Genomic DNA, 72,089 nt, shown 5'->3' with positions numbered 1-72,089 from the left:
ATATCGAAAAGATGCTCAAGTACACAAGGACTTTTGCTCAACCATGTTCATAGTAGCTTTTTTCATAACAGCCAGAAACTGGAAACAACTGAGATTTCCCTCAATTGAGGAAAACTCAATTTCTGCATACAAAAATTGTGGTACATTTACACAATGGTGTACTACTCAGCAATTAAAAACAAGGAAACCATGAAATTTGTAGGCAAATGGTGGGATCTAGAAAAGATCATCCTGAGTGAGGTATCCCAGAAGCAGAAAGACACATACTGTGTGTACTCACTTATAAGTGGATAGTTGACATATAAGATATTCATACTAAAAATCTGTACAACTAAGGAAGCTAATCAAGAAGAGGACCCCAGGTAAGATGCTCAATCTTCATTTAGAAAGGCAAATGAGATGGGCATCAGAAGGGGGAGAATACATGGAACAGGAGAGAAGCCTATCACAGAGGGCCTATGAAAGACTCCACCCAGCAGGGTATTCAAACAAATGCTGGGATTAATAGCCAAACTTTGGACAGACTTTAGGGAATCATATGAAAGAAGGGGGGATAGAAAGACATGGAAGGAACAGGAGCTCCACAAGGGGAGCAAAGGAACCAAAAATTCTGGGCACAGGGGCCTTTTCTGAGACTGATACTCCAAACAAGAACCATGCATGGAGATAACTTAGAACCCCAACACAGAAGTAGCTCATGGCAGCTCAGTGTCCAAGAGGGTTCCTTGATAATAGAAACAGGGACCATCACTGATATGAACTCATGGACTGGCTCTTTGCACACCACTGAAGGGGTGCAGTATTACCAGTCCTCAGAGGAAGACAAAGAAGCCAGTACTGATGAGGATCAGACAGAAGGGGAGGAGGACCTACCCTATCATTGGACTAAGGGAGGGGCATAGGAAAAGAAGGAGGGAGGGTAGGATTGGGAGGGCATGGGGAAGGAGGCTACAGCTGGGATACAAAGTGAATAAACTAAAATTAGTGAAAATTTTTTTAAAAAATTATTAAAAAATTTTAAAAGGAGACTGTTGTCAGAACAAAACAATCCCCTACAGGTTGGGAAAGGATCTTCACCAAACCTATATCTGACAGAGAACTAATATCCAGTATATATAAAGAACTCAAGAAGTTAAAAAGCAACAAATCAAGTAATCCAATTAAAAATGGGGTACAGAGCTAACAGAGAATTCTTCATAGAAGAATATTGAATGACAGAGAAACACTTAAAAAATGCTCAACATCATTGGTCATCAGGGAAATGCTAATCAAAATGACCCTGAGATTTCACCTTACACCCATCAAAATGGCTAAGATCAAAAACTCAAGTGACAAGGTATGCTGGAGAGGATGTGGAGAAAGGGAAACCCTCCTCTACTGCTGGTGGGAATGTAACCTTGTACAACCACTTTGGAAATCAATCTGTCACTTTCTCAGACAATTAAAAATAGTGCTTTTTCAGGATCCAGCTAGACCACTCTTTGACATATATTCAAAATATGCTCAAGTACACAATAAGGACATTTGCTCAACCATGTTTGTAGCAGCTTTATTCATAATTGCCAGAATCTGGAAACAACTCAGATGTTCCTCAACTGAAGGACTGATACAGAAATTGTGGTACATTTTCACAATGGAATACTACTCAGCACTTAAAAACAAGGAAATCATGAAATTTGCAGGTAAATGGCGGGGTCTAGAAAAGATCATTCTGAGTGACGTGTCCCAGAAAGAGAAAGAAACACGGTATATACTCACCTATAAGTGGATACTAGATACATAATATAGGATAAACCTACAACAAACTGAATACCTGAAGTACGCCAGCTAGAAGGAGGACCCCGGGTAAGAATATCAGTCCTCACTCAGAAAGGCAAATGGTACTGACTTTGGAAGAAGGAGAAAGCACGAAACAGGACAGGAGCTTTCAAAGGAGGGCCTCTGAAAGACTCTAACCAGCATTGTATAAAGGGATGGTGGGATCGGGAGGGGAACAGGGAGGGGCTTATGGGTGAATATAAAGTGAACAAAGTGTAATTAAAAAAAGAAAAAGAAAATATTGAAAAAAAAAGCAGACAATGAAACCCATAAACCAACTTTCGACAGAGTGAAGGGAATCTTAGGAAAGAAGGGGGAGATAGTAAGACCTGTAGAGGACAGGAGATCCAAGAGGATAGTAGCAGAACCAAAATATCTGGGCACAGGGGTCTTTTCTGAGACTGATACTCCAACCAGGACCATTCATGGATATAACCTAGAACCCTTCTCAGATGTAGCCCCTAATAGCTCAGTATCCAAGTGGGTACCCTAGTAAGGCTAACAGGAACTGTCTCTAATATGAACTCAGTGGTTAGCTCTTTGACTGCCTCCCCTGGATGGGGGAGAAGCCTTCTAGGACACAGAGGAGGACATTGCTGCCATTTCAAATGAGACCAGATGAGGTAGGGTGGTCATTTGAAAGGAGAGGAGGGACTCCCCTATCTATGGACTTTGTGAGGGACATAGGAGGAGATCAAAGAGGGAGGGTCAGATTGGGAAGGGAGGAAGGAGGGAGCTACTTCTGGGATACAAATTGGATAAAGTGTAATTAATATAAAAAAATACAAATTAAAAATACTTTAAATATGAAAGGTTGCTGGATTTTATCAAATGACTTTTCAGCATCTAAGGTAATGACCATGTTTTCTAGTTTTTCTTTCTGTTTGTTTAGATGGTAGATTATATTGATGGATTTCCATGTATTGAAACACTCCTGCATACCTGGGATGAAGCCTACCTGGTCATAGTGGATGATATATTTGATGTTTTCCTTGATTCAGTTTGTGAGGATTTTACTGAGTACATTTCTGTCAATATTAATACGGGAAATTGGTCTGAAATTTTCTTTCTTTGTCAGGTATTTGTTAGGTTTATGAATCAAGGAAGCTACACAGAATGAGTTTGCTAAAATTCATTCTGTTTCTAACTTGTTGAATAGTTTGAAGTGAATTTGAGTTAGCTCTTCTTTTAAGGTCTGGTAGAATTCTGCTCTGAAACCATCTGGCCCTTGCATTTTTTTCTTTTTTCTTTTTGGAAGGGAGGCTTTTGAAGACTGCTTCTATTTCCTTGTGGGTTATAGAACTATTTAATCTATTTATCTGATCATGATTTAATTTTGGTAAATATTATATATCAAGAAAAATGACCATTTCCTTTAGATTTTCAAATTCTGTGATATACAGACTTTTGAAGTAAGAACTAATAATTGTTTGGATTTCCTCAGTGTCTGTGGTAATTTCCCCCTTTTTGTTTCTGATTTATCTGATTTGAATAGTTTCTCTTTGCCTTTTAGTTATTTGGACTAAGGGTTTGTCTATCTTTTCTATTTCTTTTTTTCAAAGAACCAGCTCTTGATCTGATTGATTCTTTGCAATATTTTCTTTGCTTCTAAATCATTGATTTCAGCTCTGAGTTTGATTATTTCCAATTGTCTTCTCCTCTTGGGTGTGTCTGCTTCTTTTTTTTCTAGAGTGTTTAGGTGTGCCATTAAGTCGCTTGTATGAGATCTCTCAAACTTCTTTCTGGAAGCACTTTGTGCTATGAACTTTCCTCTTAACATTGTTTCATTGTTAACATGCTTTCATTGTTTCCCGTAAGTTTAATTAACTTGTGTCTTCTTTTTCATTGAATTTTAGGAAGTCTTTAAATTATTTTTTCATTTCTTCCCAGACTAAGCTGTCATTGAGTAGAAAGTTGTTTAGTTTCCATGTGTATGGAGGCTTTTTGTTATTTTTGTTATTGTTGTTGAAGTCTATTTTTAGTCCGTGGTGTTCTGATAGGATACAAGTGATTATTTCGCTCTTCTTGTACTTGTTGAGGCTTGCTTTGTGACCGACTATATGGTCAATTTTGGGGATGGTTCCATGAGGTGCTGTAAAGAAGGAATACTCTTCTGAGTTTGTGTGAAAAGTTCTGTAGATCTCTATTAGTTCCATTTCATTTAAGAACTCTTTAAGTGCCATTATTTCCCTAATTAAATTCTGTCTAGATGATCTGTCCCTGGTGAGATTGGAATGTTGAATTCTCCCACTATTGAGGTATTGGGATTGTTGTATGATTTAAGCTTTAATAATGTGTTATTTACAAATGTAAGTGCTCTTTCATTTGGGGCATAGATGTTCATGATTGTGATGTCCTCCTGGTAGATTTTTCCTTTGATGAGAATGAAGTGCCCCTCCTCATGTTTTTTGATTAATTTTGTTTGAAAGTCTATTTTATTAGATATTAGGATAGCTATCCCAGCCTACTTTTGGGGTCCATGTGCTTGAGAAAACTTTTCCAGCCCTTACTCTGAGATAGTTTTTAACTTTGTTGCAGAGGTGTATTTCTTGGATGCAGCAGAATGTTGGGTCTTGTTTCTGCCACCATTCTGTTAGTCTGTCTTTTTCTTAAGATTTGAGTCCATTGCTGTTGATAGATAATAGTGACCAAAGTATGTTAGTTCCTATTATTGTGGAGTTGGTGGTGTTACTGTATTTCAATACTTGTTTTCTTCTAATTTTTTGTTGTGAAGTTTTCTATATTGTGTGTTTTCTTGGGTGTAGTTGTTTTTATTGAATTAGAGTTTTCCCTCTAGCATCTTCTGTAGGGCTTTGTTGCACTGCAGATATTGTTTTAGTTTTAGTTTGTCATGGAATATTTTGTTTTCTTCCATGTTGATTGAAAACTTTGCTGTGTATAGTAGTCTGTGTTGGCATCTGTGGTCCCTCAGAGTCTGCATGACAGCTGCCCAGGCACTTCTGACTTTCATAGATTTTGTTGAAAAAATTTCTGTGATTCTTATTGTCTACGCTTTTATATCACTTGGCCTTTTTTCCCTTGCTGCGTTTTATGTTTTTTTTCCTGTGTTCTGTTGATTTATTGTTTTGACTATGATGTGATGTGTGTAGTTTCATTTCTGGTTTAGTCAATTTGGTGTTCTCTAGGCCTATTGTATATTTATGGACATCTCTTTCTTTAAGTTGGGAAAATTTTCTTCTGTGATTTTCTTGAAAATTTTCTGGACCTTGGAGCCAGGAATCTTCTTTTAAGAATAATATTTCTATTATTCTTAGATATCAACTTTTTTTAATTTTTATTAATTATAGTTTATTCGCTTTGTATCCTCCCCGTAATTCACTCCCTCCTCCCTTCCCAATCCCTCCCTTACTCTCCCTTCTCCACACATGCCCCTCCCCAAGTCCACTGATAGCTGAGGTCTTCTTTTTCTTCCTTCTGATCCTAGTCTATTAGGTCTCATCAGGAGTGGCTGCATTGTCTTCCTCTGTGGTCTGCTAAGGTTGCACTCCTATCAGGGGGAGGTGATCAAAGAGCAGGCCAATCAGTTCATGTCAGAAACAGCCTCTGTTCCCATTACTATGGGACCCACTTGGACACTGAACTGCCATGGGCTACATCTGTGCATGGGTTTAGGTTATCTCCATGCATGGTCCTTGGATGGAGTAGGAGCCTCAGGAAATTTTGTTCAAAATGTTGGTTCTGTTGCTCTCTTGTGGAGCTCCTGTCCTCTCCAGATCTTACTGTTTCCCACTTCTTTCATAAGATTCCCTGCACTCTGCCCAAAAGTTGGCCATAAGACTCAGCATCTGCTTTGATAGTCTACAGGGCAGAACCTTTCAGAGGCCCTCTGTGGCAGCCTCCTAACTTGTTTCCGGTTTTCTTCTTCTTCTGATGTCCATCCTCTTTGCCATTTTGGATAGGGATTGAGCATTATGGTCAGAGTCTTCCCTCCTGATTAGTTTCTTTAGGTGTACAGATTTTAGTAGGTTTATCCTATATTATATGTCTATATGAGTGAGTATAAACCATGTTTGTCTTTCTGCTCCTGGGATAGCTTACTCAGGATGAACTTTTCCAGTTCCCACCATTTACCTGCAAATTTCATGATTTCCTTTTTTTTCTGATTAATATTCCATTGTGTAGAATTACTAAAGCAACTTTTAAGGAAAGTGTTCATTGGGGCTTTCAGAGAATTAAAATCCATGATAGCAGAATATATGCAGCAGACCAAGTAGTTGCTTAAGCAGAAGCTCATGGCTCACTTCTCTATCTCTATGTATGCATTTAGATATATATGTATGTATCTATGTATGTATGTATACCTTGTGTGCGCCATAACTGGAATTATAGATGGCTGAGGATTATCAAACAATTGCTTGGAATCAAATGTGAGCCATTTACAAGAGAAACAAATGTTCATAAACTCTGACCTGATACTCTACCCCTAAATCTTTCTGTTTTAATATTTATCCCACCTTTTTTTCCTTCTCCTTCCTTTATATCCTCTCCATGTTAACCATTCCTCCCCAAACCAAATTTACCTTTTCTTCTTTACATCCTCTCCTTTCTTTCCTTTCTCTCTCCTCATTTTTCCCTCTTTTTTTTTCTTTTACCCTTCCTCATTTTCTTTCTGCTGTTGTTGATCAGGATATTTATTGTTTCCTCAGAATTATAATCAAAAGTTTTTTTAGTATTATTTCTGTGGAACTTATTTGACATAAAAGTTTTTATTTTTAACAGAAGTGTGTCATGAGTGCATCTCAATATTTGTGGTTTGAGAGCTCTAAGTTGGTTCTTGAAATTTTATGTTGACTTTTTCTCCCCATGTTTGCTTACTCAGTGTAATGCTAGTTTTGGCTATAAATTTAACCTGGATATTCTCACAATGCAGTACCCAGGCTATTTCCTTTCTTACTTGATAATTATTTGCATAGGTTCCTACAAGCCAGCCCAGCTGCCCATATTTTATAAACCTGGGTTTTGAAGTGAGAACTGAAAAGCATCAGACAGGCAGTGGCGTGAAGATGGAGGCACAGACCCGGGTCTTCATATTCCTGCTCCTCTGGATGTCTGGTGAGACATTACAGCATATTAAAGTATCACCAACATAATTCATTTGTAGAGATACAGATATTTACCATTGGAATCCAGTAGTGTGTTGGCAATGCCATTAGAAAAGGTGTTTTCGATCCCAACATTTGTATCAGGAATTCATTTTATGTATATGTGTATACTCTTTGTCTTTTTCTGATTGCAGGTGCTGAAGGGGACATTGTGATGACCCATTCTCCTGAAATCATGTCCACATCTGTTGGAGACAGGATCAGTTTAAGCTGCAAGTCCAGTCAGAGTGTGGGTAGCTATGTAGCTTGGTACCAGCAAAAACCAGGGCAATCCCTTAAGCGGCTGAATTACTATGCATCCAGTCGGGACACTGGGGTCCCTGATCGCTTCACAGGCAGTGCATCTGGGACAGATTTCACGCTCAGCATCAGCAGTGTGCAGGATGAAGACCTGGAAGTTTATTACTGTCAGCAGGGTTACAGTACTCCTCCCACAGTGCTTCAGCCTCTAACAAAAACCTCATTGAGAGATTCACCAACTGACTGCAGCACACATAGCCCTTGGTCTGTACACTTCCTTCTTCTGCCTGAGATATTCTATGCATGACTAATTGGTAAAACATACTGCAGAAAATTGATCAAGAGATGGCATTCATTTTCTTATAGTTTTGGCAACAAAGGTACAGATAGATAAAGAGTGAGAAGCTAAGTCAAGATATTTAGAATTGGGGTGTTGCACTGAGAGGATACAGTACCAGCAAAAAGCATCAGTGAACTTTAGTTACAGAGTCATGCTATTTTAGAAACCTCTGTGTTAGGTCTTTAGACTATAGTGAGTCTGTAAAAAAAGGGGAGGGGGATAGAATTTAAAATCCTTTACAAATATTATAGCATCATGAGTTTAGATTTAAGAATCCTCATGCCATTGGTTACTGACCTGGAAAGTGCTCATCTTACATTCAATTCCTTCAGAGTTGGCCAAAGATTTATTATACAAGTTGAAAGCATTAAATCCCTTTATCAGCCATCTGCATTCATTCAGTATAATGCTTAGAGCATTTGTGCTAAATAGTATTTGAAAATATTAGGACACAATTCCTGGTTTACAGGATCTTGGAGTCTCATTGCTATTCAAATACATTTACAAACATCATACGTAAAAAAAAAAAAAAACGGAACATTTTAAGGGCCAGACAGACCCAATGTTCTCTCAGAGGCCCTCAAGAAAAGACAATAAGAATATTAGTTCTCTGTTGTTGTTAAAGGTAGCCTTGGCAAGGACCACTCTGAGCATGGGGCCTGAGCCTTGAAGAAGTTAAGGTTTCAGTCCTTGACAACTGGGATTTCTCCTTTGAAGGGTCATGGATGATGTCAGTGCTACAGCAGTTGTGACTGAGGCATCCCGTGTTTCTTTGCCTACAGTGTCTGATTTAGCTCTCTTTTCACATGGATCCAGCAACTCCCTTCTTTTTTTTATTTTTTTAAAATTCTTTATTAATTACACTTTATTAACTATGTATCGCCGCTGTGGTTCCCTCCCTCCTCCCCTCCCAATACCTTCCTTCCTCTACCCTCTGCATGCATGCCCCTCCCCAAGACGACTGATAGGGGAGGTCTTCTTTTCCTTCTTTCTGACCCTAGTCAATTAAGTCTCATTGGAAGTGGCTGCATTGTCTTCTTCTGTGGCCTGGAAATGCTGCTTCCCCCTCAGGAAGGGGTAATTAAGGAGCAGGCCAATCAGTTCATCTCAGAGAAAGTCCCTGTTCCTATTACAATGGAACCCATTTGGATATAGAACTGCTATGGCCTACATCTGTGCAAGGGTCTTAGGTTATCTCCATGCATAGTCCTTGGTTGGAGAATCAGTCTCAGGGAAGAATGCTGTGCTCAGATTTTTTGGTTCTGTTGCTCTCCTTGTGGAGTTCCTCTCCTCTCCAGATCTTACTGTTTCCCATTTATTTTATAAGTTTCCCTGCAATCTGCCCAAAGGTTGCCCATGAGTCTCAGCATCTGCATTGATAGTCTGCAGGGCAGAGTCTTTCAGAGGTCCTCTGTTTTAGGCTCCTGACTTGTTTCCTCTTTTATCCTTCTTCTGATGTCCATCCTATTTGCCTTTCTGGTTAGGAATTGAGCATTTTAGCAAGAATCCTCCCTCTTGATTAGTTTCTTTAGGTGTACAGATTTTAGGAGGTTTATCCTATATTATATGTCTGTATGAGTGAGTATATACTGTCTGCATCTTTCTGCTTCTGAGATAGCTCACTCAGGATAATCTTTTCCAGATCCCAACATTTACCAGCAAATTTCATGATTTCCTTGATGCTACACTTCTTAACAAATTTTCTTGACATATAAATCAATTTATACAAGCCTTCCTGGTCCCAAGTTTTTCTTTTCTCTTTTTAATTCCTCTTTCCTTTCTTCTTCCACTTGACTTCTCATCATTCCTGACCCTTACGTGTGCAGGTTCATGTCACTGTGGAATGTCTTTATACCTCTGTGTATTGTTCGTGGTAGATTTGTTGTGTATAGTAGTGCTGGCTGAAACCTGTGGTCCCCCAGAGTTTGCAGAATATCCTTTCAGGAGCTTTGTTTTAGGGGCTTCACTGAGAAATTAGGTGTTATTTTAATGGTCCTGCTCTATATGTGACTTTATCTTTTCCCATTAAATCCTTTAATAACCCTTCCCTCCATTTATATTGAGTGTTTTGTTTGATATGTTTTGTGGTATGCTTCCATTTTAGTCCACTTTGTATTCTGTATGGGTCTTGTACATTGCTTTACAGGTATCTCATTGTTTAGATTAGAGAAATATTCTTCTATGATTTTGTTGAATGTATTTTCTGGGCTTTTTACCAGATTGTTTCCTTTATTCTATCCACGCTAATCACAGGACTGGTCTTTTGATAGTGTGTGTGGATTCCTTCATGTTTTGTGTCTGGATATTGTTTTAGACCTAGCTGTTTCTTTGAGAAAACTACTCCAACTCCCTTGTTTTCAAGATGTGACATTCTTTCCTGTGTGTCTTGTAATCTGGTGGTAAGTCTTAACTAATTTTTAAATATAAACACTGTTTTTATTATTTATTCATGTTTTAATTCTTTATTAATTACACTTTATTCACTTTGTATCCACCCTGTGGTTCCCTCCCTCCTCCCATCCCGATCCCTCCCTTCCTCCTCACTCTGCACACATGCTCCTCCCCAAGTCCACTAATAGGATAGGTCTTCCTTTTCTTCCTTCTGCTCCTAGTCAATTAGGCTTCATCATGAGTGGCTGCATTGTCTTCTTCTGTGGCATGGTAATGCTGCTCCCCCCTCAGGGGGAGGTAATTAAAGAGCAGGCCAATCAGTTCATGTCAGAGACAGTCCCTGTTCCTATTTCTATGGAACCCACAGCTACATCTGTGCAGGGATCTTAGGTTATCTCCATGCATGATCTTTGGCTGGAGTATCAGTCTCAGGAAAGACCCCTGTGCTTAGATTTTTTTGTTCTGTTGCTCCCCTTGTGGAGTTCCTGTCCTTTCCAGATCTTATGTTTCCCACTTCTTTCAAAAGATTCCCTGCAATCTGCCCAAAGGTTGGTCATAAGTCTCAGCACCTGCTTTGATAGTTTGCAGGGCAGAGCCTTTCAGAGGTCCTCTATGTCAGGCTCCTGACTTGTTCCCTCTTTTATCCTTCTTCTGATGTCTATCCTCTTTGCCATTTTGGATAGGGATTGAGCATTACTGTCAGAGTCCTCCCTATTGATTAGTTTCTTTTGGTGTACAGATTTTAGTAGGTTTATCCTATATTATATGTCAAAATGAGTGAATATAAACCATGTGTGTCTTTCTGCTTCTGGGATAGCTCACTCAGGATGATCTTTTCCAGTTCCTACCGTTTACCTGGAAAGTTCATGATTTCTTTGTTTTTCATTGCTGAATAATATTCCATTGTGTAGGTGTACCAAAATTTCTGTATCCATTCTTCAGTTGAGGGGCATCTGGGCTGTTTCCAGCCTCTGGCTATTACAAATAAAGCTGCTACCAACATGGTTGAACAAATGTCCTTATTGTGTACTTGTGCCTCTTTTGGGTATATGCCTAGGAGTAGTATAGCAGGATCTTGAGGAAACACTATTCCTAGTTGTGTGAGAAAGCACCAGATTGATTTCCACAGTGGTTGTACAAGTTTACATTCCCACCAGTAGTGGAGGAGGGTTCCCCTTTCTCCACAACCTCTCCAGCATGTGTTGTCACTTGAGTTTTTTATCTTAGCCATTCTGATGGGTGTAAGGTGAAATCTTAGGGTCATTTTGATTTGCATTTCCCTTATGACTAAGGACATTGAACATTTCTTTAAGTGTGTCTCTGTCATTCAATATTCCTCTATTGAGAATTCTGTTTAGCTCTGTACTCCATTTTTTTAATTGAATTACTTGATTTGTTGATGTTTAACTTCTTGAGTTCTTTATATATACTGGATATTATATATAATATATATAGTATATATTATATACTATATATTATATATATGTGTGATATATATATATATATATATATATATATATATATAGTCCTCTGTCAGATATAGGGTTAGTGAAGTTCCTCGGCAGTTGTTTTGTTCTGACGACAGTGTCCTTTGCTTTACAGAAGCTTTTCAGTTTCATGAGGTCCCATTTATTGATTGTTGCTCTTAGAACCTGTGCGGTTGGTTTTCTGTTCATGAAGTTGTTCAAGGCTCTTCCCCCTTTTTTTTCTAAGAGGTTTAGTGTGTCTGGTTTTATATTGAGGTCTTTGATCCACTTGGAATTTAGTTTTGTGCAGGGTGATAAATATGGATCTATTTTCATTTTTCTACATGTAGACATCCAGTTAGACCATCACCATTTGTTGAAGATGCTGTCTTTTTTCCACTAAATAATTTTGGCCTCTTTGTCAAAAATCAGGTGTCCATAGTGCATGGATTTATTTCAGTTTCTTCTATTTGATTCCATTGACCTGCCAGTCTGTTTCTATGACAGTACCATGTACTTTTAATGTTGTTGCTCTATAGTACAGCTTGAGATCAGGGATGGAGATACCTCCAGAAGATCTTTTACTGTAGACGATTGTTTTAGCAATTCTGGTTTTCTTGTTGTTTTATATGAAGGTGAGGATTTTTCTTTCAAGTTCTGTAAAGAATTGTGTTGGAATTTGATGGGAATTTCATTGTATCTGTAGATTCCTTTTGGTAAGATAGCCATTTTTACTATATTAATCCTGCTAAGTCATGAGCATGGGAGATCTTTCCATCTTCTGATATCTTCTAATTCTTTCTTCAGAGACTGGAAATTTTTTTCATACGAGTCTTTGACTTGCTTGGTTAGGTTCACACCAAGGTACCTTATGTCCTTTGTGGCTGTTGTGAAGGGTGTTGTCTCCCTATTTCTTTCTTGGCCTTTTTGTCTTTTGTATACAGGAAAGCTACTGAATTTTTTGAGTTTATTTTATATCCCGCCACTTTGCTGAAGATGTTAATCAGCTGTTTTTTCATTTTTAATCCCATTGTATCCTCCTTCCTTGCTCTTACCTCCTATTCCCTTCCACTGTTTCTCAGAAAGGGGGACCTGTTCTCCCCTACTTTCTGACTCCAGTCTATCAAATCTAATTAGGACTGCCTACATCTTCTTTCTCTGTGACTGGCAATGCTCTCAACCAGGGATAAGTGATCAAAGAGCAAGGAACACATAGCCCTTGCTCCATTTACTAGGGGCCCACTTGGAGATTGACTGTCCTATGGGCTACTTCTGAGCAGGGTATCCACGTCCTCTTCATGTATGGTACTTAGTTGATGCATCAGTGTTTGCAGTCCCCATTGGGCCCAGATTTGTTGGTTTTGTTGATCTTCTTATGGAAGAAGCTTCTGTCCATTGTGTGTATTTCAATACATCTGTACATTCCTGTGATTTCCTGTGCTCTGACCAAAGTTTGACTGTGATTCTCAGCATATGCTTCAATCCCGTTCTTGGTGGAATCTTTCAGAGGACTTTTTTGATAGTCTCCCACTCTGTTCCTTCTCGTCAATCACTTCCAGTGTCCATTCGATTTTTCCTTCTGGATGAGAATTAAACATCCTCCCTCGAATCCTCCTTGTTATTTAGCTTCTTTAGGTCTGTGAACTGTAGTATAGTTATCCTCTATTATTTGGAAAATAGTCACTTACAAGTAAGTATACAATGTTCATGTCTTTTTGACTCTGGATCACTTCACACAGGATCTGTTTGTTTGTTTTTTTACCTAGTTCCATCCATTTGCCTGAAAATTTCCTGATTTTTGTTTTTAATAGCTGACTAGTATTCCATTGTATAAATGTACCCCAATTTCTGTATTCATTCTTCGGTTGAAGAACATCTAGGTTCTTTTCAAAATCTGGATATTGTGAATAAAGCTGTATGAACATAGTTGTGCAAAAGTCTTTGTTGTATGGTGGAACATGTCTTGAGTATATGCCCAGGGGTAGTATAGCTGGGTCATGAGGTAAAGCTCTTCCCAGTTTTCTGAGAAAGCACCAGATTGTTTTCCAAAGTGTTTCTACAAGTTTACACTCCCACCAGCAGTGGAGCCATGTTCGCCTTTCTTCACATCCTCTCCATCATGTGCTGTTACTTGAGATATTTTTCCTTAGCCATTCTGATAGGTATAAGATGGAATTCCAAGGTCATTTTGATTTGCATTTCTCTGATTAAGAATGTTGAACATTTCTTTAAGTGTTTCTCTTCCATTTGATATTCCTGTGTTGAGAATTCTCTGTTTAGTTCTGTACCCCAGTTTTTAATTGGGTTAATAAGGTTTTTTTTCTTTAGTTTTGTTTCTTAAATTCTTTATATATTTTGATTTTTTAAGTTCTCTGTTATATGTACAGTTCATGAAGATCTTTTTTTTCTCAGTCTGTATGTTCTTGTTTGGTTCTGTTGACAGAGTACTTGCTTTTCAGAAGTTTTTCAGTTTTATGAGGTCCCATTTATTAATTGTTGATCTTACAGCCTGAGTGGCTGGAATGTGCCAATGAGATCAAGGCTCTTTCCCACTTTTTCTTGTAACAGATTTAGTCTGGTTTTATGTCGAGGTGTTTAATCCACTTGAACTTTATTTTTGTGCAGCATGATAAGTATGGATCTATTTGTGTTTTCTGCATGTACATATCCAATTAGACCAGCACCATTTGTTGAAGATGATATTTTTTCCATTGTATGAATTTGGCTCCTTTATTAAAGATCATGTTTCTGAAAATATGTGGGTTTATTTCTTAGCTTTCAATTTTTTTTTTTTTTTATCTTACAGGATTGTGTTAACTCTACTGGGTTATTTGTTTTTCCATATGAAGTTTAGAATTTTTTTTTCAAGGCTGTTAAGGAATTGTCTTGGTATATTCATGATTGTAGCACTGAATCTTTTGGTAATCTGACCATTTTTACTTGGTAGACCTACTGATCAATGAGTGTGAAAAATCTTTTTTTCCCTCCAATATCATAAACATGGACAGGTGTTGGATTTTTGTTAAATGTTTTTTCAGCATTCAAGAAGATAATCATGCATTTGTTTTTTTCTTTCAGTTTGTTTATATAATAGATTACATTGATGGATTTCCATATATTGAACCACTATTGCATACCAAGGAGATGAAGCCTCCTTAGATATGGTGGATGATATTTTTGATGTGTTCTTGGATTCAGTTTGCGAATATTTTTGAGTATTTTTATGTCAATGGTCAGAAGCTAAATTGACTTGAAATTCTCTCTTTGACTGGTCTTTGTGTGCTTTATGTATCAAGGTGACTGAGACCTCATAGAATGAGTTTGGTAATGTTCCTTCTGTTTGTGTTTTATGGAATAGTTTGAAGAGTATTGGTATTAGCTCTTCTTTGAAGGTCTGGTAGGATTCTGCACTGAAACCACCTGGCTCCAGGCTTCTTTCTGATGGGAGATTTTTGATAACTGCTTCTATTTCCTTAGGGGATATAGGACTGTTTACTTTGTTTACCTGATCTTGATTCACCTTTAGTAAATGGAATCTTTCAAGAGAAATGTGCATATCATTTAGATTTTCAAATTCTTTTGTGTATAGGCTTTTGAAGTAGGATATAATGATTCTTTGGACTTCCTCAGTGGCTGTTGTTACGTGTCTCTTTTCATTTTTTAATTTATTTTTATTTAAAAATTTTATTATCATGATTTATTATAATTTATTCAATTTTTATCCTGATTGTGGCCCCCCTCCCACATCTCCTCCAAATCCCACTCTTCCTTCCTCTTCTCCCTATATGCCCCACTCCTAATTCGCTGATAAGGAGTTTCTCCTCCCTTTCTATTTGACAGTAGCCTATAGCTCTCTTAGGGACGGGTTGCATTTTTTCTCTCTGTTGTCCAGCAAGGCTGTACCCTCCTGAGGAAGGCAATCAGAGAGCCTGCCACTGAGTTCATGCCACAGAAAGCCCCTGCTGCTTTTACTAGGGACTCCATTAGATTCTGAGTCTATGGGCTATATCTGAGCCAGGGTTTTAGGTCCTCTCCGTTAATTGTCCTTGGTTGGAGAATCATTCTCTTTATAGCCCCCAGGGCTCAGGTGTTTTTTGTTGTTGTTTTGTTTTGTCTCTGTTGGTCTCATTTTGGTGCTCCTGTCCTCTCCATATCTTTGTATCTCCCCTTTCTTTTGTAAGATTCCCAACACTCTACCCAAAGTATAGTTTTGAGTCTCAGCCTCTGCTTTGATACCTGTATCAGTAGAGTCTTTCAGAAGCCCTCTGTCGTAGGCTCCAGTCCTGATCCCTGTCTTCTCCTGCTTCTGATGTCTGTCGCATTTGTCCTTCTGAATGAGGTTTACATCTTCCCTAGGGTCCTCCTTGATGTTTAGCTTCTTTAGTAGTATATATTTTAGTATGTTTATCCTATATTACATAGCTAACATACACTCATAAGTGAGTACATACAATGTGTGTCTTTCTGGTTCTGGGTTACATCACTCAAAATTCTCTTTTCTAGTTTCCACCATTTGCCTGAAAATTTCATGATAGTAGCTGAGTATTATTTCATTGTGTAAATGTTTCTCAATTTCTGTTGAGGGAAAACTAGTTTGTTTCTAGATTCTGGATATTACAAATAGAGCTGCTAAGAACATGGTTGAGCAAATTTCCTTATTAAATGTGGGGGCATCTATTACGTATATGCCCATCTATTACATATAGCTGGATCTTGAGGAAGGACTATTTCTAATATTTTGATTTTGTTAATTTGTATAATGTCTCTCTGCTTTCTAGTTAGTTTGGCTAAGGTTGATTTTCTGAAAGAACCAGTTCTTGGTTTCTTTGATTAGTTGCATTGTTCTCTTTGTTTCTAATATTGATTTTCTGCTCTGAGTTTGATTAGTTCTGTCTGTCTACTCCTCTTGGGTGTGTCTGTTCCTCCTTTTTTTTCCCTAGTGTTTTCAGGTGTGCTTTCAGGTTGCTTGTATGAAATGTTTCTGATTTCTTTATTTAGTACTATGAATTTTCCTCTTAGCACTGCTTTACTTGTGTCTCATAAGTTTGGGTAAAGTTGTACTTTCATTTTCATTGAATTCTAGGAAGTCTTCAATTTCTTTCTTTACTTTTTTACTGACCCAGATGTCATTGAATAGAAAGCTGTTCAGTTTCCATGCATATGTTGGCTTTTTGCTATCCCTAATATTGTTGAGTTCTAGTTTTAGGTCATGGCAGTCTGATATAATTAAAGGGATTATTTCAATCTTCTTGTATCCATTGGCGCTAGCTGTTTGACTAAATTTATGCTCACTTTTGAGAATGTTCCATGAGGTGCTGAGATGAAGATATACTCTTTTGTGTTATGGTGAAAAGTTATGTGGACATCTATTACATCCATTTTATTTAAGACCTCTGTGCCATTATATCTCTATTTAGCTTCTGTCTCATGATATGTCCTTTGGTGAAAGCAGGGTGTTGAAGTCTCCCACTATTAAGGAATTTGGAACAATGTTGATTTAAGCATTTATTATTACTACTACTACTATTATTAACAAATGCAGGAGTCCTAGTGGATTTTTCTTTTGATGAGAATGAAATATTCTTCCCAATCTCTTATGATTAATATTGGCTGAAGTCTATTTTATTCCATATTAGTATGGTGACTCCAGCTTACTTCTTGTGTCTGTTTGCTTGGAAAACCTTTTTGCATCCCATTTCTCTGAGGTAGTGTCTATGTTTGTTGCAGAAGTGTGTTTCTTGAAACACAGAATGTTGGATCCTGCATTAGCAACTATTCTATTAGCCTGTGTATTTTTATTGAAGATTTAAGTTCATTGATGTCACTAGATATTGGCGATCAATGATTGTTAGTTCCTTTTATTGTGGTAATTTTGTTTGTGTGCCTGTTTCCTTTTGCTTTTTTCTTGCAAAGGTATACTTATCCTTTGCTTTCTTGGGTGTAGTTGATCTCATTGGGTTGGAATTTTCCATCTAGAATGTTCTAGAGCTGGGTTGCTGCATATATATTGTTTAAATTTGTTTATGTTATAGTATATTTTGTTTTCTTGATCTAGGTTAATTCAAAGTTTTGCTGGTTATAAATTAGTCTGGATTGGCATCTGTAGTCTCTTAGTGCCTGCATGATATCTGCCCAGGCTCTTCTGGCTTTCACAGTCTCCATTGAGAAGTCTGATATGACTCTCATAGATGTGTTTTTATATGTTAATTGCTCTTTTCCCCTTGTCACTTTTAATATTTTTATTTTTTACATAGATTTAGGGTTTTGATTATTATGTGGCAGAAGAAATTAATTTCTGAGCTAGTCTATTTGTTGTTCTGTAAGCATCTTGTATGCTTCAGAACATCTCTTACCGTTGGGGAAATTTTCTTCTAAGATTTTCTCAAAATATTTTCAGGGCAGTGATGTCTGGAACCCTCTTTTTAGTCTAATCCTATTACTCTTAGGTTTGTTCTTTTCATGGTGTTCTTGATTTATTAGATGATGTGTGTCAGGAACTTTTCCATTTTTATGTTTTGTTTGAGAGATGAATCAGTTTATGCAATTGTATCTTCAGAGCCTGAGATTCTCTCCTCCTCATCTTGTATTCTGTTGATCATGCTGATCTTTCAGGTTCCTGATCTCTTCTGAAGTTCTCCAAACTTAACGAAAGTGATGTCCATAAATATACAAGAGGCCTGCTGAATACCAAATAGACTAGACTAGAAAAGAAACTCTTCATGTCACATAATAGTCGAAACACTAAACCTACACAACAAAGAAAAAATATTAAAATCAGCAACAGAAAAAAGCCACATAAAATATAAAGGTAGACCTATCATAATCACACCAGACTTCTCAACAGAAACTATGAAAGCCAGAAGGGACTGGAAAGATATCAGGGAGACCTTGATGGACCACAGATGCCAACCCAGACTACTCTACTCAGCAAAACTTTCAATCAACATAAACACAGAAGGCAAAATATTCCATGACAAAACTAAATTTAAACAATATCTACACAATGGCCCAGCCCTACAGAAGATACTATAAGGAAAATGCCAATCCAGCAAAAGCAACTCCACCCAAGAAAACATAGGATAAAGATAACATTCACAACAAAAAGTAAAAGAAAACAAGCAATGAATCACATTAACACCACCAACTCTGCAATAAAAGGAACTAATATTCATTGGTCACTATTATATATCAACATCAGTGGACTGAAATCTCACAAAAATAAAAAAAGAAAGAAACTAACAGAATGATGACAGAAACAGGATCCAACATTTTGCTGCATCCAAGAAACACACCTCTGCAGCAAAGATAAACACTTACTCAGAGTAAAGGGCTGAAAAAATCTTTTTCAAGCAAATGGACCCAGAAAACAAGCTGAGGTAGCTATCATAATATCTAATAAAATAGACTTTCAACCAAAAGTAGTCAAAAAATATGAGGAGGTGCACTTCATTCTCATCAAAGGAAAAATCCACCAGAAGGACATCACAATTCTGAACATCTATGCCCCAAATACAAGAGTGCGTACATTTGTAAATGAAACATTATTAAAGCTTAAATTACACATGGATCCCAACACCTTAATAGTGGGAGACTTCAACACTCCACTCTCACCAAGGGACAGATCATCTAAACAGAAGCTAAACAAGAAAATAAAGGCACTTATAGAACATGGAGCTAAGATATGTCTACAGAAAATTTCACCCAAATTCCAAAGAGTATACCATCCTTTCAGGACCTCATGGAACCTTCTCCAAAAGAGACATATATTTGGTTACAAAGCAAGCCTCATCAGATACAAGAATATTAAAATAAAAAAAAAAAAGGAAATAGCAAAAAGCCTAAAAGAACATGGAAACTGAACAACTCCCTATTCAATGACAGTTGGGCTAGGGAATAAAAAAACGTAAAGACTTCCTAGAAATCATTGAAAAAGACAGCACAACATATCCAAACTTCTGGAACACCAGGAAAGTGGTATTACAAGGAAAGCTCATAGCACTAAGCCCTTCAAGAAGAAATTTTGAAACATTTCATACTAGCAACTTAATAGCCCACCTGAGAGTCCTAGAAAAAAAAAATAAGCAGACACACTGAGGAGTAGAGAGTTTAAAAATATCAAACTCAGGGCTGAAATCAATAAATTAGAACCAAATAAAACTATTGAAAGAATCAATGAAACCAAGATCTGGTTCTTTGAGGAAATCAATAAGATAGACAAAACCTTAGCCAAACTAACTAAAAGGCAGCATAAACTATCCAAATCAACAAAATCAGAAATGAAAAGGGGGGCATAACAACAGACAGTGAGGAAATCCAAACAATCATTATGTCTTATTATAAAACCCTATATGCCAAAAAATTTGAAAATCTAAATGAAATGGACAATATTCTTGATAGATTGCATTTACCAAAATTAAATCACAATCAGGTAAATATATTCAATCTTCATATATCTCCCAAGGAAATAGAAGCAGTCATCAAAACTTTCCATTTGAAAATAAGCCCCCTGAGGGGAGACCAGCCTTACCAGGCCACAGAAGATGACAATGCAGCCATTCCTGATGTGATCTGATAGACTAACATCAGAAGGAAGGAGAGGAGGACCTCCCCTATCAGTGGACTTGGGCAGGGGCATGCATGAAGAAGAGGGAGGGAGGATGGGACCAGGAGGGGAGGAGGGAGGGACTTATTGGGGCATACAAAGTGAATAAACTGTAATTAATAAAAATAAATAAATTAAAAAAAAACAATGGAAAAAAAAGAAAAGAAAAGAAGCCCAGGGCCAGATGTTTCAGTGCAGAATTCTACCAGATCTCCAAAGAAGAGTTAACACCAACACTCTTCAAACTATTCTACAAAACAGAAACAGAAGGAACATTACCAAACTCATTCAATGAAGTCACAGTTACCTTGATACCTAAACTACACAAAGACTCAACCAAAAAAGAGAACTTCAGATCTAGCTCTCTTATGGACATTGGTGCAAAAATACTCAATAAAACACTGGCAAACCAAACCAAAGAACACATAAAAGAGATCATCCACCATGACCAAGTAGGCTTTATTCCAGGCCTGCAGAAGTGGTTTAATATATAGAGATCCATCAATGTAATCCATCATATGAACAAATTGAAGGAGAAAAACCACATGATCATCTCCTTAGATGCAGCAAAAGTATTTAACAATATCTAACACCCATACAAGGTCAAAGTCTTGGAGAGATCAGGGGTACAAGGCACATATATAAACATAGTAAAGACAAGAGACAGCAAACCTACAGCCAACATCAAACCAAATGGAGAGAAACTTGAATCAGTCTCACTGAAATCAGGGACAAGGCAAGGCTTCCCATTCTCTCCATATCTCTTCAACATAGTACTTGAAGTCCTAGCTAGAGCAATAATACAACAAAAGGGGATAAATATCGGAAAGAAAGAAGTCAAAGTATCAGTATTTGCAGATGATATGATAGCCTACATTAGCAACCCCAAAAATTCATCCAGAGAACTCTGTCAGCTGATAAACACCCAAAGCAAAGTAGCTGGATAAAAAATTAAATTAAAAAAAATCAGAAGCCTCTCTGGATACCAAAGACAAAAGGGCTGAGAAATTAGGGACACAATGCCCTTCACAATAGCCACAAATACAATAAAGTACCGTGGTATGACTCTTAGCAAGCAAGTGAAAGACATGTTCAGGTAAAAAAAAAAAAAAGAAACCCTTCAAGTCTCTTAAGAAATTGAAGGGACAAGCAAGATGGTGGCAACAGGAGAACACTGCCTCTGAGGAGCAGGACAACATTTTCTGTACAGCGACCAAGAGACTGAACTCTGGGCCCTAAAACCACAGCAATCATGTTTCCTAGGTAAGAGGAAACCCCACAGTGTGGGAATCAGTTGGGTCCACTCTCAGGTCACCCAGAAGAAAACCAGGAAGAGATCCTGGGTCACACAAGCACTAAGTTGCCAGACCAGTGCAACACACCTGTGTGTGCTGAACACCTTCCCAGGCTGAACAGTGGACACAAAAACATCAGAGACTGGGAGTCCCAGTAGTGAGAAAAACCCACAAGTAAAGAAGGAAATGGGACTGACCTCTGTTGACCCAGTCTTTCCCTGAAAAGGTCCCATAGAATGGTGGGTGCATGCCACCAGCACTGAACAGGGCTCCAGCTGCAAGCACAGTGACATGCTGCGCACCCATCTCTACTTCACAGACAGAAGTGTGTGCCCCAGGGCACCAGAGACTGGGAGTCCCTATAGAGAGAAAACCACACAGGGAAGGAAGCAAATGGGGATGGACTTAGGCCACCCAGTATTTCCCTAGAGAAGGTCTCACAGACCAACTAGCCTGCCAACCAACCTGCTGGGCACCAACTAACCTGCTGCTCGCAGAAGAGTGGTACTCGCCTGCAACTGATTACTGCTTGAGTATTGGGGCACAGAGCTCCAACCTCAGAACTACAGAAGCCTGGCAGACCTGAGAACAACCCCCAATACTGCTCCAAGGGGCAACCAGTTTTCCCTAACAAAACTGACCAAACCACAGGGCACCTAGTTTACAGCAGCAGCTCACTAAATTTACAGCAAGAAACCCAGAAGCAGGGCAGCTGTATCCAGGACTTCTCAGAGTGAGAGGAGAGCCCTCTTGACCATCAAGGCACAGTTACCACTCAGGTCTGTACACCTGAGGTGAGATATGGCAATTCCTGAAAAAACATTGGCCATTCAGTAACCATACCAAAAAGCTGAAGACGATACCTTCAGGAAAAACCATCTTCCTGCAAAGGGGATTCTCTCCACCACAGGATTCCAGGAACCACCAGAAACTAACACCCAACACCTAAGATTACCCAGTAAGTAGAGGCCAGTGTAAAAGCTCAACCAACAAAAGACAGAGCAATATGGCATCTCCAGAACCCAGTTATTCCTGACAGAGACCATCCAAGAAATTCAAGACAACATAAAAAGACAAAATCTAACCTAAGAATATGGGAATAGAAGAAAAAAAAAGATTCCTCCTCCAAGGCCCAAAAATATTTTCAACAAAATCATTGAAGAAAATTTCCTCAACTTAAAGGAGAGACCAATAAGAATACAAGAGGCTACAGAACATCCAATAAATTAGACCAGAAAAAAAAAATCCTCCCGCAACATAATAATCAAAACAGTAAGTATACAGAACAAAGAAAAAATACTAAAAGCTGCAAGGGAAAAAGGTCAAGTAACATAAAATGGTAAACCCATCAGAATCACACCTGACTTCTCAGCAGAGACTATGAAAGCCAGAAGTGCTTGGACAGATATCATGCAGGCCCTAAAGAACACAGATGTCAGCCTAGGCTACTATACTCAGCAAAACTCTCAGTCCTCATAAACTGAGAAAACAAGATATTCAACGACAAAAACAAATTTCAACACTTACCTACACACAAATCCAGCATTACAGAAGACAGAAGAAAAAGCACAACCCAAGAAAACTAACTACTTCCAAGAAAACACAGGAAATAATTAAACTCAGTACAGTAAAACAAAAGGTAACCAAGCACACAAATTTACGAACATAGCCAACATCAAAATCAAAGGATCTAGAAGCCACTGGTCATTAATCTCGCTCAACATCAATGGACTCAATTCTCCAACCAAAAGAAACAGACTAACAGAATGGATGCATAAACAAGACCCAGTAATCTGTTGCATACAAGATATAAACCTAAATCACAAAGATAGACATTACCTGAGGGTAAAGGGGCTGGAAGCCAGTATTCCAAGCAAATGGACCCAAGAAGCAAGCAGGAGTAGCCATTCTAATAGCTGATAAAATAGACTTTCAACCAAAATTAATCAAAAGCGATGGGAAAGGACACTTCATAGGCATCAAGGAAAAATTCCACCAGGAACACAGTACAATCCTGAACATCTATGCCACAAATACAACAGCACCCACATTTGTAAAATAAACATGATAAAACATAAACCACACATTAATAGTGGGAGACTTCAAAACCCCATTATCAACTAAAGACATGTCAACAAACCAGAAATTAAACAAAGAAACAATGTCTCTAAAAATTAAACAAAACATGGATCCCAGAACATTAATAGTGGGAAACTTCAATACCCTACTATCAACAAAGGAGAGGTTAACAAAACAGAAATTAAACAAAAAAACAATGACTCTGACAGAGGTCATGAATCAAATGGACATCTGCAGAACCTTTCACCCAAACACAAAATAATTTACCTTCTTCTCAGCACCTCATGGAACCTTCTCCAAAATAGACCATATGAATGGTCACAAAACATCTCTCAACAGATAGAAGAAGAATGAAATAATCCTTTGTATCCTATCTGATCACCATGATATAAAGCTGGACCTCAACAACAACAAAAATAGGAAAAAGCCTACACACACATGGAAACTGAACAACTTGATAATAAATGACAATTGGGTCAGGGAAGAAATAAAGAAAGAAATTAAAGTTTTCCTGGAATTCAATGAAAATGAAGGCACAACATACCCAAACTTGTGGGACACAATGAAAGCAGTACTAAGAGGAAAGTTCATAACACTAACTGCCTTCAAGAAGAAATTCAAGACATCTCATTCAAACAACATAATGGCTCACCTAAGAACCCTAGGGAAAAAAAAAAAGAAGCAGACACACCAAAGAGGAGGAGACAGCTGGAAATAAACTAAATCAGGGCTGAAATCAAATAAAATAAAACAATTCAAAAATCAATGAAACCAAGAGATGGTTCTTTGAGACAATAAAAAAGATAGAGAAACGGTTTGCCAAGCTAACTAAAAGGCAGAGAGAAATCATCCAAATCAACAAAATCAAAATGGGGATATAACTACAGACACTAAGAAAATCCAAACAATCATTAGGATTTACTTCCAAAGTCTGTATGCCACAAAATTTGAAAATCTAAATGACATGGACAATTTTGTTGATTGATTCCACTTACCAAAGCTGAATCAAGACCAGGGAAATAAATTAAATAGTCCTATATCCTCTAAGGAAATAGAAGTGATCATCAAAAGTCTGCATAAAACTAAAGTCTCAGTGGATCAAAGACCTCAACACAAAACCAGGTACACTAAACCTGTTAAAAGAAAAAGTGGGAAGAGCCTTGAATTCATTGGCACAGGAGAAAACTTCCTGAACAAAATACCAACAGCATAGACTCTAACATAAACATTCAATAAAAAATCAAGGAAATCATGCATTTTCCATACAAATGGAGAGTAATAGAAAAGATCATGTTGAATTAGGTAACTCAGAAGCAGAAAGACACATGTGGTATATACTCACTCAGAAGTCAGTATTAGCCATATAATAAGAGAAAAACATACTAAAAATCTACACTCCAAAAGAATCTAAACAACAAGGAACCCCCTAGAGAAGATGCTCAGTCCTCACTCAGAAGGACAAATGTGATAGACATTGGAAGCAGGAGAAGACAGGGAACAGGACACAAGTGTACCACAGTTGGCCTCTGAATGACTACTGATGGAGGTTTCAAAGCAGAGGCTTAGACTCATAAGTTTCCCATAGCCAAACTTTGGGAAGAGTTCCAGTAATTTATGAAGGAAGGGGGGGGTAGGAAGACTTGGGAGGGGCAGGAGTTCTAAAAGGAGACCAAAAGGGCCAAAAATTGATACCCTAACCAAGAAAAATGCATGGAGAGGACCTAAAACCTGGCTCAGATGTCACCCATAGACTCATTTTTCAAGTGGGTTCCCTAATAAGGAGAACAGGGTTTTTTTCTGTCATGACCTCAGTGACAGGCTCTCTGATTACCTCCACTTGTCGGGGGTGCAGCCTTGCCATGCTACAGAGGAAGACAATGCCAAAAAGTCCTTATGAGACCTGATAGGCTAGGGTCAAATAAAAGGGGAGGAGGCCCTCCCCTATCAGTGGACTAGAGAAAGGATATAAGGGGAAAAGAGAATGGAAGAGTGGGGTTGGGAGGGGATGAGCGAGGGAGCTACAGCTGGGATACAAATTGAATAAATTGTAATAAATGATAATAATAAAAAAGACTTCAAAAGAAATCAGATACATTTAGACAGATGGAAGATAAACTGGGAAAAGCCTTCAACATAATCCCATAGGAGTTGATTGTCTGAACAGAAAGGCTATACCAGTGACAATAAGATCAACAACTGAAAAGTGGGAACTAAAGAAACAGAAATATTTTTGTAAAGCATAGAAACACCATCAATTAATAAAACAATAGCCTATAGAATAGGAAGAGATCCATATCCAATAGAAAACTTACTGATATCCAAAATATGTAAAAAATTAAGGAAGTATGTACCAACAAATCAAGCAGTCTAGTTAAAAATGAGGTACAGACCGAAACAAAGAATACTCAATAGAGGAAACTCAAGTAGTTGAGAAACAGTAAAAGAAATCTTCAAAATCTTTAATCATTGGTAAAATACAAATCAATTGTATTGTGAGATCCCATCTTGCACCTGTCAGAATGGCTTAGATCAATAATGCAAGTGACAGTTCATACTGTTGAAGAATGTAAGTCATGGGGAACAATCCTCTATTGCTGGTGGGAGTGAAAACTTGTATAGGCACTGTGGAAATCACTATGGTGGTTCTTAAGAAAAATTGGAATCTACCCACCCTCAAGAGCCAACTATGTCACTTTTGGGCATATATTCAAAGGATACTGCATCCTATCGGAAGGACATTAGCCGAACCATGTTCTCTGTGGTATTCTTCATAATAGCCAGACTCTGGAAACATTATAGATGTCCCTAAACTGATGAAGAGACACAGTAATTGTGGTACCTTTACACAATTGAGTATGACTTAGTTATGAAAATATGGTGGCATGGAACTTGTAGAAATAGACAACCAATGTTTCATTTGATTCAAGGCCCAGTTCCCAAGATAAAACCCATACCCAACACTTCTAGATTCACCAAGAACTAGCTTATACAGCTCAGGCAATGAGGGTAAAACCAAGCACTATCATTCATAAAAATTATCAATACAATGACTTTGCATGATATTCTGCCTTACTTACAGATCTGTGCTTTATCCACTAATCATCAAAGAGGCTTTCTCTAGCAGCAGATGTGAACAGATGCAGAGAACCACAATCAGACATTATTCAAAGAGAGTGTTAATGGGAGGTCTCCATCAAACCCATTTACTCAAATATCATGGCATCCGAAGAACTTGTGAGAGCCAGAGTTGGTGGAGGACACTAGGAAAAGAAGACCCTGTGAATCAACTAAGCAATGACCATATGAGCTCATAGAGACCAAAAGTGAAAGCATGGGACTTACAAGGGCCTGAGCTATGTCCTATGTGTGTATATACAGCCTTTATCTTAGAAATTTAATGTTACTCCTGTTCTGAGAATGAGTGAGTCTGACACTTGTGTCTGTGCTAGGGACACTTTTCCTTCTGATTCATTCTGATATCCAACTTTGAAATGATAGTTTTTGCCTCATCTTATATATTATTTTGTGATGCCTGGTTGTTATCTCTTAGAAACCTGTTTTTCTTTATCTAATAAGAGACAGAAAGAGAGTGGATGCAGAGGGGAGGAGTGGAGGGAAGGGAAAATATAATCAGGATATATTGTGTAGAAAGAGAATCTGTTTTCAATAAAAACTAAAAATAGATATATAAACAACCTTCCCAAAAGTTAGTTAACTGTAATTAAAGAGAATATTTGGTCTCGAGATTCAGCAAGATGGCAGCGCCGGGACAACTCTCCTTCTGACCAGCAGCACAGCAGGATCGGCACAGTGACTGTTGGGATCAGTAAGCAGGCACCTCTATGGCCAGCTCCAAGGGACCTGACAAACCGGTTATCAGACATTTGTGAAGACACCAAAAAGACCACCAGCTGCCCACCTGGAACCACCTGCGCATGCCCTGGGTCACCTTATAAGAAAACTCCTGGAGCCCCTCCTCTCTCTCTCTCTCTCTCTCTCCTGCCTCATCTCTCTGGGACCCCTTTTCCCTTCCCCTAATAAACCACCCACATGGAACCAATCTCATGGTGTAATTTGTGAACCCGTTGCATAATCTTCACAGGCGCATGTTTCCTAACATTTGGTGCATTTTGGCTGGGATAGGTTACCTCCAGTGGGCACACCGAGCGGGGAGTGCAGGCACCCCTCCAGGGCTTCTGGAGACCTATTTTTCTCCAAATCCACCTGAGATCTCCACTTTCCGTCTACCAGATCGCTACCAAGGCATCCAACACCGAAAGGATTGGTGAGTTTCCCTTTTGGTCAGCATAAACGTTTCTTTGGGCAAGGGGAGAGTGACTGTTGAGAGTCTGGTACCTTCCCACTGCTTTTTGAAGTGGGGAAACTCCCAACCATGGCCTTTATTGGCTACGGTTGATCCCTATTGCTAGACCCCATCTCTATTAGGGCCTCAGTTTCCCCTGGGAGAGCTTTCTCAGTTGCACACGGTCTCTTCTCTCTCCCTCTCGCTCACTGACTCTCTCTCTCTCTTGACTTTCTCTCAACCTGCTCGCTCATGGGAAGACCTAGGTAGGCAAACTGTCGTGCTTCAGCCGTGCCTCCTGGCATCTGCGCCCCAGTCCCTGGCCAAAAGCTGACAGGCTATTGGATCAGGAAGTACCTCTCTTGTTAGAGTCTGCACCTTCTTTTGGGAAACCTTAGAAGGTCATGACTCTCTCACCTCCCAATGGGGAATGCCCAGACTACGCCGTCTGTCCCCTCAGTTTCTCCACAGGGATGTCTTCTGGAGAATTTTAAGACTGCGTTTGCAACCGCAGTTAAAAACTTCCAAACTCATATGCCTCTGTAATAAAACTTGGCCTACATACTCTTTAGGTAAGGGTCCAAATTGGCCTATTAACGGCACATTAAATCCCACTATTTTACAGGATCTTCTTAATTATTGTCAGCAATCTGGTAAATGGAAGGAGGTGCCTTACATTCAAGCTTTCTTTCTTCTCTGCTCTAAACCTCCTCTCTGCTCCTCCTGTTCTCCCACTCAACTCCTACTAACCATAAAATCTCAACCTGAGGAGTTCTCTGCCTTTGATGCAGCAGATGAAGCTCCACCCCACTGCCCTCAACCTCCAGTCTCTACAGAATTCTCACAACCTCCAGAGTCTGTCCCAGCCTCTCCCGCTTCTGCTCCTCCAAAATCCTCACAACCTTCGGGCCCTTCCCCCTCCCTTCCTACTCCCTCTCCCTCTCCTTCAGTTTCTCCAAAACCCTCACTCCTTTCTCCAGCAGCAGACCATCCTACTCGCCTCACACAGGCACCCACTTTCACCCCACCCACAACCCGTTCCCACTCTGTAACAAAGTCTGATAACTCTACTCAACATAAGCCAGCCTCTATCCTTCCCTTGAGAGAAGTAGCAGGTATAGATGGCTTAATTAGGGTGCATGTTCCCTTCTCATTAACTGAACTTTCTCAAGTAGAAAAGAGATTAGGATCCTATACTTCTAATCCTTCTACCTTCATTAAAGAATTTCAATATCTCACTCAATCTTATAGTCTCACCTTCCATGATATTTATATGATCCTTACCAATAACCTATTACCTGAGGAATGCAGACAAGTTTGGGAACAGGCTAGAGGGCATGCAGATGAGGTTCATCAAACAAACACTTCACACCCTGTTAGAGCTAAGGCGGTACTGACCATGATCCACAGTGGAATTATAATACCCCAGAAGGCATTCTAGCTAGGGATCAGTTTACAACCTGCCTTCTGGCTGGTCTCCTTAGAGCTGCCCTTAAGCCAGTTAATTAGGAAAAGCTCCAGGAGGTCATTCAGGACAAAAAACGAACACCCATCCCAATTCCTACCTTACGAAGGCTCTCTTACAACACACTAATCTAGACCCCAAAAGTATAGAGGGCAGACAACTCCTGATGACCTATTTTTTCTCCCAAAGTTACCCCAACATCAGGGATAAGCTTAAATCCTTGCAGAGGGGACCTCTGACTCTGTAGGCAGAAGTCTTAGCACTGGCCTTTAAAGTGTTCCACTGGAGAGATGAAAAAGCCTGCAGACAAAAATACCAAATGCTGGCCCTGGCCATCTGACCAGCCTCGGCCACTACCCAGGCTCCCTTGCCTTCTAAGACATGAGGACCACCAGGTCCCTCTTTCAAATGTGGTCAAAAAGGTCACTGGGTCAGGGCTTCTCTAACTCCCAAAAGCCACCGGGGCCATGTCCAAAATGCCACCAAGAGGGACATTGGGGTGTTGACTGCCAGCCTATCCAGTTCCCCTAATGGGAAGGGACTTTCTAGCCAAAGTAGGGACCTCTATTTCCTTTACTCCACCCATCTGCTTGACCCCAAACTCGCCAGCGTCCTCTCTCCTCCTCCTCCTAGCCACCTTACCTACCAGTTCTAACATGTCACTTCCCTTACCAGCCTCTCAAGTAGACCCCCAAGTCTGGGATATCCAAAACCCCTCTGTGGCTAGGCACAATTCCCCTACCAGTATATTGTATATTGACCCCACCCAGTATATTGTTCAGGCTCAATACCCTCTTCCTCTTAAGAGTCTTAGGAGACTTAAGCCTATTATCTCTGACCTTCTAAGAAAAAAAACAAAAAACAAAAAAACTCCTCCGCCCCACCTCCTCTCTTTTTAACAGCCCCATCCTCGAAGTAAAAAAGCCAAATGGAACCTTTCACCTGGTTTAAGATCTCCACCTATTAAATTCTGCAGTTGTTCCTCTCCACCCTGTTGTAGCTAACAAGTATCCCTCTTCTCTACCATCCCCTCAGGCACTTCCCATTTCTCAGTTCTGGATCTCAAAAATGCATTTTTCTCTATTCCTTTAGACACCCAATCACAAAATATCTTTGCCTTCACCTGGACTGACCCTGACATCCTGGTCTCTATTCAGCTTACCTGGACTGTTTTACCCCAGGGATTCCAGTACAGCCCACATCTTTTTGGCCAGGCTGTAGCTTCTGACCTACTCTCCTTATCTCTCCCTAAATCTAAACTTATACAGTACGTAGATGACCTTCTCCTCTGTAGCCCATCCCTACAAGTCAGCCAAATTAACACTTTTGCTCTTCTAAATTTCTTATCCAGCAGGGGCTATAGGGTCTCACCCTCCAAGGTCCAGCTATCCACTTCTGAGGTCACTTACCTAGGACTAACAATAACCCCAAGCCACAAGGGTATCACCCTAGACAGAAAAGACCTAATACGTTCACTGGCAGTTTCCTCTAACAAAGAAGAAATCTTATCGTTTCTGGGAATGGCCAGTTTCTTACGGTCCTGGGTCCCCTCATTTTCCCTTCTTGTCTGCCCCTTATATGAGGCAGGCTTAGGCTCTTTGCATGAACCCCTTCTAAAACCTGTTACTAAGCCCTTTTAGAGGCTCCAACAGGCTCTTCTTGAGGCCCCGGCCTTACATCTTCCAGACCTAACCTGTCCCTTCTCCCTTTATGTAACAGAAAAAGAGGGATATGCCCTCAGGGCCCTGGGCCACCAATTGGGACCCTCTTTTGTACCTGTAGCCTATCTATCAAAAAAAAAAATTTAGACCTGACAATCCAGGGATGGGCACCCTGTATTCGTGCCCTAGTGGCTGCAGAGCTCCTTATTCGAGAGTCAAAAAACTAACTTTTGGGTCACCTATTACTGTCTTCTCTTCTCACATTCTGTCTCACCTTTTAACATACAAAGGCTTACAAACTTTACTTCCTTCCAGGGTCCTTTCCTTCCAGGTGGTGCTAATAGAAGACTCTACCCTCACTTTCCAACCATGCCCACCTCTTAATATTTCAAGCCTTCTTCCTCGACCTAACTCTGACTATTCCCCACCTCACTCTTGCACTGAAACTTTGGAGGAACTATTGCCCCACCCCTCACACATACAGGAGGGCACATTGCCTTAGGCTACCTATACCTGGTACACAGGTGGCAGCTCCTTTGTACACGAGGGAGCTTGAAAAGCAGGTTATGCTATAGTGTCGGATACTGTGGTGGTTGAGGCACAAGCCCTCCCTGCCCACACCACTAATTAACAGGCCGAACTAATATCTCTTACCCGAGCTTTCCAATTAGCCCAGGGACAATCCCTTAATATCTATACAGACTCTAAATATGCTTTTCATATTCTTCTCTCCCATACTGCCATCTGGAGAGAGTGTGGGTTGCTTACAGCAAAGGGAGGATCAGTAACCAATGCAGGCCAAATTATGGCCATGCTAGAAGCCTCCCACCTTCCCACAGCCATTGGAGTAGTCCACTGATGGTCCCACCGGACTGACAATTCCATAGTTTCCAAAGGAAATGGCCGGGCTGATGAGGCAGCTAAGGCTGCAGCCCTAAGAGGGCTAGATTCCTCCCTCCCACCACAAAACATCCTTACACTACAACCCACTTCTCCCCCGCCCTCTCCTGACACTCAGATCCTGTCCTATCTACACCAGCTCTTTCATCCTAACAGTCAAGCTTTGTCTAACTTTGTTAGAGCTCAATTGCAGCCTACCTCTGAGGATTTGGGCTTCCTAAAGACCATTACTGCTTCTTGTAAGATCTGTCAGACCTTAGATCCTAACTCAGGATATCATAGCCCTCCCTTCCCTACCCACCAGGCTAGGGGCTCTCTCTCTGGGACTGACTGGCAACTTGATTTTACCCACATGCCAGAAGTCAAATGTGTCCGGTACCTCCTGTTTTGGTGGACACATTCTTGGGATGGGTGGAGGCTTTCCCCACTACTAACAAAAGAGCTCAGACGTTTCTGATTCTTTTCTGTGAGATTATCCTACGTTTTGGAATTCCTATTTCTCTTCAGTCAGATAATGGCTCTGAGTTCACTTCTCAAATTTCCCAAACCTTATCTAAAGCCCTTAACATTCCTAGGTATTTTCATATCCCTTTCCATCCCCAGTCCTCAGGAAAAATAAAACGAACTAATCGATCCCTAAAAAACACTCTTGTTAAACTATCACAAGAGTTTCACCTTGATTGGGTAAAACTCCTCCTCCTGGCTCTTTTCAGGCTGTGAGCTCTCCCCAAAAAAATCTCTGTCTATTTCACCTTTTGAGCTCATGTATGGGAGACCGGTCCTAACTCCTGGTCTTTCAGCTAAATCTTCTCCTCTCCCTGACCACCTGCTTACTCCCTTACTCTGTTATCTCTGTTCCCTTCTATGGGCCTTTACTGACCACTATTTACCACGGCCATACACTAACCCCTGTCCGTCTCCTATTAAAATTGGGGACCAGGTCCTTCTCTACCCTCCAAACCAAAGTTTCCCAACTCTTTCTCCTAAATGGCAGGGCCCTTCAAGGTGATTCTTGTGACTCTCACAGCTGCTAAACTTGAGGGCTTCCCTCATTGGATTAATTTATCCCATCTTAAGCCTTTCACCCCCTCTCAAGATAATACCCCTTCCTACATATCAACTCCAACAGGAACTTGCTCCCTCAAGCTCCAAAAGATGCCAAGATCAACCACCCTGTCTCCAGTTCCAGAAGAATGAGGCCTCACCACAGGAGCAGTGTTTGACTCTACTGGATTGAATATGTATTTTTCCTCCTCTCCCTCTTACCTATGTCTGTTAAAGGTAATACCTACGTATGGAGATTTGAGGTTCAAGAAACCATCATTGAAAATAAAAAATCTCTCCAAATAGGGTCGACAAATTGTTCTATGGGAGGCTGTCGGGAGCCGATTGAGATAGCCATCATCCCCACTTCTATCCCTCCCCTCTTATTTGATAGAATTTTGTTTGCTTTGATCAAACAAAATCAATCTCTTTGATCAAACAAAGGATTATTGCAAAAAATGGCCGGACAGGTATGGAGGCTGCCCATACTGGTCTTGCCAAATCCACTCACCAGCACAGAAGAAGCTCCTTCACCTGTATCAAAAGACCCTCTACTTAAATATCCAAGACCTGTCGGATGCCAGATGGGAAGCAGGCGTCTTCGGAAAACTGTACCACTACTACACGCCTGATCTACTGATAAGTACTATCCATATCCAAAGAAAATATGTTCCAATTACCCAAAATCTGGGAATGGGAGAAGTAGAAGAGATAATTAAACACTCCTCTAAGATTATTACCTCTCTAACATCCCCTCTTATGAATAACACAAACCTGTCATTTAATCTCCTACTTCAGATTCTCTCCTTGGCCTACAAGCTCCTTAACGTGAGCCAACCAGGCCATTTTAAAGCTTGCTGACTGTGTATACCACAGAGGACCAAGTCAGAGGTACCACTAACAGCCTCTGCAGTGACTCTGTCAAGCAACCTCACTTCACCATTTACTAACTGCCCTGACTCTGATGTTGCCACAACCCCCTACCTTTCTTATATCACCCTCTTTGGCATGGCAAGCTGTTTCAAGGCATCTGGGACACACTCTGTAGGAATGCTAAGTTCCTTAAACTGTAATAAAACTGTAATCCTTGAAACCTCATCTCGATTCCAATGCCCTACTGCTAATAATATCTCGATTCTTTGTGGCACTCAGGTCTACCTTCATCTGCCTGCTTGTTGGTTAAGAGTTTGTGTTCTGGTACTCCTCTTCCCTCAGCTGGAGGTGATAAACAACAGAGAGCCCCTACCAATCCCGGTTGTGGAATCAAAAGCTGCCCAGCAGAAGAGGGCAATTCAAATCCTACCCCTGCTGGCTGCTGCAGGAATCACGGCAGCTCTAGGGACCAGAACAGCAGGACTAGCCACCTCACTAACTTTGTATTATCAGCTTTCTTCCCAGTTTATCCAGGACCTCCAAAAAGTGGCTCAGACAATACTAACACTCCAAGGACAGATTGACTTGCTGGCAGCAGTAGTACTTCAAAACCAATGTAGATTGGATCTCCTCACAGCTGAAGAAGGTGGCCTCTGCCTCTTTCTCCAGGAGGAATGCTATTTTTATGTCCACTAGTTGAGTATAGTAAAGGACAAAATCCAGCAACTCCAGACAGATTTACAAAAATGAAAGGAAGAGCTGGAGGCATCTAGCTTTTGGGTCTTTCAGAAACGCATATGGAAATGGATTCTTCCTTTTATCTCACCTCTCCTGCTAGTTTTTCTGCTTTTGCTTTTTGCACCCTGCTTAATTAACTTCCTCTCTACATTCTTCCTATAACAAATGCAAAAAATCTCTAACCAAACCATTAATCAGTTACTCTTACAGGATTATAAACCTCTGCCCACAGAGCCAGATGACTATGACTCCGATGGTGGGGACCAGCTGTACCCCGAAAGCACAACGCCCCTAATCAGCAGGAAGTAGCTTGAAGAGCAAAAGTCGACCCCGTGCCCTTCCCCAGCATCACCTCTTCCTGATTCCTCACCTTTTAAAAAAACAGAAAGGGAGGAATGTTGAGATCAGTAAGCAGGCACCTCTATGGCCAGCTCCAAGGGACCTGACAAACCGGTTATCAGACATTTGTGAAGACACTAAAAAGACCACCTGCTGCCCACCTGGAATCACCTGCGCATGCCCTGGGTCACCTTATAAGAGAACTCCTGGAGCCCCTCCTCTTTCTCTCTCTCTCTCTCTCTCTCTCTCTCTCTCTTTCTCTCTTTTCTGCCTCCTCTCTGTGACCTTTTTTCCCTTCCCCCAGGTGGAACCGATCTCATGGTGTGATTTGTGAACCCGTTGCATTATCTTCACAGGGGCATGACTAACAGTGACTAGCAGTCAGAACTCTAGGCCCTAAAACACAAGTGACTGTGTTTCCCAGGTGAGAAGATACCCCACGGTGGGGGATTCAATCAGCTTTAACTCACCCAGCTAAACTGTGGAAGAGATCCCGGTTGCACCAAGTGCTTGGTCTCCAGCCCAGAGCCTCCTGCCAGCATGCTCTGATCACTGTTGCAGACTGAACTGTGGGCACCATAACATCAGAGACAGAGATTACCAGTCGAGAGATCATCCCACGGTGCATGAAATTATTGGGACCTACCTTAGGTCACCCAGAAATTCCCTGGAAAAGACTCAGGGTTCCACGGGCACCCAGGAGCCTGCCCAGAGCCAGATCTAGAGACCCAGGCACCTGCACAGAGTCCTGCCTGTGTGCCTGACTCACTGCCCCAGATAGAACTGTGGACCCCAGGGCACCAGAGACTGAGTTTCTCTGTTGGGTCCAAACCCACAGGGAGGGGAACAGCTGGTCTGATCTCAGACCATTCAGCCAATACCACCACCCTGAAAAAGTCTCGGGAAAAATTACCCAGTTTCAGCACATGCCCAGGCATCCAATCCCCAGAAAGGCAGAAAGGCTGATCCATGTAAGTCTGCCTGCATTTTCTACTCGCCATCACAGACAGAATAGCTGTCCCTAAAGCAAAGACTGGGTGTCCTTGTCAGGAGGAAACCCCAACGCTCAGGACATCCATCTCCAAAAGACTTTCTGGATTCATGCAGGCTCTAGGCTCTAGCTTTCTACTGCAGGCATGAGCGCTGTGCTCACTGCCATGATTGAGTATCGCTAGGGCACTGGGGCACACAGCTGCATCCCCAGACCTACAAAAGCAAGAGAGCCATTACAACAGCCCTCAGATACTGCTCCAATGATCAACCAGTTATCCCTAGCTAAACTGACAAAACTGTGGGAATTCTTGGTTCTTCAAGAAGCTGCACTCAATAATTACACTTTAAGAGCAACAGTTTCTGCTCACTAAATTCAGAGCAAGAAACCCAACAGCAGGGCAGCCATCACAAGGACCTCTCTTTATGAGAGGAGAGCCTTCCTGAACACCACAGTTACCACACAGGTCCATACACCTGAAGTGAACTGTGACAATTCCTGAAAAGCACCACTATTCATTTGACCATACCCAAAAAGCAGAGGATAACTTCAGAACTCCACCAAGTAGATTCTCCCCATCCCAGGACCCAGCAGGCACCAGAAATCAACAGACAACACCTGAGACAGAGAGATGAGTAGAGGCTAGCAAAAAAGCACAACCAACAAAAGGCAAAGCAATATGGCATCCCAGAACTCAGTTATCCAGGGGCAAGTGGCCCTGGACACCATACCATAAGTGAAATTCAAGAAGATTACCTTACATCTATGTTTATGAAGAGGTTAATGGAGGAAGAAAATAAAGTGTGTAAAGAATTAGGGGAAGATATAATAAAACAGATTACGGTCATCTGTAAAGAAATACAGGAAGTTGCAGCCAAACAGACTGTGGCATTCAGAGAGGAAATGATTAAATCACTGAAAGAAAGAAAAGAAACAGAGGAATGTTCAAACAACAGCTGAAGGAATTGAAAAAAAAACAGGAAAATACAGTCAGACAGGTGAAGGAAATCAACAAAATGGTTCAAGATCTGAAGATACAATTGGAAGAATTAAAGAAAACACAAATGGAAGAAATCATAGGGAGGGAGAACCAAGAAAAGAAAACAGAAACTACAGAGGTAAGCATAACCAACAGACTACAAGAGATGGAAGAAATAATCTCAGGTGTGGAAGATACAATGGAAGAAATTGATGTATCCATCAAGAAAATAATAAATCTAAAAAATTCCTGACACAAACCAACCAAGAAATCCAAGACAACCTAAAAAGACTAAACCTAAGAATAATAGGAATAGAGGAAAAAGAAGATTCCCTGCTCCAAGGCCCAGAAAATATTTTCAACAAAATCAATGAAGAAAATTTCCCCAAATTAAAGGGGAGGCCTATAAGTATACAAGAGGCCTACATAATACCTAATTAATTAGACCAGAAAAGAAAATCCTCCCATCACATAATAATCAAAACAGTAAGTATACAGAACAAAGAAAAAATACTAAAAGCTGCAAGGGAAAAAGCCCAAGTAACATATAATGGCAAACCCATCAGAATCGCATCTGATATCTCAGCAGAGATTATGAAAGCCAGAAGAGCCTGAACAGATATCATGCAGACCCTAAGAGAACACCGATGTCAGCCTAGGCTACTGTACCCAGCAAAACTCTCAGTTCTCATAGACGGAGAAATAAAGGTGTTCAATGACAAAAACAAATTTCAGCAATACCTACACACAAATCCAGCATTACAGAAGATACTGGAAGGAAAAATACAATCCGAGAATATTTGGTCTCTCCTGGTGGATTTCACTCTCACAGTTTCAGCACAAATCCTGCTCATCTCATAGCTGAACAGAAGAAGCATGGAAAGCACCACAATCCGAGAGCTTATATAGTGCCTGCTTTCCTTCCTCTTTGATCTCTCCTGGGATCAGGAACATTATCACCCCAGGCTAGGCAGCAGGAACCACATTTTGAGAATTGAATGGTAATGAAAGTGAAGGCAATATCTCTCTTATGAACATTGACGCAAAAATACTCAATAAAATATTTGCAAACCGAATCCAAGAACACATCAAAGATATAATCCACCATGACCAAGTAGGCTTTATCCCAGGCATGCAAGGGTGGTTCAACATACGGAAATCCATCAATGTAATCCACTACATAAACAAACTGAAGGAGAAAAACCACATGATCATCTCCTTAGATGCCGAAAAAGCATTTGACAAAGTCCAACACCCATTCATGTTTAAAGTCTTGGAGAGATCAGGGATACGAGGCACATACCTAAACATAGTAAAGGCAATATATAGCAAGCCTATAGCTAACATCAAACTCAATGGAGAGAAACTTAAAGCAATCTCACTGAAATCAGGGACAAGACAAGGCTGTCCATTGTCCCCATATCTCTTCAACATAGTACTTGAAGTCCTAGCCAGAGCAATAAGACAACTAAAGGAGATCAAGGGGATACAAATTGGAAAGGAAGAGGTCAAAGTGTCACTATTTGCAGATGATATGATAGTATACATGAGCGACCCCAAAAATTCAACCAGAGAACTCCTTCAGCTGATAAACACCTTCAGCAAAGTGGCAGGATACAAAATCAACTCAAAAAAATCAGAAGCCCTCCTATATACCAAAGACAAAAAGGCTGAGAAAGAAATTAGGGAAACAACACCCTTCACAATAGCCACTAATAACATAAAGTACCTTGGTGTGACTCTAACCAAGCAAGTGAAAGACCTGTTTGAGAAAAACTTCAAGTCTCTGAAGAAAGAAATCGAAGAAGATATCAGAAGATGGAAAGATCTCCCGTGCTCATGGATTGGTAGGATTAACATTGTGAAAATGGCCATACTGCCAAAAGCAATCTACAGATTCAATGCAATTCCCATCAAAATACCAACTCAATTCTTTACAGACCTTGAAAAAAAGATTCTCAGCTTCATATGGAGAAACAAAAAACCCAGAATCTCCAAAACAATCCTGTACGTCAACAGATCATCTGGAAGTAGCTCCATTCCTGATCTCAAGCTGTACTACAGGGCAACAGTAATAAAAACTGCATGGTATTGGCATAGAAACAGAAAGGAGGATCAATGGAACCGCATAGAAGACCCAGAAATAAATCCACACACCTATGAATACTCGATATTCAACAAAGAAGCCAATTCCATTCAATGGAAAAAAGACAGCATCTTCAACAAATGGTGCTGGACCAACTGGATGTCTACATGCAGAAAAATGAAAATAGATCCATATTTATCACCCTGCACAAAACTAAAGTCAAAGTGGATCAAGGACCTCAACATAAAACCAGATACCCTAAATCAATTGGAAAAAAAAGTGGGGAACAGCCTAGAACTCATTGGCACAGGAGACAACTTCCTGAACAGAACACCAACAGCACAGGCTCTAAGAGCAACAATCAATAAATGGGACCTCATGAAACTGAAAAGGTTCTGTAAAGCAAAGGATACCGTCATCAAAACAAAATGACTGCCTACAGATTGGGAAAGAATCTTCACTAACCCTTTATCTGACAGAGGACTAATATCCAGTATATACAAAGAACTAAAGAAGCTGAAAAGCAGCAATCCAAGTAATCCAATTAAAAAATGGGGAACAGAGCTAAACAGAGAATTCTCGACAGAGGAATATTGAATGGCAGAAAAACACTTAAAGAAATGCTCATCCTCATTAGCCATCAGGGAAATGCAAATCAAAACGACCCTGAGATATCACCTTACACCCATCAGAATGGCCAAGATGAAAAACTCAAGCGATAACACATGCTGGAGAGGTTGTGGAGAAAGGGGAACCCTCCTCCACTGGAATGTAAACTGGTACAACCACTCTGGAAAGCTATCTGGCGCTTTCTAAGACAAATAGGAATAGTGCTTCCTCCAGACCCAGCTATACCACTGCTAGGTATATACCCAAAGTTTGTTCAAGTACACAAAAAGGACACTTGCTCAACCATGTTTATAGCAGCTGTATTTGTAATAGCCAGAACCTGGAAACAACCCAGATGTCCATCAACGGTGGAATGGGTACAGAAATTGTGGTATTTTTATACAATGGAATACTACTCAGCAATCAAAAAGGAGGAAATCATGAAATTTCCAGGCAAATGGTGGGATCTAGAAAAGATCATTCTGAGTGAAATATCCCAGAAGGAGAAAGACAAACATGGTATATACTCACTTATATAGACCTATAAGATATGACAAACATAATGAAATCTATACACCTAAAAAAGATAATCAATTGAGCGGACATGGGGTAAGATGATCAATCCTCGTTTAGAAAGGCAGATGGGATGTGCATTGAACTGAACATATGACAGGAGTCTACTGAGCACATCTGAAAGACTCTAACTAGCAGTGTTTTCAAAGCAAAGACTCATGACCAAACCTTTGGCAGAGTACAGGGAATCATAAGAAAGAAGGGGAGTTAGTCTGATGGGGAAAGGATAGGAGCTCCACAAGGACCAAATATATCTGGGCACAGGGTCTTTTCTGAGACTGACATTCAACCAAGGACCATGTAAGGATATAAACTAGAACCTCCACTCAGATGTAGCCTGTGGTAGCTCAGTAACCAATTGGTTTCCCAAAGTGAGGGGAACAGGGACTATTTCTAACAGGAACTCAATGACTGGCTCTTTGTTCTCCCCACCCCCGAAGGGAGGAGCAGTCCTGTTAGGCCACAGAGGAGGGCTTTGCAGCCATTCCTGAAGATACCTGATAAAACAGGATCAGATGAATAGGGAGGAGGTCCCCCCTATCAGTGGACTTGGAAAGGGGCACGGTGGAGATGAGGGAGGGAGGGAGGGACTGGGAGGGAATGAGGGATCGGGACACGGCTGGGATACAGAGTTAATAAAATGTAACTGATAAAAAAAATTAAAAAAAAAGATAAAAAAAAAAAAAGAAAGTGAAGGCAAGAGCAGAACTGAAGCTTCTTCTAATCCACGAAGAGAAGGGCCTCCCTGGGAAACATGTGCATATGGTCCAGTGGGCAAAGTGACATGCAGACAACCAAGGGGTGGGTGGGCAGCCTATTAGGGGAGACACTGGTATAAATTGCCTTCTTTCTGTGCATGATCAGGTGACAATGGTGAAACAAGGGGCACTGTAGCTCATTGCTGCCCATGCCTACAATGTCACCAGCATCTCAGGTCACAGGCTTGATGAGAAGATGGCATCCATATCAATCTCTGATATTCTAACAACATGTGGTACATTGATTTCCCTTAGCTTGAGTAACAAGTGACTATTAATATAGCAATTCACCAATCTTGAGTCTGGTACTCTACATGAGTACGAATGGATCATGAGGGATCTCTTTTCTGGGTCTTTCAAAGTCGAAACTTAGTGGCTGTTAGACAAGATGTATTATTTTTGTTTGTTTCTTATCATGGTTCTTTTTATTGAAAGCTGGTATTGGAGACTACTCTAGTTTATATCATGGTGGATCATTCTGATGTGTTTCTTTTTGTCTGATTGTATGTTATAAAGGCTCCTGTGATTTGGTCACATCCACTGAAATAACCTGCCACTCTAGAGGGCCTCTTTTGTAATATAGCTGCTGAATCCCTTTAGAGAAATGCATGTTGCTGCTTAACCACACACATTGGGGTTAGTGTATTGACTGCAGAGTCACGAATATTTGGGTTAGCTAAACTGAGATTTCTTTCTACATAACAGCAGAATACGTTTCCAAATAATTTTCCTGTGCCAATGCATTTCTGAAACTTGGAATTATTCAGAACTTACATTTAAAAGTTTTATTTGAAATTTTCATACATGTATATATTGGATTTTGAGCATTTTCACTCCCATTCCCTTTAAACATCCTCCACTATATCCTGGTAAATAAGTCTTCCCCAAACCATTGTTTTTTCATGTTGCTGTTCTTTATTTTTTCTTCTGATTATTTCCTGGAATATGGGCTACGATCTTTAAGAAAATGACTCCCTACTCCCTTCTTTCTCATTTCTTACTTACTCATTGACTTTCAGGGAACAATAAGGCCACATTGCCCCCTTTTCCTTGCATGAGGAAATGGTGGTGATGCAAATTGCTACTGTGGCAGTTTGCTCATGAGGGTAACAGAGAAGTTGTTCCCACAAGGTCCTGTCTCACAGCCCTTGTTCACAGCGTCTGGTCAGTATGTGCATTCTGTTTATTCTCCATGAAAGTCCCTGAGATTTGGGGTGGAGACATTTCCTTTAGGATGACTACTCCACAGTCACATGTTCTCTGTACTTTGACCAATTGTGAGCCTCAGTCTTAACCACTTTCTACTGTAAAAAGAGACTTTTAGGATGTATGCTAAGAATAGCATGATTCTATGCACTTAAATATAAGGACATTGGAAGCAGGTTGATGCCGCGTCCATTCAGAAAACAAAAAACAAACAAACAAACAAATGAACTATCGTAAGTTTTTCCTTGTCCCCATGACTACTCACACATAGTTTCTTGAACCAGATTGCATTTCTGGTCCTTATCATTAATGACATTCTCTATGTTTCATATAATGATGGGAAAAGCTTTTTAAAAGTTCATCTGTAGTCTCCTCCTCAGGGTGTCATGCTGCAATAAAACCTCCTTTTAGAGCTCAGTCTGTCAGCCAGTGTCTGAAGCAGCAGCTTTCCTAACTACACACAGAAATAATAAAAGTCTCCACATTTTCTCCTCCTTTGTGTGTCAACACAACCTTGACTAAAATGTATCTAGTGATAACATATACTCATTGTGACCATTGTCTCACAGGTTCTCATTGCACTTAGCATTAACCTCAAAATTCCTGAGAGATTTCCCAAATCAGGCTGTCTCAGTCATATGTTGGCCTCTATGCACAGACTATTTAACTTCTTCCACAGGATGAGCTTTCCCAGGCCCTTTTCATTTAGTATCTTCTGCTTTAAATGAACTCAGGGTCCCATGCATGACTAAAGGAATCTTCTTTGCACTTTTGAACTGCTAAATCTCTTCTGTGAGGTCTGCTCTCAAGTAGCTGCTTCTGAAGAAGGCATTCCTATTTCTTTTGCACAGCCTACCAACTCATTCACTTTTCATCTCAATTTCTATCACCTTAGTTTTTTGGTTTTTTTTTTTTTTTTTTTTTTTTTTTTTTTTTTTTTTTTTTTTGTCTGACTGACATTACTAACTACTCTCTCATCAATGATTAGGAATAGGAAATTTACTTGTTAACTTCATTTAAATGACAACTTAAGTGCATGTTAATGAAACTCTATACAGTGGTGGATAAAAGAGTGTGTGTGTATATGTATATATATATATATATATTTGAGATGGTGTCTAGCTGTGTTTCTGTGTCAAATAAACTATTTATCATAGGTTGCCTGCAAATGCCAGTTTTTCCTCTGCCACCATCCCAAATTCTCAGATTATAGGCACCCATCACCAAACTCGGCAGAGGTGTGACTTTGAAAACAGCAGTATGTGGCAAGTTTAGTCCATAATGGTATAGGAGTAGTATCTTAGGAACATGGATATGAATGGAGCCAAAACATTATTTTATCACATGCCCCACCACCAACAGCCGTACTGATATAAAGCCTAATGAGACTGGAAGTGATTGTTACTTATGGCCCCATGTGTATACTACAAGTTATGGGATTCTAGATACAATTGTGTGCATAAATTAAAACACTCTAACAGAGCTTGCTGCTAACATAATTTCCACTGGTTACCTCTAGAACGAGCTATGAACTGTAGGCTTCTTCTGGGGGACACTACAGAGTAGTTTGTGGAGGAAACTGGTGAAAGTAGAGATGCTCCCTGACCATGTCTGCAGCATACAGGGTCACCATAAGCTGCAAAATCCTACACAGCTCTCACAGCCAGCAATTTAGCCTGATTCCACCAAAAGCAGAGAAAGGCTACTCATTTGTCCACTTGGATAACTCCCAGGCATCTTGAGTGCTCCTGGATCTAGGACAGAGTTCATTCTCAGCACCATCAGCATCCAGACTGAAGAGGTGCCAGTTCGTTACTGTGAAGGGTGTTGCAGTGTCCTCCTCAGTGCATTAGCCTGCAATACAGACGCCTTCAGAGCTCAGCCTGACACCCAGTGAATGAACCAGAAAACTTTTTATCTCTTCACAGTCTGGTAAGCACTCTCCTCTTTATTCAAGGTTCAGTGAGCCTTGCCTTACTCAAGTAATCTTGAAAGTCTAGGAGAGCATTCAAGGGCCAACATGTCCTTTAATCTTTCATGGGATGCACTACTTTGAGTCAATATTGAATTAATTATTTTCCACTTCTTTTGTCTATCTTGATAGTATGATTTTAAATGTTATTTGACACAAAATATTCTCATTATTAAGGCTGTGTTCATTAGCATAATAATTCATTTATAAACAATTTAAAAATATTCTTTTCATGCTAGTATCCATACTCTTTAAAAACAGGTAGTCTTTAAATTCCAGTAATGTCCTCGTTTCTCTTTATGATATATTTTCTTCTGATATTACTTATTGAGAAATATTAACTATGTATAAAACTTGTTGGTGTTTCAGTTATTTGGTGAAACTGAAAGTACTTACAGTAACCACAAGGAATTATATTATATAATTACACACTTGAACTAGGCAGGAATACATCAAATTTGTAGCAGACACTGAATAAGGAAACAATGCAACTGAAAATATTCACCTGTCTGAATGCCACAGTCTCCATGTATTCTGCACACGGACAGAACACATATGGACAGCAGTGGAGCCTCAGAGAGCATCTGCCTAGTACCCCACTTCTTATTCTGTGCTTGTTGAAATTTTAACTGCATTATCATATATTCATTACACATAATACTGTATTTCATAAAAGCAGACTTCTTTCAAGATTTTATTACATAATCGTATGTATACCCAGTACTGATGAGATTTTATGTCAAATTGACATAAACTAAAATTATCTGAGAGGGACAACCATCATTTCAGAAAGTGCCTTAGTACTACTGAGCACTGGGCAAGTTGCAGGGAATTTTCTTAATTAGTAATCAATAGGGTAGGATGCAGTCCATCGTAGGTGATGCAGCCATTCATGGTGACCCTGGGTTCTGCAACAGAGCAACCTGAGCAAGCCATGAAGAGGAATGCAGTAAGCAGCATTCCTCTATGGCCTCTACTCAGCTTCTGCCTGTGGGTTCCTTTTCTGTTTGAATCCAAGGCCTGACTTCCCTCAGTGATAGACTGTTACCTGGAAGTGTAAAGAGAATAAATTTTCCCATCTTTGTAAGTTGCCTTTGTAAATGATGTTTTATCAAAGCAATAGTAATCACAAATAAGACACATCCTTTACCCTTTCTCTCTATTCCATGTTTTATTTAATAAAATTTTCTTCCCTCATTGAGTTCCCCTTCTCTAAACCTACTACAGTTGTGTTCATGTTTATATATTCATGTTTAAATTATAAGAATTATAAATCATAGGGCACATGTAATATTCTCCCTATCTGCTCTCAAATGTAGAGACCTGGATATCTCACTCAATACCATAGAAGTACAGTTGTTTGTTGATAGACTCTACATTCGAGGATTTTATCTCATACTTATGAGTAAATATAATATTTAAAAATGGGAAACTCAAGGCCCAATGTAAGCAATATGCTAACTAATGCCATCTATACATTCTCTAAAAAATAAACTGAACAACTTCTTTTGAAGGCTGCAGATATAGGAGTGTATGACAGCATTATAAACCAGATACAACTTCTCATGTACTATGTGTGTCTTCTTACAGGTTTAATATCCTCTTTATAGACTCTCCCTTATCATTAGTCATTTTTCTATGGTTGTGATAAACAACATGACCAAAGCCACTAATAAAGAAAGGCATCATTGGGGCTTTCAGAGAATCAGAATCCATGATAGCAGAATGAAGGCAGTAGGCGGCAGTCTTAGTAGTAGCTGGAGCCCAACTCAAGCTCACAATTTCAACTCTATGTAAGTATATAGATATGTATGTATGTATGAATGTGTTATGTACGCACATATGTATGTGTACCATGTGTGTGCCATTACTGGAATTACAGATGTCTGAGAATCATCAAACAACAGCTTGGAATCAAATCAGCGTCTTTTACAAAAGAAACAAATATTCTTAACAACTGACCTGATACTCTACCCCTAAACCTTTCTGTTTTAATATTTATTCTTTTTTATCTTCCCCATTCCCCTTTCCTTTCACATTTACCATCCCTTCCCAATCTAGCTTTCCGTCTCCTTCTCTCAATCCTCTCCTTTCTTTCCTTTTTTCATCTCATCTTCCCCATTCCCATTCATTCTTTCCTTTCTTCTCTTTCCCTCACGTTTCTTGCTTTTGTTGTTGATCAGAATGTTTATTATTTCCTTAGGATTGTTATCAAAAGTTTTTCTAGTATTATTTCTGTCAAACTAATTGGTCTAAAGATTTTTGGTTTTTAATGGAACACTGTTATAATTGCATCTCAGTATTTGCAGTTTGAGGGCTCTAAGTTGGTCTTGAGTGTCTATCTTGACTCCCTCCCACACACACACACAGTGATTGCTTACTTGCTTTGATGATATTTTCCACTGTACATTTAACCTGGATCCTCTCACACCACAGAACTTTGGCTATTTCCTTTCTTATTTGATGGCTGCTTTGCATAGGTCCCGACAAGCCAGCCCAGCTGCTCATATTTTATAAACCAGGCCTTTACAGTGAGAACAGAAAAGCATCAGACAGACAGCGCCATGAAGATGGAGTCACAGACCAAGGTCTTCATATTCCTGCTCCTCTGGATGTCTGGTGAGACATTAAAGACTACTGGAATATCATCAAAGTAATTCTTTTGTAGACAAACAGCTATTTACAATTGGAATGCAATAGTATGCATGTAATGCCATTAGAAAAGGCATTTTTGATCCTACCATTTGTATCAGTTACTCTTTTTGTGTATATGTGTATACTCATTGTCTATTTCTGATTGCAGGTGCTGAGGGGAACATTGTGATGAGCCAATCTCCTGAATTCGTGTCCACATATGTAGGAGACAGGATAACCCTAAGCTGTAAATCCAGTCAGAATGTATATAAGGGTGTAGCTTGGTACCAACAAAAATCAGGGCAGCCTCCTAAACTGCTAATATATGGTGCATCCAGTCGGCAAACTGGGGTCCCTGATCGCTTCACAGGGATCTGGGACAAATTTCACTCTCAGCATCAGCAGTGTGCAGGATGAAGACCTGGCATTTTATTACTGTCAGCAGTATAACAGCTATCCTCCCACAATGCTTCAGCCTCCAACACAAACCTCCTTGAGAGTCTCACCAGCTGCCTGTACCACAAACAGCCCTGGCCCTACACACTTCCTCTTTCTGCCTGAGATCTGCTATGCGTGACTAATTGATGAAATGTTCAGCAGAAAATTAATAAAGAGGTGGCCTCCATTCTTGTATATTTTTGGCAATGCAGGTGCATATGGATAAAAAGTGAGAAGCTATGTTAAGAGATTTAAAAGTTGGGGTGTTGCATTGAGAGGATACAGTACAAGCAAAAAGCATCACTGAACTTTTCAGTGTCATGTTGGCTTTAGACATCTCTATGTTATACACTCAAGATATGGTGCATCAATATAAATTAGGACAGAGTTTAAAATCATTTACAAAGATTACGTAATCATGAGATTATCAGTTTAGATTAGGGATCCTCAAGCTTTGGTTAATGAAGTTTTTCAAGAAAATTGTCCATTTCATTTAGATTTTCAAATTTTGTGGTGTATAGACTTTTGAAGTAAGACCTAATGATTCTTTGAATTTCCTCAGTGTCTGTTGTTATGTCCCCTTTTTTGTTTATTACTTTGCTGATTTAGATATTTTTTTCTCTGTCTTTTAGTTAGTTTGGCGAAGGTATTGTCTATCTTGCTGATTTTCTCAAAGACACAGCTCTTGGTTTCATTGATTCCCTGAATTGTTTTCTTTGTTTCTAACTCATTGATTTCAGGTAAGAGTTTGATTATTTCCAATTGTCTACTCCTCTTTGGTTTCTGTACTTCTTTCTTTTTCCCTAGGGCTTCTAGTTCTTCCTTTAAGTTGTTTGTATGAGATATCTCAAACTTCTTTCTGGAGGCACTTAGTGCTATGAACTTTCTTCTTAGCACTGCTTTCATTGTGTCCCATAAGTGTGGGTATGTTGTACCTTCATTTTCATTGAATTTTAGGAAGTCTCTAATTTCTTTTTACGTTTTTCCCTGAACAAGCTGTGGATAAGTAGATACTTGTTCAGTTTCCATGTGTATGGAGACTTTTTGTTATTTCTGTTGTTACTGTGATTGAATATGAACATGAATGCTGGAGGCCAATTCAAAGAAGTTAATATGTTAAGTCATACATTTCTTAGGAGGGAATTTCCAGCTTCCAGATTTCATTAGAGACCTTCCTAGCATGAGATTTAAAGATAATTTTTATTGGGAGACATTGCATGGGAGATGCTCAGTGGGTACTACCTACTTAACAATATTACGGGGTGTCTAATCCTTGGGACAAGATAATAGACTCAGTTCAGTTATAATCAAAAGATTTATTGATTACTGCTAGCTGGATAATAATCTCCAAGACAAACTTGGGGTTGCTATGTGAAGGGGACATAAGGAAAGTATTTTTCAAGGCAAGAACCACGAGAAGACCTTGAGTGTCTGCACAAGCCAGCCATGAGCCTGTCTGCTAAGATTAGGAAGTCAAGGCAACATCAAAATAGTCCTTGACTATGTGCATGAGCAGGTTACAGAAACCAAAATGTAGTAAGTCATATCATAACAAGTAGATGATCATGCCTGTACATTTCTGGGTTGGTGAGGGTCACAGAGTCAGGTTTATGGGGAACTTATATTCTAGAGACTGTAGTCAGAGAAAAACAGCCAATGGGTACTAAGTTGGATGCCCAGCATAAAATGGAGTTTCTTTAGCCATCATAATAATTTCATGGAAAATGTAAAAGAATTTGTGTGATTTGAATGAGACAGCCCACTCTCCAGTAGGCTCATGTATTTGAATTGTCTTGTTTTGCACTTGGTGGACTCTTTAGGAAGGATTAGGAGGTCTGAATTTGTTGGAGAGATATGGCCTTGTTGAAAGAAATGTGTCATTTGGAATGGGCTTTGAAGTCTTAAATCCCACTGCCAGAACCAAAGTGTTTATTTTGGCCTGCTGCCTGCTGCCTGTGGATCAGATGTACATACTTAGCAACTATTTCTGCCTGCCTCCATCCATGCTCTGGCCATGATGGCCATGGACTAACCCTCTGAGACTGTCAGCAAGCCCTCAATTAAATGCTTTGATTTATACGTTGTCTTTGCCAAGAAGTTTCATCATAGCAGTAGTAACCCTATCTAACTAAGCCTTATCAACATACCTTTTTGTTATATATGTAGTGATCCTGAATAAAGTCAGACAGCTAGCCAGTATGGTATGTGTTTTGGGGAGCATACAGGCTAGGCTGTAGGTTAGCAAAAAATGACCTCTTAGGAGCCAGTCTTAGCAAATTCACACAATCAAGATCACACTGTAGGCTTGTGTGTTCTTAAGCACCTTGATGCTGTTTTTAGAGTGGAATGGACTCATCTGCATGTGACTCACATGCTAATGTCCTCCTTCACATCCAGAAACTTCAGGAGGAGTATGTTTTCAGTAGCATTTTCTGGCCAGCATGTTTTTCTAGATGCCGGGGATGATGAACAAAACCACAATACAGGCACTGGATTAGAATATTGATTGTTCTGTTCTTTGATCTCCTCTCCCTGAGGGGGAAGGAGCCTTACCAGGCCACAGAAGATGACAATGCAGCCACTCCTGATGAGATCTGATAGACTAAGATCAGAGGGAAGGAGAGGAGAACTTCCCCTATCAGTGTACTTGGGGAGGGACATGCCTGAAGAAGGGGGAGGGAGGGTAGGACCGGAAGGGGAGGAGGGAAGGGCTTATGGGGGGATACAAAGTGAATAAAGTGTAATTAATAACCAAAAAGAATCTTGATTGTTTATCTTTTGAAATGTGTGTAACATTAGGTGAATTCCATAACTTCCCCAAACCTCAATTTCCTGCCAAGGAATTTGCTTTTGTTGCAAAGATTAAAGCGTTACCCCCAAAATCACAATTCAGATGAAGGCTATTTAATATAATAATATTAAAAGGTAATTTAGTGCTTTACTTTGTGAATAAGGAAATGTTGGTTAAGGACTTTTTTTCTTTTTTTCAGATTAAAAACTTTTATTTCTGTGACATACACAGAACCCCTAGAGGCCAAGTAAGGAAACCAGACCAAACTCAAACACTATGAAATCATAAAAAAACTGTATTTAATATAATGTTAAGCTACTTAATTCACAATTGGTAGATTTATTACATCAATCATTATTTTCCTACTAAAATCAATTTTTTCAAGTCTCAATTTCTAAATAATTTACAACTCATTTTTTAAAATATAATGAAAAGTTATGACAAAGAGAAGACCAATATTTATCTCATTGTTGAAATCAATGGTCTTTTATTAAAAACTGCTGACATCTGTCAGTAGTAACCATATGGAGGCTGCTGGTTGTCACCATACTGTTCTGCACTGTTGTTGATAGTAAGGCTCTGGTCTCTGCTGTGGGTAGTTGTTACCCCATGATCATCCATGCCACTGAATCTATCTGCTGTCACTTGGCCCTCCTCATCTGTTATCCCTACCAATAAACTGTTGTCTTGCAGCCAGTTGCCTCTATTTCTTTGGTGACCACCAACTCTTCTATTCCATTCCTCAACATTAGAAGAGATTCAGGAGGACATTTCAAGAATTCCTGGTACTCTTTGTCATCTTGTATGAATCTGCTTGCAAACATCTCTTCAAAATTTGGAATCACGTCAGAAGTTTCAATCATATTGAAATTCTGTACATTTTTTAAGATCCTTCCTCAAGACACAAGGAGGGATCAGGGGCACAGCAGCACCCCACACAGCTGTCCTAGGTGATCAAATGCTCAGCCTGTTAAGGACTTTTAACAAATAAGTGGATTATGTTTATGTTCATGTCGTGTTCCCTCTACTAGGTGTAGTCAGTGCATAGCCTGAGATAAGCTTCAGAAACTCATAGTGAACCTTCAAAACCTTTGATAACCTGATGGATAGAGTCTTTCAGAGGACCCCTGTGTAAGACTCCTGACCTATTCCCTGTCTTCTCTTACTTCCGGTGTCTATCATGTTTACCCTTCTGAATGAGGTGCCAGCCTCTTCCTTATGTTTCTCCTTGTTTAGCTTCTTTAAGTGTATAGATTTTAGTATGTTTATCCTATATTATATGGATAATATCCATAAGTGAGTGTATACCCTGTGTATTTCTGGTTCTGGGATACCTAACTCAGAATGATCTTTTCAAGTTCCATCCATTTGCCTGAAAATTTTATCATTTTCTATTTTTCAATTGCTGAGCAGTATTCCATTGCTTAAATGTACCACGATTTCTGTATCTATTGTTTTGTTGAGGAACATTTAAGGTTTTTATAGATTCTGGCTATTAATAGCAAATCTGCTATGGACATAATTGAACAAATGTCCTTGCTGTGTGGTTTTGGATCTTTCAGATCTATGTCCAAGACTGGTATAGCTGGATCTTAAGGTAGGACAATTCCTAATTTTCTGAGAAAGCATGAGATTGATTTCCAAAATGGCTGTACAAATTTACATTTTCACTATCAATTCAGGAGGGTTCTCCTATCTGCAGAACCTCTCCAGCATGTGCCATACTTTGGGTTTTTGAGCTTAGTCATTCTGAAGGCTGTGAGGTGGATTCTCAGGTTATTTTTGAGTTGCATTTCTCAGATGACTAAGGACATTGAGAATTTCTTTAAGTGTTTCTCTGATATTCAATACTGAGACTTATAGCCAGACTTTGGGAATAGTATAGACAACCTTTTGGATGAAGAGGGGACAGTAGCTCCACAAGGAGACCTAAAGAGTCAAAAAAACCTGGGCCCAGGAAGGCCTGCAGAGACTGATATTCCAACCAAGGACCATGCAAGGAGAGGACCTAGAGTTTCTGCTCAGATGAAGCCAAAAGGCTGTTCAATTTCCAAGTGGGTTCCCTAGTGAGAGAAGCAGGTCTGTCTTTGACAAGAACTCAGTGGCTGGCTGATAAGCTGTCCCTCAAGGGTGCAACTTTGCCAGGCCACAGATGAAGATGATATAGCTATACCTGATAGGCTAGGGTCAGATAGAAGGGGAGGAGGTCCTCCCCTATCAGTGGACTAGAACAAAGGCATTGGTGGATAATAGGGAGGGTGGTAGGATGGGAAGAAATGATATGAGGATGCTATAGCTTGGATATAATGTGAATAAATTGTAATAATAACAAAAAAAGAATTCAGGACCATTGCATGCTGTAACATGCTTTTGTAATCAAACTTGATGACCTAAACAAATGACTTTTCATCCTCCACCCCACAGTGTGAGCCTGTTTTCATGTGTAGATTTAATAATGGGATAAATGAAGTCAGTCTAATGCCATAGCTTTAATACTCTAAAATACTGAGAGAGATTCTGCAGTGCTGAAACTAGATCACTGCATGAAAGGCAAAGGATTTCAAGACAGTTTGAAGGATAAACAGATCAGCAGAGGAAGGGGGACAATGATAATTTTTATTATTTTTTTTTGTGATATTTCAAGTCTTGTATTGCCCAGGGAGACTGTCTTCCCTCAGTGGAATGTGTTAGAACAATTGATGTCTGGCCATTAAGCAGCAACAAGTCTGAACTTTTCATCTTCAGGAACATTTTAGTTTCACATTAAAACTGAAAAGACAATCTTGGACATTCTTTTCTTAATTTTTTTGTAATTTATTCATTTTATATCCTGACTGTAATCCCCTCCCTCATGTATTCCCAGTCCCACCCTCCCTACCTCTCCCCTTTCCTTTTCCTTCCCCTAGTCCAATGAAAAGGGGAGTTCTCTTCCACTGCCATCTGACCCTAGCTTATCAAGTCTCATGAGGACTGCCTTGCTCCTCTTCGTCTATGGCCTGGCAAGCCCATCTCACCAGGGAGAAGTGATCAAAGAGCAGGCAACCAAGTTCATGACAGAGGTAGTCCCTACTCCAGTCACTCAACAACCCACATGGAGCCTGAGGTGTCCATTGGCTACATCTGAGCAGGGTGTATCCAGGTCCTCTCCATGATAGTCCTTGGTTGGTACATCAGTCTCTGCAAGCAACCTTGGGCCCAGATTTTTTAGCTCTGTTTTCCAGGTCCTCCTACATACTTCTTCTTCCACAGGACACTCTGTGATCTGCCCAAATTTAGCTATGAGTTTTCTCATAAGCTTTGATCCCTTGTTGGGTGGAGCCTTTCAGAGGACTTGTATGGTGGGCTCCCTACCTGTTCCCCTTTTCCACTGTTTCTGGTGTCATCCTATTTGCCATTCTGAATGATGATTAAACATCCTCCCTAGGGTCCTTCTTGTTTAGCTTCTTCAGGTCTGTGGATTTTACTATGGTTATCTGTTGGTATAATGTTCTTGTGTAATGTGTACAATTTACCCTTGTTCATTCAAATGCTGATTCCTCTACTCCATTATCTGGTTTCAATCCAGACATTGTATTGTGATGCTTATTCTAAGCATCACCTTCTCAAGTTTGTATAAATATGCCACCATTTGTTCTCTATATTGTCAATTAAAAATTCAGCCTGTGTTGTGCAATGGAGAAAATAGGGTAGGACATCCTGGTCAGGAAAGGAGAAGGAAATGAATGGGATTATTTGGAGAGGAGTGATGAGTAGGAGAGGACTTGGAACGAGGAGTGATGAACTGGACCTATGAACCACACTGACCTTTCAAGGAGGTTCAGTTCAAGAAGCTTACTATTCCTCATCTCTAGCCCCTGGCTTTCACAGAGTCAGGATAATCCTGTGTTTGGACCCTGGGTCTTCATCTGTGTAGGCTCCAGGCTGTTGCATACCACCTGGACAAAACCCTGGGCAAGGACATGTTCTGTTTTGGACTTTAGCCCTGGTTTACAGGTTTCACCTCCCTCAGGACTCTAGTTCCACCTCTCTCCACAGCACATGCACTGATGCTCTTTTCCACCTTTCCTGCCAGTTTATCATACCTTCGTTCTTTATAGTGTTGTCCATTTGGCCTGGGCAGCTTTGGCATCACCTTGTGACCCCCAAAATGCAGGCCATGTCTGTCTGGGCTGTCTCTAGAATTCCTTTTTTTTTTTTTGTCTCTAGAATTCTTATAGCTTGCCTTATGTCAATGATAACAGAGGTATACAGAGTAGCCCTACTCTGCACTATAAATGCAGAAAACAATGAAGCTTACTACTTATACAAGGCTTATCTCATCTGTGTGAGCAGGAAGGAAGTGAAGAGCATGTCTATTTTCCTCCTGGAGACTGAACTGCATTTACATTTCTATGTCCTTGGCCCCAGTGCTATGTTAGGATTCCAGGGTCATGGTATCATATATTTCCATCAGATTCTGAATTTCCTCTTGAACTTCTGTCTGATGCTCCAGGCAACAATGAACTTTCTGTCCATTGGCTTTTTTCAAAAGATAGTATTTTATTGATCACCTTAAAGTCTGCCCACTCCAATTTTGAAAGGTATCAAATAAAAATTCAGTTTTACTCTGTGGCCTACTCTTTATCACTTTCCCTGGGCAAGGTGAACTTGCCAGGCCACAGAGGAAGAGGGTGCAGGCAGTCCTGAAAAGACTTGATAGTCTGGGGTAAGTTGGTAAGAGAGGAGGGCACCCCCTTACTTGGGGCTAGAGGAGTGGGATAAGGAAATGAGTGAGGTAGGGTGGGACCTGGAGGAGACAATGAAGAAGGCTACCATGGATATGTAAAATTATTAAATTACTAAAAATTCCAAATTTAAACAAAATTCAGTTTTAATTTCACCTCCATTGCTTGGGAGTTCAGCTTATCATATTGAGTTTGGTTTTCTCCGAATACCTTGGTACAGTTGATTCTCCAGATTCTTGGTAAGGACAAAGTGAGATGAGGAATGAAAACAGGTAATAGGTCACCTTTGAGATTACGATGTTTCCTATGTGTTTTAGTTCATACAAGATATGTGTAGGATTTATCCTGCTAGTTTCTGTCTCTAGGCAGGATGTTCTGACTTGACCTGTGGAAGAAGGATGGATCTCGGAAACAACTATGACAATTTAATATTCTATGTGAGAGATAGAGCTTGAGGTGGGGCAGAGATGAAGAGATTGAGGAGAGTTTTTGTTTATACAACTCAGATGAACCAGTAAAAAGTAAAATGTATCCATGATAGAAGAAAGAGAAAGACAAAGAAGATGGGTACTTTTAGCACTCTATCTTGGATAGTGTCCTAGTTTCCTTTCTATCACTGTGATAAACATCATGACCAATTGCAAGTTGGAGAGGAAAAGGTTTATTTGGCTTACATGTCCTGATCACAGACCTTCATTGAGGGAAGATAGGGCAGGAACTCGCAGCAAGAGCAGAGGCAGGAAGCATGAAAGTAAGGCACTTACTAGCTTGCTCTCCATGGCTTGCTCAGCTTGCTTTCTTCTAACTTCCCGGATCATTATGGAAGAATGGCCCGACCTATGGTGTCATGGACCCTTCTATAACAATCATTTATTAAAAATCATTTGTCTATGTGCAATCACATGGAAGCCACATCTCAATTAAGGTTCTTCTTCCTTTCTTGTGTCAAGTTGACAAAAAATACTAAACAGTATTCCTAAATATATAAGTCCAGTGTGAAGTCAACAGGCATGGCTCAGTCTCACTGAATTCTTCCCCAATGTAAGGGTTCATGCTGTTACTCGTGATGAGAACCTTGCAGAATTTCTTATTACTGACTCGTTTGTTGAGCTTCTGTTATGCAAGTAGTAATACTTTCTATCCCTGTGATAAAGTATAATTTCTCCTCCTCTCTACATTAGAGTACTTTACTGTGTAGAAGACTTAGGGCAACAGCAGAGTTTCTATTACTCTGGGGAATACTGCATCCTGGACATGGTGTTCTTATTCCCGAGGTGGAGCTTTACAGGATCCCATCAGGATGCAACATCATGAAGGACAAAACATTCATGTAAAGAAGGCCTGTCCTAAATTCAGTGGCTGAGAGAAGCTGGAAGGTGACTGTGAGGTGGAGATGTCCCAGTATCCAAAGGAGATTAATAGAGAAAGATGTGTGGGAGAGAAAGGGGAACAATGGGGGAGAGAGAGAAAGAGAATGAATGTTAATTAATCCAACCTGCTTTTCCTCTCTCTTTTTCTCTCTCTCTCTCCTTTTCTTTTCTTTTCTTTTCTTTTCTTCTTCTTCTTCTTCTTCTTCTTCTTCTTCTTCTTCTTCTTCTTCTTCTTCTTCTTTTGTTATTTTGATCGCATGTCTTTTTTTTTTTTTTTGAAAAGCACTGAAGACCACAGAGAAAATTAAGGAGACAAGACAACTCCATGTAGTCTGTGTTGGTGCTGTTAAGCTGTTTTCACTGTCCACAAACAACTGCTCAGCTGTGTCTCTCACAGGAGTTCCTGAGTCCAGGGAAGGTGGATAAAGCAGGTTTGTGGGGAGTTATTGTTCAGGACTCAATCACTGTGGGAAGCCTTTTCAGTCTTTCAAGACAGTGGTAAACTGTGCAATACTCAGGCTGAAAGTCTGCAATAATGAAGGTGAAGTTTGTCCCAGATCTGCTGCCAATGAATCTGGTGGGGTCTCCATCAATCCCAACTGAAGTGGAGTAAATTAGGGCCTTGATGGTCTGTCCAAGACTCTGCTGGTCCCAGAACAGTGCTATCCATCTGTGTAGCAGAGGCTCAGATTGACCCTGTGTATGATGGAGACATCTTCAGGTTTCTCCTGGAGAAACCTGAAGGGATTCTGCTGACTGAGTGAGCATGATCTACCCATTAGATGCTGTAATCAGAGGCACAGGGGGATATTAAGAGTGTATGAGATGTTAGAGCAGAGGTTCCCACTATCAGGAGACCAGTACCTGCCAGAGCTGTGCTACAAATGGCTTTGATTCCTTACCAATCTCCAAAGCATCTTTGAGGTCAAAGTCATCTTGGGATGTTATTCCACTTGTGCCACACCGGAGGAGATGGAGGAAGAGCAGGCCTGCCACCATTTCTCAAGCTTCTGAGAATGCTCTGACCCAACCAAAGGCTCAATTTTTAACCCCTGATCACAGGGAGGTGACAATAAGATATATTAATGCAAATTCAATAGGGATGAAGGGTGAGCAAGTGGTATGGAGGCCTGTGGTCACCCCTGCATCTCTAATGCTAACCTCAATCTTCCATCAACTACCTGCCTTTACCCTTACCCCTGAGGATATCCTCTGGTAGTGCCACAGGCGTTGTGCTTATAGTGTGACAGCCACTGCCACCTCCAACGTAAACAGCTCAAGATCTGAAGATAGAATTGGAAAATTTAAAGAAAACACAAATGGAGGAAATTGTGGAGAGAAAGAATCTAGGGAAGAAAACAGGAACTACAGAGGTAAGCATAACCAACAGACTACAAAAGATGGAAGACAGAATCTCAAGTGTAGAAGATACAATGGAAGAAATTGATGTATCCATCAAAAAAAAAGTTAAATCTAAAAAATTCCTGACACTGACCATCCAAGAAATTCAAGACAGCATGGAAAGACAAAACCTAAGAAATATAAAATCATTGAAAAAAAATTCCCCAACTTAAAGAAGAGGCCAATAAGAATAGAAGAGACCTACAGATCATCCAATAAATTTGACCAGAAAAGAAAAACCTCCCTTCACATAATAATCAAAACAGGAAGTATACAGAACACAGAAAAAATACTGAAAGCTGCAAGGGAAAAAGCCAAGTAACATATAATGGCAAACCCATCAGATTCATACCTGACTTCTCAACAGAGACTATGAAAGCCAGAAGGGCCTGGACGGATATCATGCAGACCCTAAGAGAATACAGATGTCAGCCCACGCTACTATAGTAAAACTTTCAGTCCTCATAAACTGAGAAAACAAGATATTCAGTGACAAAAACAAATTTCAACAACACCTACACACAAATCTACAGAAGAAAGTAGAAGGAAAAACACAACCCAAGAAAACTAGCTACTTTCAAGAAAACACAGGGAATAATTAACCTCACTATAGTATAAGAAAAAGTAATCAAGCACACAGACTTACTAACACAGCGAATATCAAAATCAAAGGATCTAACAGCCACTGGTCATTAATATTTCTCAACATCAATGGACTCAATGCTCCAATAAAAAGACACAGACTAATTGAATGGATGCATAAACAAGACCCAGTAATCTGTTGCATACAAGAAATACATCTAAGGCACAAAGATAGACATTACCTGAGGGTAAAGGTCTGGAAGAGGGCTTTCCAAGCAAATAGACCCAAAAAGCGGGCAGGAGTAGCGATTTTAATATCTCATAAAATAAACTTTCAACCAAAAGTAATAAAAAGAGATGAGAAGGACACTTCATACTCATCAAGGGAAAATTCCACCAGGAAGACAACACACTCCTGAACATCTATGCCCCAAATACAAGGGCATCCACATTTGTAAAAGAAACATTGATAAAACTTAAACCACACACAGATCCCCACACATTAAAAGTGGAAGACTTGAACAAGCCACTATCAACAAAGGACATGTCAACAAAACAGAAATTAAACAAAGAAACAATGTCTCTAACAGAGGTCATGAATTAAATGGACCTAATAGACATCTATAGAATCTTTCACCCAAACACAAAAGAATTTACCTTCTTCTCAGCACCTCATGGAACCTTCTCCAAAGTAGACCATATATTTGGTCACAAAGCAAGCCTCAGCAGATACAAGAAGATTGAAACAACCCCTTGTATCCTGTCTGATCACCATGGAATAAAGCAGGACCTCAACAGCAACAGAAATAGCAAAAAGCCTGCACACACATGGAAACTGAACAACTTGCTACTAAATGACAGTTGGGTCAGGGAAGAAATAAAGAAAGAAATTAATGTCTTCCTAGAACTCAATCAAAATGAAGACACATCATACCCAAACTTATGGGACACAATGAAAGCAGTGCTAAGAGGAAAATATGCAGGGGTGGTTCAACATATGGAAACCCATCAATGTGATCCACCATAATAACAAAAGGAAAGCAAAAAAACAAAAACAAAAAAAAACATGATAATCTGTTTAGATGCTGATAATCCATTTATGTTTAACGTATTGGAGAAAACAGGGATATAATGTACATACCTAAACATAGTAAAGGCGACATACAACAAATTTATAGCCAACATAAACCTAAATGGAAAGAATCTTAAATCAATCCCACTGAAACCAGGAACAAGGCAGGCTGCCCAGTATTTCCATACCTCTTCATCATAGTTCTTCAAGTCCTGGCTAGAGCAATAAGATGATTACAAGACATAAAATTGTAAAGCAGGAAGTCAAAGTATCACTATTTGCAAATGATATGAGAGTATACCTGAGTGACTCCCAAAATTCTACCAGGGAACTCCTACAGCTGATTAACACCTTCAGCAAAGTGAATAGATTAAAAAAATCAATAAAAGGTGAAAGATATACACGATCTGAAGAGAAACCAGAGTATAGAAAGTGTAATTAATGAAAGTTAAATAAAAAATTAAAAAAATAAAATAAATAAAAAATTAATTAAAAAATAAAATAAACAGAAATATTACTGCAGTAGTTTTCTGAAAAAAAAATCATTTGCCCTCCTGTATTCAAAAGACAAAAGGGATACGAAAGAAATTAGGGAAACAACACCTTTCACAATAGCCACAAATGACATACAGTACCTTGGTGTGACCCTAACCAAGCAAGTGAAAGACTTGTATAAAAAATAAATATAAGAAGATATCAGAAGATGGAAAGATCTCCCATGTTCATGGCTTGGCAGGATTACCATAGAAAAATGGCCATCTCCCAAAAAACAATCTATAGATTCAGTGCAATTCCCATCAAATTACCAACACAATTTTATGCAGACCTCGAATATAAAAATCTCAACTTCCTGTTGAATTATCTGCAACCCAGACTAGCTAAAACAATCCTCTACAATAAAAGATCTTCTGGAGGTATCACCATCCCTGACCTCAAGCTTTAGTATATAGCAACAACACTAAAAACTGCATGGTACCGGCATAGAAACTGACTAGTGTATCAATAGAATTGAATACAAGACCCTGAAATAAACCCACACACCTGATTTTTGACAAAGATAGCAAAATCATACAATGGAAAAATAAATACTATCTTCAACAAATGTTGCTAGTCTAAATGGATGTCTACTTGTAGAAAAATGTAAATAGATCCATACTTATCATCCTGCCAAAACTAAAATCCAAGTGGATCAAATACCTCAATGTAAAACCAGAGAGATTAAAACTCTTAGAAGAAAAAGTGGGGATGAGCCTTGAACTCATTGGCACAGGAGACAACTTCCTGCTCAGAATGCCAACAGTACAGGCTCTAAGAGCAAAAATAAATAAATGGGACCTCATAAAACTGAAACCTTCTGTAAAGCAAAGGACACTGTCCTCAGAACAAAATAACTGCCTACAGATTAGGAAAGGATCTTCACCAACCATATATTTGTCAGGAGGTCAATATCCAGATTATAGAAAGAACTCAAAAAGTTAAACATCAACAAATCAAGTAATCGAATTAAAAATTGCAGAACAGTGCCAAACAGAGAATTCACAATAGGGGAATATAGAATGGCAGAGAATCATATGAAGAAATGCTCAATGTTCTTACTCATCAGGGAAATGAAAATCAAAAGGACACTGAGATTTCACCTTACACCCATCAGAATGGCTAAGATCAAAAACTCAATTGACAGCACATGTTGGAGAGGATATGGAGAGAGGAGAACGTTCCTCTATTGCTGTTGACAATGTAAACGTATACAACCACTTTGGAAATGAGTCTAGTGCTTTCTCAGACAATTAGGAATAGTGCTACCTCAAGATCCAGCTATAATACTCCTAGGCATATGTCCAAAGTTGCTCAACAAGCACATTTGCTCAACCATGTTTTCAGCAGCTTTATTTGTAATAGCCTGAAGCTGGAAATAAGCCAGATGCCCCTCAGTTGAGGAATGGGTACAGAAAATGTGGTACAATCACACAATGTAACATTACTCAGCAAGTAAAAACAAGGAAATTATGAAATTTGCAGGCAAATGGTGGAAACTTGAAAAGATCATCCTGAGTGAGGCATTCCAGAAGCAGAAGGACAGAGAGGATATATACACACACTCATAAGTGGATATGAGACATATAAGATAGGATAAACATACTAAAATCTGTACCACTAAAGAAACTAATCAAGGAGGACTCTGTTAAGATGTTCAATCCTCATTCAGAAAGGAAAACAGAATGGACATCAGAAGAGGGAGAAAACAGGAAACAGGACAGGAGCCTATCACAGAGGACCTCTCTAAGTCCCTACAGTGCAGAATATCAAAGCAGATTCTTAGTCTTATAGCCAAACTTTGGGCAGAGCACAGGGATTCTGATGAAAGAAGTGGACAAGACCTGGAGAGTTCAGGAGCTCCACAAGGAGAGGAAAAGAACAAAAAAATCTGGGCACAGGGGTCTTTCCTGAAACTGATACTCCAACCAAGGTCCATTCATGGAAATAACCTAGAATGCTATCAAAGATGTAGGCTATGGCACATCAGTGTCCAAGTGGGTTCCATAGTAATGGGAACAGGGACTGCCTCTGACAGGAACTGATTGGCCTGCTCTTTGATCACCTCTCCCTGATGAGGGAGCAGCCTTACCAAGCCACAGAGGAAGACAATGCAGCCACACCTGAAGAGACCTGATAAACTAGGATCAGAATGAAGAAGAGGAAGACTTCTCCTATCAGTGGACTTGGGGAGGGGCATGTGTTGGTATAATGTTCTTTTAAAATGTATATGCCTTACCCCCGTTAATTCAAATGCTGATTTCTCCCCCCACCCCCACACTCTCTGGTTTCAATCTGGATATTGCATTGTGATACTCATGAAAGAATAAAGTCCTAGCATAATGCTGGCAACACTATTTGACAAGACGGGAGCAGTGCAAGGTCAGAAGCAAGGCAGGACAGGTGTCCAACAACAGGATATCTGCGGTTGGGCACCTGGCCTTTGAGTGGAAACGGAAAGTCCCTGAGAAAAGCACTCTGGGTACCCGAGATAAGGGCCGGGTACGTGACTCGGCTCACAATCTGTCTTCCCGCCTTCCCTGTTCTGGGTACGTGACTTAACTATGCCTTTGTTCAAACCACCCAATCAGACCCCTGTAACTATGCTTCTCGCTTCTGTAACCGCGCTTCCTGCTCCCGAGCCCTATAAAAACCCGTAACCCCAAACGAGAGGCGCGCAAGTCCTCCAATAGGCTTGGTCGCCCCGGGTACCCGTGTATCAAAATAAACCTCTTGCGGCTTGCATCCGAAGGCTGGTCTCGCTGTTCCTTGGGAAGCGGGGTCTCCCTGTCTAGATAGGCTCTTGGGAGTCTTTCAACTCACTATAAGCATCCTGTCTCAACTCTTTTGTAAACAGGACAAAATTGGGTCCTGTCTTTGCAACCTTCACAGGCTACATACTGTCAGCCTGTGAAAAATTGAGTTCATTGATGTTAATAGATATTAGTGACCAATGATTGTTAGTTCCTTTTATTGTGGAGCTGGTAATGATAGAGAGTCTGTGTGCTTATTTTCTTTTGGTTTTGCTGTTGTGAAGTTATCTATACTCTGCATTTTCTTGGGTAGAGTTGACATCATTGGATTGCAGTTTTCCTTCTAGTATCTTCAGTAGAGCTATTTTGGTTCACAGATATTGTTTAAATTTAGTTTTGTCATGGAATATCTTGTTTTCTCCATCTATGGTGATTGGAATTTTAGCTGGGTATAGTAGTTTGGGTTGGCATATGTGGTCTCTTAGTGTCTGCATGACATCTGCCCAGGTCCTTTCTGGCTTTCACAGCCTCTGTTGAGAAGACATGTGATTCTGATAGGTCTACCTTTACAGTTACTTGATGTTTTTTTTTTTTCCCTTGCTGCTTTTAACATTCTTTCTTTGTTCTGTAGATTTAGTGTTTTGATTAGTATGTGGTGGGAGGAATTTATCTTCTGGTCTAGTCTGTTTGGATTTCTGTAAACCTCTTATATGTATGTCATACATATGTTCTGTAAGCCTTTTGTATGCATCCCATTTTTTAGGTTGGGGAAATTTTCTTGAAAATATTTTCCAGGTCTTGGAATCTGGTATCTTCATTTTTCATCTTTTCTTTATGTCTTTCACGGTGTCCTATATTTCTTGCATGTTTATTATCAGGAACTTTTCTGACTTAATGTTTTCTTTAAGAGATGTATTGATTTTTTTCAGTTGTATTTTCACCTGAGATTCTCTCCTCTATTTCTTGTATTCTGTTTTAGATGCTTACCTCTGTGGTCGCTGATCTCTTCTCTAAGTTTTCCATGTCCAGGTTTTTCTCAATTTCTTTTCTTTCTTTCTTTCTTTTTTTTTTTTTTACTTTGATTCTTTTTTTCTGGTCTTGACCTGTTTTATACATTTCCTTCACCTATTTGATTGTGGTTTTGTGTATGTTCTTGAAAACCTGTATTTTTTTGTAGCCCTTTGAGATATTTATGTGTTCTTATCTATATATCTCTAATAACAGCGTAATCATAGATTTTCTTGTGTTTCAGCTACATTAGAATAGCCATTGCTTTTGACGGTTTCTGGTGGAACCACGATTTCCTAGTTGTGTCTGTGTTATTTCACTGACCTTCAACCATCTGATTGTCCATAGCCTTTGCTGTTTGTTCTTTGTATCTTTACCTGTGACTGGATCTGCCTTTCTATGATGTCTGGAGTACTCTTCATGGTGAATAGAGAGGTCAGGGAAACACAAGGAGGTATTGTTTTTTTAGAAGCAGCCATGCTATGGTGGGTGTTTCAGTAGGCAGGGCTCTCAGGCATGGGTGCAGGTACCTTGAAGGGCAGGGCTCAGATGTCTCAGGTGGTAAATGAGGGGGCACTGGTGCCTCATTTGGAAGCTGTAGGGTGGGGGTGTTCTGCTTCAGTTTGTAAATACAGAGGATCTCATGACTCTGAAGCAGCTGAGCTATAGCTTAAAGACCTACCAGACACTGTAAGCAAGTTCAGAGGTTCAACCACCTGCTTGCTGAGCAGACAGAGTCTGGGGCAGTAATTTGTTGTGAAGCAATACATTCCTGACATTGAGATTCCTCTTTAATAACCCATGTCTTCGAGAGCACTCTTACTAAGTTAAGGTACTTTTTGAAATCTCTAATTTTACATATATTTTAATTAATGTGAAAGCTATTAGGGTTAATGTTTTTGATGACCCAATCCTACTCCTTTCCCTAAGACTTTTCTCATTTCCACTTAAACATTTATCTTCCAATATTTCCTCATCCTTGATTTTTTTATATCACATGTGTTCCCTTATATCCTCATATTTTTTAAACTTTAATTGCAAAATCCTAGGTTTACAAGTAGTTTCTTCATGTATACTTTGCTTTGGGCAAGTCTGTGTTTATCTCTTCATTTCCCCATAGCTCCCCTCTAAGATTTACTAGAACTCTTCTGCCACAACCCATATCTTTTCTACTTTCATTGAAATTATAGGCCATTATTTTTCCTTCCTAAATGGATGCCCCCACCCCCACCAAAAGCCTACTTCTAGTTTCCTACAAGGTATGTATATTCTGATAATACTGAATGTAGAAGATTTGAAGCTAAGATACTCATATGAGAGAACACATGTGGGGTTTATCTTCTGGGATCTTGATAGACTCAGCATAATTTTTTTTTCCTTTTATCTACTCATTTTAAAATTTCATAATCTCTTTTTACTTTATAGCTGAGTAATAATATGATGCTGCATTCTCAATGTAACATGATTATTTCATACATGAACTCATAGTAGCTGTTGTTGTCTGCACATGATTAAGCCAGTCAAAATTCTCATAAATGATAAATTGGCAGTTGATGCCTGCTGAGAGAGGGAGAGTCACTCTCCTTTGGAGAAAGGCTTCTCATGTCTTCATGGGTGGTGACATGGCTATATGGACAGCACTAACCAGACTGGGGAAATTGTTAAAGGGGCATAAACCTGGAAGGAAAATCAAATCGGGAGGAGTTGGGAAAAAATAGTGGTCTACAGATATGATCAATATATATGAATGCCTGGAACTATTTAAAAAAACAAAGGATATTGAGTATTGAAGAACTGAAATAAACACAATAAATGACTACAAATCAAAGCAAAAACACCTTGATGACAACAGGAAGAATGTGGAGAAGCTTAGCTTTGCATTTCCTGTTCCATAGCCTCCAGGTTAAGAAATTCTGAAAGAAGCTAGCATGCTAATTCATGTGATAAATCACAGATATTCTTGAAATGTTTTCAATTCCTATGTCCAGGTAATACAAAAAATAAAAATAAAAAAACTTTAAAAAAAAAAACTTCATGTAAGGCAAATGGTACTTACATTTCCATAAAACAAAGAGAACTTATGTAAATAAAATAAAATAGAAGAAAAAGGGGAAATGCCATACATGGTTCCACAGGCTTTAATCCCCAGTGCTATGGAAGCAGAAGCAGACAAGCATCTGTGAGGTCAAGGTTGGCTGTCTACACAGTAAGCTCCAGGCCAGCCAGAGCTACATAGTATACCTCCTGGCAACCTTTGGGCAGAATGCAGGGAATCTTAGGAAAGAAGTGAGAAACCGTAAGATCTGGAGAGGACAGGAACTCCATAAGGAGAGCAACAGAACCAAAAATTCTGAGCTCAGGGGTCTTTCCTGAGGTTGATGCTCCAACCAAGGACTATACATGGAGATAACCTAAGACCCCTGCACAGATATAGCCCATGGCAGTTCAATATCCAAGTGGGTTCCATTGTAATAGGAACAGGGACTGTCTCTGACGTGAACTGATTGGCCTGCTCTTTAGTTACCTCCCCCTGAGGGGGAAGTAGCATTTCCAGGCCACAAAAGAAGACAATGCAGCCACTACTGATGAGACCTAATTGACTAGGATCAGAAGGAAGGAAAAGAAGCCCTCCCCTATCAGTGGACTTGGGGAAGGGCATGCATGCAGAAGGTGGAGGAAGGTAGAAATTTTGATGGGAGGAGGGAGAGAACCACAGGGGGAATACAAAGTGAATAAAGTGTAATTTATAAAGAATTGAAAAAATAAAAGTAAAAAATAAAATAATTTTACACTTCTAAAAAAAAAAACAGAACAAAACAAATAAACCTTATCATAAAAGTGTTAGCTGGCAGAGAAGGACTCTGTTTTCCCAAGGGACTTGCAACTGGAAGTTTCACCATGCTTCAATGAGAAAATGGGCAATAGAAGTTGAATTGTTTTCATTTTTCCTTTGTTGAGGTTAGGCCATAGGGGAAAAGAAGCAAATCTGAGAGGACTGGGAAGGCAGTGTGATCAGGGTTCATGATGTGAAATTCTCAAAAAAATAAAAAAAAATCATATGATTCCCTGCACTCTGCCAAAGGTTTGCTTATGAATCTTAGTATCTGCTTTGATACACTGCTAGGCAGAATCTTTCAGAGGCCCTCTGCGGTAGGCTCCTGTCCTGTTACTTACTTTCTCCTACATCCAATGCACATCCCCTTTGTCTTTCTAAGTGAGGGTTGACCATCTTACCCCATGTCCTCTTTCTTGTTTATCTTCTTTAGGTGTATAGATTTCATTATGTTTATTATATCTTATAGGTCTATATAAATGAGTATATACCATGTGTGTATATCTCCTTCTGGGATAAGGATAGGAGCTCCACAAGGACCAAATATATCCGGGCACAGGGGTCTTTTCTGAGACTGACACTCCACCAAGGACCATGCATGGATATAACCTAGAACTTCTGCTCAGATGTAGTCCATGGTAGCGCGGTAACCAGTTGGTTTCCCATAGTAAGTGGAACAGGGACTATATCTGATAGGAACTCAATGGCAGGCTCTTTGACCTCCTCACCCCCCAAGGGAGGAGCAGTCCTGCTAGGCCACAGAGGATGACTTTGCAGCCAGTCCCGAAGATACCTGATAAAACAGGGTCAGATGAAAGGGGAGTAGGTCCTCCCCAAGCAGTGGACTTGGAAAGGGGCATGGAGGAGATGAGGGAGGGAGGGTGTGGTTGGGATGGAATGAGGGACTGAATACAGCTGGGATACAGAGTTAATAAAATGTAACTAAAAATGAAAATAAAAATAAAAAAATCAATAAGAATATTATGTAAAAAAGAGCATTAGCCAGCATCTGAAAGTCAGATAATTACCAATGTTTTTAAATTACATTTCTTATATTAATTATATTTTATTCACTTTGTATCCAAGCTGTAGCCCCCTCTCTCATTCCCTCTCCATCACACCCTTCTTCCATCATTTCCTCCCATGACCCTCTCCAAGTCCACTGATAGGGGAGGTCCTCCTCCTCTTCCATCTGACATTAGCTTATCAGGTTGCATCAGAACTCTCCTAGCTGCAACCACTGCCTGTCTTTTTATTGTAGAGTTTTTAAGCCAGAGTAGAAACAATTCAGAACAATGGGTTATTTTCCAGGAGGAGCCTGAGGAAGAGGTGTGATTCTCACAAGCTATCCCACCTGCTGTCACAAACAAAAGGAGATGGACTTGCAAATTCTTCCCTGCCATTAGTGAAGGTCCCGTAAAAGCAGTCTCTCTGCTGAGATTTAAATATCAAAGCAGCTGCCTAAGGCACTGCTCCTGACAAATGACTAATTGATGCAACCTTCAATAGACATTTAATTAAGAGATAACCTCCATTCTTCCATAGTTTTGGCAATACAGGAGTAAATAGGTAAAAATTGAGAAGTTAAGTTAAATATTTAGAAGTTTTGTAAGGAAGCTAATCAGGAAGGAGGACTCTTGCTAAAATGCTCAATCCCTATTCAGAAAGGCAAAGAGAATGGACATAAGAGGAGGGAGAAACAGGGAACAGGAGCCTACCACAGAGGACCTTTGAAAGACTACCCTGCAGGGTATCAAGGCAGATGTTGAGACTCATAGACAAACTTCTGGCAGAGTACAGGGAATCTTTGGAAGAAGTGGAAGATAGTAAGACCTGAAGAGGACAGGAGCTCCACAAGGACAGTCACAGATCCTAAAATTCTGGGCACAGGGGTCTTTTCTGAAACTGATAATCCAGCCAAGGACCACTTATAGAGATAGCCTGGAACCCCTGCACAGAGATAGCCTATGGCATTTCAGAATCCAAGTAGCCTCCATAGTAACAGAAACAAGGACTGTCTCTGATATGAACTGATTGGTCTGCTCTTTGATCACCTCCACCTGAGGGAGGAACAGCCTTACCAGACTCTAGAAGAAGACAATGCAGTAACTCCTGATGAGACCTGTTAGACTAGGATCAGAGGGAAGGGGAGTAGGACCTCCCTTTTCAGTGGACTAGGAGAGGGACACTGGTGGGGAAGAGGGAAGGTGGTATTGGGAAGGGAGGAAAGAGGTAGGTACAGTGGGGATACAAAGTGAATAAATTGTAATTAATAAGAATAAAAATTGAAAAAAGAAAAATTGGCATGTTAATGGAAGAGAAGAATTAGAATTAATGTTTCATGAAAGATGCTTAATTAAATACATCTGTACTTTATGTAAAAAAAGTTATGTTGCACTGAGAAGATACAGTACAAGCAAGAAGGATCAATGAATTTCATTTACAGTGTCATACTAGTTTTAGAGATCTCTATGTTAGGCTTTGTGGGTATAATGAATCTGTATAAAAACAGGGTAGAATTTAAAATCATTTACAAAGAATACAGCATCATGAGATTATTAGTTTAGATTAAGAATCATCAAGCAATTAGTTACTTACCTGGTCAGTGCTCATCTTGCATTCAATTCATTCATAGTTTTCCAAAGATTTATTATACAAGCTGAAGATTAAATCCCTTTAGAACTGTCAGCATTCATTCAGTATTATGCTTGGAGTATTTGTGCTAATTAATCTTTGAAAATATCAGGACACATTTGCTGGTTTACCAGACCTTGGTGTCTCTTAGGTATTCCAATACATATACATATATCAGACAATAAAAAGTTAAAAAAATAACGAGAATATTAAGAGCGCGATAAACCTAATCGTCTCTCTGAGGCACTCAAGAAAGCACAAAGAGAACATTTGTTCTGTGTTGTTGTCCAAGGTATTCTTGGCCAGGTCCAGTCTGAACATGGAGCCTGAGCCTTGAAGTAGTAAAAGTTTTAGTCATTGGGAACTGGACTTTTTCCTCTGAAGGGCCATGGATATCAGTCCTAGGCAGTTGTGAAAGGGGCATCCTGTGTTTTCTTTGCCAAAAGTATCTGATTTCGCTCTCTTCTCACATGGATCTAGCATCACCCTTCAAATAGTATGTTTGAAGATGCTACACTTCTTAATAAACTTCTTTGACATAGTCATCAATTTATGCAAGCCTTCCTGGTCCCAAGGTTTCCTGTTGACTTCTTAATTCTTCCTTCTTTGCTTCTTCCACTGGAATTCTCACCATTCCTGACCCTTACATGTGCAGGTTTATTTCACTGTGGAATGTTTTTTCTTCCTCTGTCTATAGTTATTGATAGGTTTGTTGAGTATAGTAGTATTGGCTGAAACCTGTGGTTTCTCAGAGTTTGTAGGTTACCCTTACAGGGCCTTTGTTTTAAAGTCTTCACTAAGAAGTCAGGTGATATATTTATGTCCCTGCTTTGAATGTGACTTTGTCTTTTCTCCTTGAATCCCTTAATAATCCTTCCCCTCCACTATATGTTGAGTGTTCTAACAGCTATGTGTTGTGGAAAACTTCCTTTCTGCTCAGCCTACTTGGTATTCTTTATGGGTTTCTCATATTGCTTGAGAGCTATCTTGTTGTTTAGATTAGAGAAATATTCTTCTACAATTTTGTTAAATGTATTTTCTGTGCTCTTGACCTGGTTGTTTTCTTTCCTCTATCCCCAGGATTCATAGTTTTGGTCTTTTTATAGTGTATCAAGTTTCCTCCAGGTATTGTGTCTGGATATTATTTCAGATATAATGTTTTTTTTATTTTTATTTTTTTTTACTTTTTATATATTAATTACAGTTTATTTATTTTTATCACAGCTATAGCCCCCTCTCTCATTCTCTTTGAATCCCACCCTTCCTCCTTCATCTCCTCCATGCCCCTCTTTAAATATACTGATAGGGGAGGTCTTCCTCTTTTTCAATTTGACCTTAGCTTATGAGGTCTCATCAGGACTGGTTGCAATGTCCTCCTCTTTGGCCTAGCTATGCTGCTTCTCCCAAGGGGGAAGGGGGAGGTCAAAGAGCCAGCCACTGAGTTCATGACAGAGACAGTCCCTGCTCCAGTTACTAGGGAACCCATTTGGATACTGAGCTGCCATACTGGATACCTCTTAACAGGGGTTCGAGTTATATCCATGCATGGTCCTTGGTTAGAGAATCAGTCTCAGAAAAGAACCCTGTACCCAAATATATTTGGTCTTTGTGGAGCTCCTGTCTTCTCCATGTCTTACTAACACCCCCTACTTTCATATGATTCCCTGCACTCTGCCCAAGGTTTGGTTATGAGTCTCAGCATCTGCTTTGATACACACCTAGGTAGAGTCTTTCAGAGGCCCACTATGATATGCTCCAGCCCAGTTTCTTGTTTTCTCCTACTTCTAATGTCCATCCCATTTGTTTTTCTAAGTGAGGTTTGATCCTTTTCCCCAGGTCCTCCTTCTTGTTTAGCTTCTTTGGGTGTACAGATTTTATTATGTTTCTCTTATCATATGTGTCTAGTATCCATTTATAAGTGAGTATATACCATGTGTGTATTTCTGCTTCTGGGATACCTCACTAAGGATGATCTTTTCTAGATCCCACCATTTGCCTGCAAATTTCATGATTTTCTTGTTTTTATTTGATGAGTAGCATTCCATTGTTTAAGTATACCACAATTTCTGTATCCATTTCTCCATTGAGAGACCTCTCGTTTTTTTCCAGGTTCTGGCTATTATGAGTAAAGCTGCTACAAACATGGTTGAAAATGTCCTTGTTGTGTACTTGAGCATATTTTGGATATATGCCTAGGAGTGGTATAGCTGGATTTTAGGAAGCACTATTCCTAATGGTCTGAGAAAGAGCCAGATTGATTTCCAAAGTGGTTTTACAAGTTTACATTCCCACCAGCAATGGAGGAGGGTTATCCTTTCTCCACAAGTTCTCCAGCATGTGGTTTCTTTGAGAAAGCTTCTTCATCTACCTTGTGTTCAAGATCTGAAATTTTCTCTTGTGTGTCTTATAATCTAGTGGTGAGACTCAATTCATTTTTTATAATTTATTAACTTTTCATCCCAACTGTACCCCTTCCCTAATTTCCTCCTGGTCCTACTCACCCTTGGTCTTACCTCCTACCACCCCCCCCTGTTTCTCAGAAAAAGGTACCCTCCTCCCCTACCATATGACCCCAGACTATTAATTCTCATTAATTCTGCCTTCATCTTCTTCCTTTGTGGCCCGGTCATGCCCCCTGTCAGGGGAAAGTGATCAAAGAGCAGGCTACAGAGTCTATGTCAGAGACAGCCCCTGCTCCACTTATTAGGGAACGTACATGGAGACTACATCTGTGCATGATTTCTAGATCATCTCCATGCATAGTCTTTGGTTTGTGCATTAGTATTGCAGGACCCCTTGGGCCCAGGATTTTTAGCTTTTCTGGTCTCCTTATGAGGCTCCTGTCCCCTCTGTGTCCTTCTCTGCTCCCCATCTTCCATAAGTCTCCCTGTGCTCTGTCCCAAGTGTAGCTGTAAGTCTGAGTATCTCCTTCAATCCCCTGTTGGATGGAGTCTTTCAGAGGACCCTCTATAGTAGGCTCCCATCCTGTTCCCTTTCTTCCACCACTTTTCGTATCTATCCTGTTTGTCATTATTTATGAGATTTAAGCATCCTTCTTAGTGTCTTCCTTATTGTTTCACTTCTTTTAGTTCTGTAGCTTTTAGTATGGCTATTCTATATTATAAGGCCTATGTCTGCTTATAAGTGAGTATATAGCATGTGTTTCTTTATGTCTCAGGTTACGTCACTTGGGATAAACCTTTCTAGTTCCATCCATTTTCCTGCAAATTTCATGACTTCCTTGTTTTTTGTAGCTGAGTAGAATTCCACTGTGTAAATACACCACAATTTCAGTGTATATTCCTCCATTGAGGGGCATTTACCTATTTTTCAAATTCTGGTTATTATAAGTAAAGCTGCTATGAACAGAATTGAGCAAATGTACTTGCTGTATGGTGGGGCTTCTTCTGGTATTTTGCCGAGGAGTGGTATAGCTGGATCTTGAGGTGTGGCATTCCAAATTT

The 72,089-nt window shown here is 39.9% G+C and overlaps 1 pseudogene and 1 gene segment (V, D, J or C); one reads left to right on the top strand and one right to left on the bottom strand.

The window, feature by feature from the left end:
• Positions 1–46,388: 46,388 nt before the first annotated feature.
• LOC132651426 (Ig kappa chain V-V region MOPC 21-like) lies at positions 46,389–46,946 on the top strand. The segment is given in 2 exon segments: positions 46,389–46,470; positions 46,655–46,946. Coding segments are annotated over 2 exon segments (303 nt in total).
• Positions 46,947–50,224: 3,278 nt separating this feature from the next.
• LOC132651441 (RNA guanine-N7 methyltransferase activating subunit-like) lies at positions 50,225–50,577 on the bottom strand (annotated as a pseudogene).
• Positions 50,578–72,089: the final 21,512 nt, after the last annotated feature.

This window comes from Meriones unguiculatus (genome assembly GCF_030254825.1).
Source record: "Meriones unguiculatus strain TT.TT164.6M chromosome 16 unlocalized genomic scaffold, Bangor_MerUng_6.1 Chr16_unordered_Scaffold_43, whole genome shotgun sequence".
In the NCBI taxonomy this organism is placed as follows: domain Eukaryota; kingdom Metazoa; phylum Chordata; class Mammalia; order Rodentia; family Muridae; genus Meriones; species Meriones unguiculatus.
Note: the sequence above shows the minus strand (reverse complement) of the source record. Positions and strands in the feature narration are given on the sequence as shown.